Source organism: Meriones unguiculatus, chromosome 2 (genome assembly GCF_030254825.1).
Source record: "Meriones unguiculatus strain TT.TT164.6M chromosome 2, Bangor_MerUng_6.1, whole genome shotgun sequence".
NCBI classification, from domain to species: domain Eukaryota; kingdom Metazoa; phylum Chordata; class Mammalia; order Rodentia; family Muridae; genus Meriones; species Meriones unguiculatus.
In genome coordinates this window covers 154,329,386-154,401,474 of record NC_083350.1, presented here as the reverse complement: position 1 = coordinate 154,401,474, position 72,089 = coordinate 154,329,386, and the positions used below count along the sequence as shown (strand labels likewise).

Genomic DNA, 72,089 nt, shown 5'->3' with positions numbered 1-72,089 from the left:
AGATCAGTATCATATTGTCAGCCCCAAGTATCAGCCAGGAAAGGAGAAGTTTTTTACATACTGGTGATGAGAATCAAAGAGAAAATTTGGTTTTCTTTGTATACAGGAGGGAGAGAAAAAGGAAGAGGTAGAAATAAAGAAAGGACAGCAAACTCACACAAACACACAGAGCTAGAGCGAGAGAGAGAGAGAACACATGTATAGCCGACAGATGATGAATGGGGAAAGAATTTTACTATTTTGAAGCTGTAAAAACTGTTTTCACTTTGATATTTTGGGAAATGTAAAACATCTTTGTCTGATCTAAATAAAGCCTGGATGTCCTCAGCATTTATTAGTCAGTTTGTCCTCAAACACTTTCTCATAGCTATGTTTCAGGGGGCAAGAGTTAGTGTGGAGTTGATGCTAAGGTTGATCGCCCTGAAGCCTAGGCCTGTGAACAAGAGGCCTACTTTATTTGGGTAGCACTTACCTAAGTGGGGGAGATATTGAATGGTTAGTATTCTTTTAGAGCTGAGCAATTATCAAGATAGTGGACACATGTCTGATGTCTTACATCAAAAAAAAATCCTAAATTTCTCCTTTGATAAAAGAAAACCTGCTCCAGCAGTAAATCATGGGACATTTATATAACATAGGTCATCTTCAGGGGCACTGAGAAATACTGGAGAATTTACCTTCCCACTGTTATAAAGCAGATAATTTGTACATTTGAAGCAGTAGTATTTTTCTCATTCTACTGTAACTAGCAGCAATCTGAGAACCCCCTCTAACTTAACCTTTTTCACAGTAGTACCCTTTATTTAACATCCAGTGCTCCCTTTCTGCTTTGTTTGTTCCAATGATAATCTTAGCCACTGATATTGATTATAATGCCATGTCAAGGTTACCAAACCCTGTTTCATAGAAAGTAATTTGAAAGGAGGGAGAAATGATGGATAACTGAGACGTTACTATCTGTCCTGATCTAGAATTGTAGAGAAAGAAAAGAAAATCAAATATACACAGTCCTAAAACTACAGGAAAGAAAATACTGTATACAACGTTTTTTTATGTGGCAAAATGATTTTTTTAATTACTACGGGCAAAATGCATCACAATGAATATTTTGTAAAATATACCAGATAAAGCTACTGCTGAGTTTCAAACACAGGACAAGAAACCGAAGTGTTTATTTAAAGTATCAAAGTACAGTTGGCTTTCAGGTTCTCCCAGTATCCCTCAGTCCATACTTGTTACAAGGTGTGGCTGGCATATCCACCACCCCTACCAAGGGCTTAGCATCCCCTACCCAGAGGCTCTTCCATATATTTGGGTTACCTACTCTCTTTCTGCCCCTCTGTCTGCATTCTCTCTCTCTGCCCCTCACTCTGTGTTCTCCCTTCTCTTTCTCTGCTCTCTCTCTGTTTCTATGTCTACATGATGGCTTCTCTGGACTCATCCCCTGAGACTGGTAAACTTACCCAGGGATTATTCTCAAATAAACTTGCATTTGTAACTTTAATTCAGGGTGAACTGGATTGTTACTTTGGGCGAGAAACCTATTAGCCATCTAAGACTATTAAGGATCAGGAGAAAAACAACAGTATTATATCAAGAGCCAGCCAAAACTAAACAAGTACAGTGAAAAAGTACATCTACTGTGGGGTGATAACTACAGTGTCCTCACCAAATGAGTGTTAAGGCTTTCCCAGTCCTCAAATTTGTCCTCAAGTTACATTATTCTCCTTTTGAGGCATTATGTATCAGGACACCGAGCCACCTTTTAATCTGTACTTCATTATGTTATCTGCTCCCTGAGGTCATCCAGCAAGAACTGACTTCATATCCTGTTGCTCTTGGGCACAGACCCACTCTAGTCTCCACAGTTTGTGTTGTTGTGTCTCAGCTTCAAGTTTTCCCATTTCAGCTTTGAGACACTTTTGGTTACTTTTCCGCTAGAAAGCACTGATACCCATGTGCCCTCATGCAGAAAAAAAATGTTGAATATTGAAATCCCAAAAGAGTTCAAAGATGGCTCTCAAACAAAAATCCTGATTTACTTTGTTTATTTTCATTTTTTCCCTGTGGATAAATTAAGGGTGCAAGAATTGTATTGGCTTATAAAAAATATCTCTAGAATTCCAAAAGATGAGCTATACTTGGATTGCACTATTGTCTGTATGACACTACCAAATGTGCCATTGCTTATTTAAACTACTTTTTCTCTCCCCTCTCCTATAATTCCATGTAGTCCTGTCACTGGTTTTGAAGGTAAGAATACAATATAACTCAATGCTCACTCTCTCAGTGTTTTCAGCAAAGCCTAAAGCCTACAAATAGTCCCGCGAGCAGGTGTTTACAAAATGAAAATTATTTATTGGCTTTAACTCTATATCGAGGATGCCTTGGAGGGTAGGGTTGTTGTACATAATGAAAGATACGTTCTGCAGATAGAACACATTTTACTTTTAAGCTTCCAGATCCAAAGAGCATAAATCCCCATGCGTGATATGGAAGGCAAATCTTTTAAATCTATTTTGGCATTGATTTTTCACTGTACTGCTCATTGCTGTTCTTAAAGGGAAATGATTTTCTCACAAAGCACATACATAATGACTCGGGAAATGTCACACCTAGAAAAGCAGTTACGATTACCTGAAGCATTTAAAAATTTGAGTAGTCAAACGTACCAAACATTGCCAAGATGTAACCTGAAATATAATTTTTCACTACAAAATCCATTCTTTTTTTTCCTATTAGCCTGATAACAAAATATTTTAATGTATATCAGTTTTAGAATATTGGTCAATGCACTAATGGAGTAATTATATAAACTCTTCTTTAGTTTCTCATTTTAAAAATTATGTGTGAAATTAGTACTCCGTATCCATACAATGGTGGTATTAAAAGAATTCAAATGTGCAAGGTCTTGAGAAGCTGAGCTGGTACATATCAGATGATAGAAGTGAGACTCTTCTTATAATACTGACATAAGCAGAATCTATGAGAAGGCATGTGGACATTTTAATTTTATGCAAATAAGTCTACAAAAGAACTACCCACCGTTAACAGACATATATATATATATATATAATTTGTATACATATACAAATATATATATACACAGTACTTAAACCTGTTCTTAAATTATTTCATTAATGAGACCAAGAACCCTAAGAGGAAAGCCCAATTTTTACCAGCATTGTATGGAGGCTTTGCTGTAACTCCCCAACAATGAAATATGTTCTTAAATGTACATTTTCAGTATATATAGAATTATGAAGGAATAATATCCAGAACCTTTGGGTGTTAGTTATTTTGTAGAAGAAAGTTATATTATTCAATATGCTCTCAAATAGAAGTCATAATAAAGAAAAAACAGTCGTTATAATGTGTTTCAGTAAGGGCATGTTTTGTTTAAGTTGAATAAAAGCTATTTAAAACTTTAAAGTGTGAAATTACCCTTGCCCTTTGAAGTGGTAGTTTAATGTAAATGTAAGAATTAAAAGGTGACTAGCCATGTATTACTTTTTCACATTTGTCAGCTTAATCCAGCCGGGGTAGTTTAGAAATTCTGTCACAGATGTCTGAAATTGTTAAAATTAGCATGTTTTATCTGCAGAATGCAGAATGTTCATTTACATAAAATTGGTTCATTTCTAACACAATGTAGCTATAAAAATATGTTTTATAAAATATGTATAAGGTAGTAGAAACAGTTTATGGGGGAAATTGTTTGAAAAGAAACATAGTAGCATTTCTATCAAATTGCCGTGATTTCTCCCTGGTCAGATGTCCATTTTCTTAGATACTTCAATATATAAAAAAAAATGAATAGGTTTACTTGAAATCGAAATCATAAACTATAAAATTACAAAAGCTAAAAACTGAATTCCAGTTGCTTTCATGTGTGCAGTTTGAAGTAAGCAAAAGTTGGGGACCCCAGAGTTCTTCTCATCTGCATTTAGTGCACCTGCCATCGTTTGTGTGACACTCTCATTACCATGTATGTTCAAAAATTAAGAAGTGTTAGTCCATTCATATGATGTAGAATACTTAAGTATGAGTTACCTTTCTTCTGTAGTAAATTTATGTTTGGGGGAGGAACTTAGTATACATCAAACCGTAAATTTAGAGTCAACAATATGTTGGGTATCTTGAAAATCAAAACATAGAAAACGTATGCAAAGTGTACTACAGTTACAAGTTCTCCAAGGCAGCTGCATGCATAGGCATGACTGAGCCTAACTTCAAAGTGATGGTCATAGACACACCAGATGTTGTAAGCTGAGAACAAACAGTATCTCAAGCTATGTTAGCCCCTCCTCCCAATTCCATCTCTCTTAACTATTCAACACAAGAGCACAGTCTGTCTCATGACTTAATAGACCCCAACCTTGTGCCAACCATAAACTAAGCAAAGGATAAAATACCATCTGAATCCCACAGACGAGACTGTCCTGTCTTGCATGATGTACCAACAATATAATTGGTAAATAATTGATTCAAGACTGCTGTGTTTTCTGTAATGCTAAAGTTTACAGAATATGGTACACAGAAAGCTCATTTAGCACAGCTTGAATCTGCACTTCCAGGCCACTATGGCTTATATTTCATCCAAATTAACATCCTTTCCTTTTGCTTTTTAAGGGAGAGTCATTATTCTACAGTGGCATATTTCTAAACATGGTATTGAATTTCCTTAACTTTCTTAAGTACTCAATCTGGATGCAAGTATTTTCATACTCATGATACTTCACCATTATCAACAAGCTATCAAATTCTAATTTTCAGTACTGGTTTTATGCAATTGAAATTTCTTAAGGAAGTGTTTGAGTATATATGCAAGCGGAGATGAGAAATTCTATGTAAATGGAAAACTTCAGGTCCTAAGCCATACCTACTCATCCTATAGATCCAAACTTAATTCCAGTACACCGCTTGCGACAAATGATTCATAAAAACGGGTTGACCACTTCTCATTTTATTCTCTTTAAATAATCCTTTCTGTGAAGAAGATCGTGGTTTCATTACATTTGACTCAATATGTGGAAGCCTGTGTAAGAAAGCTGTGAACTTTCTGTGAACTGTGGGTGGGGCAGAGTGCACAATGTTCTTCCTACAAGGCGGCCTTCTAGAAAGCATTAGGACATGAAAAGGATGCCCTGGCATGCCCACATTATCCCCGTGGGAAAGACAAAGGCCTGGAAAGGAGAGTATTAGCTCTTTTCTTATTTTACTTTTTAATATATTTGTTTATTTATTTACATTCCGAGGGTACCTCCTATTTCCCCTCTTTGTAGTCTCACCACTACTCCTCCTATCCCCTTCCCCTTGCCCTTTCTCCCCAGAATAGGAGAGGCCTCGTCCCCGTGAGTTAGCCTTCTCCAGCACATTATGTTATATCAGGACTGAGCATATTTTCATCCCCTGAGGCCAAGCAAGGTAGAACTTCCAGCAGGAAGTGAGCCAAAAGCAGGTTACAGAGTCCGTGTTTGAAACAGCATCCCACACCTCCATTTGCCAGGTGCCCTATATGAAGACCAGGTTGTCCATCAACCACATGTGTGCAGGGGCCCTAGGTCCAGATCGTGCATTTTCCTTAGTTAATGACTCAGTTTCTGAAAGCAGCCAGGGGACTGAGGCAGGGTAGGCTCCTGGGAGTATATGGGTGTGACTCCAGCTGAGATTCCTAAATCGGGAGTGGGGAGGAAGGCGTGAAGACTGAAGTGACCAGCTCTTAGTGAGATAGGACTAGTGGATGGAGGGAACAACAACCTACTGACAAAACCTGTGATCCAAAAATTACTCTGCCTACTAGAAGTGCAGGGATAACGAGGGAACAAAGATTGAGAAAAAGTTCAAACAATAACTGGCCCAACCGGAGACCCACCCCACCCTACAGAGCCATCTCCTGACATTAATGAGGATGATCTGCTCTGCTTTCAGACAGGAGCCTAACTTGACTGTCATCTGTGAGGCCCTGGCTAGCAGCTAATCCAGACAGAGGCTGGGATACGCAACCAAGCATGAGGCAGAACTCTGGGGGTCTTGCAGAAGTGTTGGGGAAAGATGGAAGGACATGGAAGGGACAGGAGCCTCCTAAGAAGACCAACAGTGTTAGCTGTTTTCTTTAAGTCATGATATCAGGCTTTTTCTCTCCTTGTAAAGGTAATTACATTAGCTAGCTGTAATTGCCACTTCATTTTTTATTACATTTAATACAATAAAAACGAGAAGGGCTTTGTTTGCACTACTTTTGAGCTCAAATGCCTAGAGTTCCTTGGAACACCATTAAGATCATCATAATATATCCTGCACATCTACAAGACTGAGGTGTGCTGGACATGAGGCTGGGTGACATCAATATTTTACTTGCTACAAAATAAAGACTAAACATAAAATATTTAATGATTTAGGATTATACTTAGTTAAAGAATTTCTTGAGAAATTAGAGCTTCTAATAAATTGACCTGAGTTAATTCCCGCTTAGTCCAGGAGAGAAAGCCCAACCACTAGAATAGCCACCCTGACCTCACCCATACCAGTGAAACTGCTTTCTGTGTCACCATTGGTACTTGAGAATTTGGTATTCCATGGACATGGAGAAATCACATTGAAGTTATGTTTTCCTTCTTCCTAACTGGAATGACTTTTTGATGCCTTTTTATCTGTTTAAGGAATCAAAGATCAGGTTAGATTAAAGTCTCTGTGGAAGAACCTTCATAACATATTTTATTGATTGTTTTCTAATTTTTAGTAGAATTTAAACTATTAACAGCAATAGTGTGAAAGGATGTCTAATAACCATTTAAAACATTGACCTAATGGTATACCAAGGCTTCTTTGTTCTCATTATTCTCAAATCAAGCTCTTTTGTCAGAAGAATTTTAATGAGATGCTAATGGAACCATTGTTCTTTCTTTTTCTAATCCTGACTCACACTAATATGCAAATATATTGAAGCTAATGAAAGAAAATTATTACAAAAATTTAGCTAACTTGATAAAAGATAAGCATTTTTGAATTAGTAAGTATATGTAATATGTTGGATTCAAAGAATGCAAATTTTGTTGAAATTATGAAATTAAAACTAAGATAATACTTCTCAGATTTTCATTAAAATGTTTGTTTTTTTAATCAAAAATTTTCTAAAATTTTTGAAAAGTAGTGAACTTACATTTTTAACTTACCATTATAACTAATAAATCAAACTCATAATTCCATTAATGCCAAGTACTTTCAAATACTAGAAAAAATAAAATTTATTTTATAATATAATCATAATATTTTAGAAAACACACATTTCGAAAAGTAAATGTTTATATTCACCTTTATATCTTTATGTTAACATCAAGTGGTGACTTTCTGTTTTTGGATATCACTAAACCTAAAGATTACAAAGATAGAATTAGCAAAACTCTTTAAGTTGTCAAATGTCTTCGTGGATAGAGGGTAGCACTTCTAACAGGGAGTGAAGATGAAGTAGACCTGCTCTTGTGAAAGGAAGGGCCTTTGTTCTATATCTGGGGGGTGTTTTCCCCTATAATGACCCATGACTCCTGGGTGAGAAGCAGAGAGAACTGAGAGATGTGGCCTACAGTCAAAGAAGAGATGCTCATGAACAGAAAGATGCTAGAATGCAAAGCAAAGAGCTAACCCTTTCTTTCAAATTTGCCTTTCAGTATTTCCTGTAATTTTTCTTCAGTTCTTTTTTTTTATTTTTTTTATCAGTTACATTTTATTAACTCTGTATCCCAGCCGTGTCCCGATCCCTCATTCCCTCCCAGTCCCTCCCTCCCTCCCTCATCTCCACTGTGCCCCTTTCCAAGTCTACTGATGGGGGGACCTCCTCCCCATTCATCTGATCCTGTTTTATCAGGTATCTTCAAGACTGGCTGCAAAGCCCTCCTCTGTGGCCTAACAGGACTGCTCCTCCCTTCAGGGGTGGGGAGACCAAAGAGCCAGTCATTGAGTTCCTGTTAGAAATAGTCCCTGTTCCCCTCACTTTGTGAAACCAATTGGTTACTGAGCTACAACAGGCTACATCTGAGTGGAGGTTCTAGGTTATATCCATACATGGTCCTTGGTTGAATGTCAGTCTCAGAAAAGACCCTGTGCCCTGACAGAGGACTAATATCCAGTATATACAAAGAACTAAAGAAGCTGAAAAGCAGCAATTCAAGTAATCCAATTAAAAAATGGGGAACAGAGCTAAACAGAGAATTCTCGACAGAGGAATATCGAATGGCAGAAAAACACTTAAAGAAATGCTCATCCTCATTAGCCATCAGGGAAATGCAAATCAAAACGACCTTGAGATATCACCTTACACCCATCAGAATGGCCAAGATGAAAAACTCAAGCGATAACACATGCTGGAGAGGTTGTGGAGAAAGGGGAACCCTCCTTTCTTCAGTTTTAGATAGGGATGGTTTTCACTGATACAGAATTCTGCTGGGGCACACCCACCATCATCTTCTGTCATTGTTATTTACGTATCCCATCTAGGCATTTGCATATGAGAAAATTTTGCTTGCAATCTTTAATTATATCTCTGGTAATTTGATAATAAAATATTAATAATTCAAAATGTAGATGGATGGGAATATAAGTTATTAAAAGGAAAGATAATTAAATACAGTAAAATTAGAACTAAATAAAGCCTTGGTCATAATGTGAAACTGCACACTAAGAACAAATGTTACTTAATTTTAATGGAAGTTCTGGCCATGTTATCTATATTATTTTTATTAATAAGCTAAGTAATCAAAAACATTTTTCTAAGGATGTAATCTGAATTTTAATGTTTAATAAAAATACTTAATTGCGGTGTGTTGGCTACTCATTTATATTACAAATTATTTCAGGGTTTCACAATGTTAACAATATTAACAGAGGCCTGGGCCTGGCATGGAGTCTTAGCGGTTCAGAGCACTTGTTGATTTGTTTTGTTTTGTTTTCTTCAGAGAACACAGGTTTGGTTCACAGCACCCACAAGGTGGCTGAAAAATATCGGTAACTCCAGTTACAGATCAATTTACATCGTCTGGTCTCTCCGAGCACTAGTTACATATATAGTATATATTTGTACAAATAGAAAAAAACCAGTTATATACTTAAAATGAAAATAAATATTAAAATAAAATGGAAGTATAGATTTCATAACACAAAAATTAACATTTTTTTCTTGACTGGCTCTCATCCTCCTCAGTGTTCCAGGTCACCAGGTGACAGGTAGAAAGAAGAAACAGTGTGTGTGTGTGTGTGTGTGTTTTCAAATGCTCATACACATGCACACATGCATGCATGTATATATATATATAGGTGTTTGTATGTATGTATGTATGTATGTTTTACTAGGTTTTAAACTGAGAGAATTGCATATGCTAAACCAGTGTTTTACTATGAAGGTACCAACCCCTGTTAATGTACTGTTTTGTACTGTCTTTATTTTCTTGAGTTGGAATGTTTTATAGAATAAAGGAATGAAAAAAATATTCTTTTTTCTTTTTTATATTTATTATTATCAACAATTTTTCATACAATATTTCCCCTAATCTCTCAGATTCTCCCACCTTCCTTTCTTCTTTCAACTCCATGCTTTCCTTCTCTCCTTTTGCCTTTTTTATTTAATTTTTATTTTTTTATATTAATTACAATTTATTCACTTTGTATTCCTGCTGTAGTCCTCTCTCTCATTCCTTCCCAATCCTACTCTCCCTCCCTCATCTCCTCCCATGCCCTTCCCCCAGTCCACTGTTAAGGGAGATCCTCCCCTTCCCTCTGACCCTAGCCTATCAGTTCTCATCAGGACTAGCTGCACTGTCTTCCTTTGTGGCCTGGCAAGGCTGCTCCCCCCTCATCGGAAGGCGATCAATGAGCCAGCCACTGAACTTATGTCAGAGACAGTCCCTGTTCCCACTACTAGGGAACCCTCTTAGATACTGAGCTGCCATGGGTTACATCTGAGCAGGGGTTCTAGGTTATATCCATGAATGGTTCTTGGTTGGAGTTCAAAAAAACATTCTTAAGAAAAATGATGACTACAATCATTTTTGCTGAAATAAATATGAAGTGTAGAGGTTTTGGGGTGCTGCAAATGGTAATGTGCCTGGAAGAAAATACTCAGAACATGGCATTTCACTAACTGCACAAACGTATAGAGGTAAGATGGGAGATTCTAAAAACAGCAAGCACTTGAAAAGCCTGCTAATTCCTCAGCTTACCAATGACTCTTGTATGTGGCATGTCTACATGTAAGTGTGTGCATATATGTATGTGCACAAATGTTTTTTGGCCCTCCTCATTGCATGTCACATAATAGCAGTGGAAAAAAAGATGATGGCCTTTAACTTTAAACTTGTTTCTAATTGTAAAAACCATAGTTAGGGAAGATAAATAAATACATAGTGAGTGAAGTTATTATGTGTAAGGGCAGCACTAAAATACTGATATGAGGCGGAGAGTCCTCAGACTAGGAAATACTGGGTATGACGCAATAATTCTATAGGCATTGCAGTGGCAGCTATGAAGATCCAAGACCTCACAGAGACTGAAGCAACAATCAAAAACTCCCTAATATTTAATAAGTCATGAGTCCCTAGAGAAAGCTAAGTACAGAGACAGTATATATGCTCAAGTGAATTTAAGTGGATGCTTCAGGCAACAGGCTTAAAAAAAAATGGCCAAGTTAGGAACACATGTTAAAAAGAAAGCGCTTTTCTCAGAAAGCGCTAACAGAAGCGTATTGTATTCTGGTAGTGATCATGGTGGTAAGAAGAAGCAGGAATCTCCAGTAAGATAAAGGATCCAAAGGTAAAGATTTACTGACAAATTGAGTAAATTAATTGTTGGCTCAAATATTCATGTATTTAAATTATTGGGGAAAATGTTCTCTGCCAAACATTAACCACCTGAGATCCAGGGCTACACTATTGATTATCTCTGCCAGTTAATTTTGTTCTTTAGCAGACCTGATAAATAATTACCTGACATTTAATCCTTGTCAGGTGTTCTGTAGGCACCAAGGGTATATCTTATCTCAAATAGATTTTTAAACAACCTGCTCACGTGTTTTGATTATAGTAGAAGAAATCCCGATAAGCTAGGGTCGGATGGAAGGGAAGGAGGTCCTCCCCTATCTGGGGACTAGGGAAAGGGTATAGGGGGATACAAGGGAGGGTGCTGAGTGGGGAAACAAAGTGAATTGTAATAAATAAATATATAAATAAAATTAAATTTTAAAAATAAAAAATAAAATAAAAAACATTAGACTTAGCAACTATTTGAACATGTGTAAATATATCCTGAAATTTAGTTATGCTGTAGACTTCTTAAGTTAGAACAGTTAAAACATATAGAAAAAATATGATTGTTTGACAAATATAAAGCATTTTAAGAATAGTTCCTTTTCTTATAGAATAAAGTACACCAAAAAGAAAAAAAAAAAAAAAACTGGCTAACTCAAAAATATCTTATGTCTGACTTAAAAGAAGGCCACAGAACTTTGAAGGAAACCAATGAAAGTGTTGTGTAAATTTTCTTACAACAAACAAACAAACAAAAAACTAATTCTCGACAAATGCTTCACAGTACTAAGTAATGTGATGTGATCCTAAGGTTCTTCATCAATGGGGACATGTTTTACTGCACAGTGTAGGAGTGAATCCAAACTTGACAGTCCTTCAAATATCAAATTCACCTTTTATTCCTTTCTAATTGCTCAAGTCCAGAATGTTCGTGAGATTGTTTTGTTTTGTTTTGTTTTGTTTTGTTTTCTGGGTTTTGTTTTGATTTGTTTTGTTTGTTGAGTTTATTGTCTGGGAGCTATGGGTTTTTTTTGGAACATTTCAGTGTCATTGAGTAAATACAAACACTATTAGAGACCTCATCTGAGTGATCAAATACAAGAGATATAGTTGGGCCTCAATTTTGAGAAAATATGATCAGCCCTTGCCTAGAAGAGATGGTCACAGTGGGTATAAAGTGTATGATGGTTGATTACTAACATTTCAGCTGAGCGAAAGCAGGGAAAGGAAGCTGGCTGAATCCCATTCTTCTATCTATGTCATTTCCCTTTCCTTTATCATTCCAGAACCCACGGGCAGCAGATGGTGCAAACATATTCAGACTTGACAGGTTCTTATTCCTTAGTACCCTGTGGAGGAAGTCCTCACAGGCACACCCAGAAGTGTGACTTACTAAATGCCTATAGATTTCTTAGTTCAACTAAGTTGAATATAAACTTCTATACCAGCCACATCAATTAACCCAAACAGCACATCACACATCCAGTAGTTGCACACATGCTTTCCGCTGGACATTGTAAATATTAATAGCAGCCAGAATACATCTCATAATCAAGTCATGATATCACATTAAATTATTAAAATCACAAACTCTGAGTGTGACCACACCCATTCTAACCTGCGCTTTTTGTAGTGTGTTCATTGACAAGGGACAAATTGAGTGGTAGAAGCCACATTACAAAGTCATGCATATCATTCATACTCAGTAGCATTAACTTTGGTTAAAAAGGCATTTTTCTCACATGAAATTTATACTTTTTAAAATATTTGTTATATGCTAATTATCTAATTTTCTGTTCATGTAACAAAAGAATAGACGTGGTGTAATAAAGACTTTTCAATATTTCACATGGATCACAAAATTACTTGGAAAAATATGTCTAATATTTGCCACTGTTGTTGTAACAGGATACCACAATTATGTTGGTGTAAGCAATAGAAATTGTTTTGCTTTAGCTCTGTCAGGTTGAATTCCTCGGATACCTGTGCAATAAGGGTATATATAGCATTCAGCCTATTTAGTTCTGTTGTCTGAATTCTTTCCATGAACCTTTAAATCCTTTACTTTGTCTTCCCTCTATGATTGTCACTGTGGTGTATTTTCTGTCTGATAAGAACATCAGCCATATTCGATTAGAACTCATTGTAATTATCTCATTTTAGCACGACTCTCTCTGTAAGGACTTCATCACCCAATGAAGTCACATGTGACAATAATGGAAGCTTGAACCTTAATCTATATAAGTATACAATTAACAAGTATAGTGCATATGTGATACATATATATATATATATATATCATACAGGTGTGTGTATATATATATATATATATATGGATATATATATATATCACTTTATCACTTTGATATTTGAACTGTATGTGTGTGTGTGTGTCTGTTCGTCTGTGTGAGTATATGTTCAGTGTAGGTATTTCTGGTGTGTTCATGTCTGTGTAGGTTCACATGCATGTGTGAATGAGTGCAGGGACCAGAGAAAGTATCACATCTTAGCTCTGCCATTATCCTCCTCATTCCTTTGAGAAAGATTCTCTTATTGACTCTGGAGGTAGGCCAGTAGATCTTGATCTTTCCATCCCTGCCGTGAATAGAGCGAGGGAGTGTGCAGCCATGGCTCTTTACATGGAGGCTGCATGAGTCCTGAGAAAACAGGTTCTCATGTCAAGTACCTTTGACAGGATCTCACTTGAGGTAGCCAAATGAGGTTATAGCAGTTTCAAAGATCCGCCTACACAGCTATTCATGCTAAAGCTTTTCATCTAAACCTTTGTCTTTAAGTATTTAATAAACTAAGACCAAAGAAATGTAATTTAAAAATTCTGACTCACACATTTAGAAAAAAATGACTGAGAAATGATAGCTCTTATACTCCAAACTTAGACACTGGATGGGAAAAGCATAACTAACGTTGAAGGGACTTAGCTAGTTGTATTTTATATACATGCATATCAAATAATAATAACTAAAGAAGAAGAGGACATGAATTCCAGGGCCAGTAATAGGACATGTGAAAATAGAGGGGAACACTAAGGTAGAAATTATGTAAAATCAGTACTCATATATGAACTTTAAAATTAAGTTAATAAATAAAGAAAAAAGTATAAGAATTTTATTCGATTACTATTATATATTACCTGAGGTTTACTCTTATTTACCAAAAACATATATCTTACATAAAATTAAATATATAATGTTTCTATATTTAAGTAAAATAATCACTTCCAACCATTTTTCTCTAACAAAACCCATTCACATATCTAAAAGTAAGAGTTGGTATTATTTGTTATACATTTCCCTCCATATTTACAGTCATATTATTACTTAAGAAGCTAATGGAATGAAAGAAATATAAATTTTGTGAGTAAAGCAGTATCTTAAGAAACTAAAGTCAATAATATAGTAATTATAAAGAAAAAACTATCAAAGAAAATGTGACATTTGTATTGATTCAGTGACTTTAGCTTCTGTGGTAAAGATAAATGAGATATCTGAAATATTTATATTTTTTTCCATGAAACACTTCCTAAACTTTCCATTAGGAAAACCAAAAAATCACAGGCTCACTTTCTGTCTTTGAATAACTTTATTTTCCTAGCTTATTATTAGTTACAGAACAAGATTAAAACATATATGAAAAATGTTGATACATACATTTTTAATTTTTTGATATATATATATAGTTTAGAAAATAATACTTAGGTACACACAATTGATCTTTACCTGTTCATACATGCGCATTAGTGTAGGTGCCCCAGAAACCAGAGGAGGAAGTCAGATACCTACGAGCTGGAGGCATGAGAAATTGTAAGCAACGTTGCCTGGTTCCTGGGAACCAACTCAGGTTCTCTGTAAGAAAAGTACACATTGAAGGGCCATCAGTCCCATGTCTTGGATTCCATTTTTAAGTCTTCTGAAATTGGACATGTAACGGTTGGTTAATTATCTTTTGAACACACAAATATAACAAAGTTACTTCTAACCAATAAATACGTGTTTCATTTTGTGGCATTATGTTGGTATATTTTAAAAATATATATAGTTATATTTTTAAATAAATTTTCTTTCCCATTTTATTAATTAATTCAATTTACATCTTGATAATAGCCCCTTCTTTCTTTTCTTCCCATACCCAACTTCTCTCCTACATCCTCCCTCCCCTGTTCCTCAGAAAATGGGAGCCTCCTTACCCAGACATCCAATTCTGAGGTCCATTCTATTTCCCATTCTGAATGGGATTTTAGCATCCTCCCTTGGGTTTGGGTTACCTCACTCAGTAGCATATTTTTTTAGTGCCATCCTTTTGTCTCAAAAAATTGCATGAATTTCTTGTTTTTAATAGCTGAGTAGTATTCCATTGTGTAAATGTGCTGTCTTTTCTTTATCAATTTTTCAGTTGAGGAACATCTATGTGGTTTCCAGTTTCTGGATATTATGACTAAAGCTGCTTTGAACATAGCTGAACAAATGTCCTTGTGGTGTGGAAGAAAATCTTGAGGGTATATGCCCAGGAGTGGTATAGCTAGGTCTTGAGGTAGATCTATTCTCAATTTTCTCAGAAGCCCCCAGATTGATTTCTAAAATATTTGTACAAGTTTTCACTCTCACCAATAAGAGATAAACCAGTACCTTATTTTTTAGGACTATAATGTAAATATTCCAAATCAATTGCTAACCACAAATTCAATTGTAAAACACCTGTAAACAATGCTTTAATACATTGCTACCAATATCTTTATATATATATATATATATATATATATATATATATGTTGAATACATGGTAGCTATTTACTATAAGGAAACTTTTTCATCTATTAGAACCATGTTTTCATGTTTAATGCATATTTGCATATTCATTAGCCATCTTTCTGTAATCTTGGCAAATATACTTCATAGTCATCACTAATTTATTGCAACAAATTAAAAGAAGGGAGGTAGTCTCCAGATTTAATCAAGAAAGAATCCGACATCAGAAGTACATTTTGTATAATTTGATCTTGATTTGCTTTCCAGAAACCTGACCATTAAACCCAGCTAAAGATTGACAAGGATATGAGGTGACCCATATCAAAGCAGCTTCTGAGCAGTTACACCAGAGGACGTTTTCAAGGCAGCAGATGGATCAAAGCACTTATTCTTCCTGGATTCTAACACAAAGCAACATCAAATAACTTAGCTGTGCTGGTTTGGTTTCCTTGCATGCTTTGAACTACAAGGATAATAGTCTTACCAAGGCTTTGTGTCCTGGAGTAAAAATCATGAGTGCTTTGCCTGGGTTGTGCTGAAGAGACTCATGAATAGTTGACGAAACAGATGAAAGTACTTTTCTTTCATTACTCATGAACTTTTGGTAATCTCGAGGCTTTAAGGTTTGGAAATATATTCAAAACATTTCTTGTTACCAGGTTTAGGTAGGCAATACAATTTAAACTTATTTGAGCAATGACAATTTCATAGAGAATATACTTACATGTGGTTTAGCAGTGTGGCATATTGAAATAAATTTCTCAATAATAGCATGGTGAATGAAAATACAACTAAACTATTACTATGTCAAGGGGCATTTTCCTTTAACTTTGTATATGAAAAAATCAATATCAGAAGGAAAGCTTGATATTTTGAAAATAGTAAGAACTGAATACTACTCAGCAATTAGAAAGAAGGAAATCAAGGAATTTTCAGGTACATGGTTGGAATTAGAAAAGATCATCCTGAGTGAGGTAACCCAGAAGCAGAAAGACACATATAGTATATACTCACTCATAAGATAATATTAGACATAAAATATAGGATAAACATACTAAGATCTACAATCCTAAAGAAGCTAAACAGAGGACCCTAGGGAATAGGCTGAAACCTTGCTCAGAAGGGCAAACAGGATAGACACCAGAAGTAGGAAAAGACAAGGGATATGACAAGAGCCTTTCACAGAGGACCTGTGAAAGTCTCTACTCACCAGGGTATCAAAGGAGATACTGAGACTCATAGCCAAACTTTGGGCAGAGTGCCAGGACTTTGTGGAGGAAGAGGAACATAGAAAGACCTGAAGGGGACAGGAGTTCCAAGAGAAAATCAAGAGCCAAAAGCTGGTCCCAAGGGTTCTTGAAGAGACCTAAATTTCAACCAAGGACCCTGCATGGAGAGGACCTAGACCCTCTGCTCAGAAGAAGCCCATAGGCTGCTCATTTTCCAAATTGGCTCTCTAGCAAGGCGAGCAGAAGCTGTCCTTGACATGAACTCAGCAGCTGGCTCTTTTTTTTTCTTTTTTTTTATTATTTTTTCATCAATAACACTTTATTCATTCTGCATCCCCCCATAAGCCTCTCCCTCCTCCCCTCCCAATCCTACCCTCCCTCCTGTTTCTGCATGCATGCCACTCCCCAAGTCCACTGATAGGGGAGGTTCTCCTCTCCTTTCTGAACTTAGTCTATCAGTTCACATCAAAAGTGGCTGCATTGTCCTCTACTATGGCCTGGTAAGGCTGCTCCCCCCCAGGGGGAGGTGATCAAAGAGCAGGCCAATCAGATTATGTCAGAGGCAGTCCCTCTTCACATTACTATGTAACCCAATTGGACTCTGAACTGCCCTGGGCTACAACTGTGCAGAGGTTCTGGGTTATCTCTATGAATAGTCCTTGGTTGGAGTATGAGTCTCTGGGAAATTCCCTGTGTTCAAATTTTCTTGTTCTGTTGCTCTCCTTGTGGAGACCCTGTCCTCTCCAGCTCTTACTATTTCCCAGTTCTTACGTAAAATTCCATTCACTCTGCCCAACAGTTGCCCATCAGGCTCAGCATCTGCTTTGATAGTCTGAAGGGCAGAGGCTTTCAGAGGCCCTCTGTTGTAGGTTCCTAGGTGGTTTCCTGTTTTCTTCTTCTTCTGATATCCATCCTCTTTGCCTTTCCGGATGGGGATTGGACATTTTAGTTAGGGTCCTCTCTCTTGCTTAGTTTCTTTAGATGCACAGGCTTTACTGGGTTTGTCCTATGTTGTATGTCTATATGAGTGAGTATATACCATGTGTGTCTTTTTGCTTCTGGGACAACTCACTCAGGATGATCCTTTCCAGCTCCCACCATTTACCTGCGAATTTCATGATTTCCTTATTTTTCATTGCTGAGTAGTATACCATTGTGTAGCTGTACCACAATTTCTGCATCCATTCTTCAGTTGAGGGGCATTTGGGTTGTTTTCAGCTTCTGGCTATTACAAATAAAGCTGCTACAAACATAGTTGAGCAAATGTCTTTTTTGTGTACTTGAGCCTCTTTTGGATATATGCCCAGTAGTGGTATGGCTGGATCTTGAGGAAGCACTATTCCTAGTTGTCTGAGAAAGCGCCAGATTGATTTCCAGAGTGGTTGTACAAGTTTACATTCCCACCAGCAGTGGAGAAGGGTTCCCCTTTCTCCACAACCTCTCCAGCATGTGTTGTCACTTGAGTTTTTGATGTTGGCCATTCTCATGGGTGTAAGGTGAAATCTCAGGGTTGTTTTGATTTGCATTTCCCTAATGGCTAGTGAGGTTGAGCATTTCTTTACGTGCTTCTCTGCCATTCGGTATTCCTCTACAGAGAATTCTCTGTTTAGCTCTGTTCCCCATTTTTTAAGTGGATTACTTGGTTTGCTGCTTTTCAGCTTCTTTAGTTTTTTATATATACTGGATAAGAGTCCGCTGTCAGATAAAGGGTTGGTGAAGATTCTTTCCCAATCTGTAGGCAGTCGCTTTGTTTTGGTGATCGTCTCCTTTGCTTTGCAGAAGCTTTTCAGTTTTATGAGGTCCCATTTATTGATTGTTGGTCTTAGAGCCTGTGCTGTTGGTGTTCTGTTAAGGAAGTTTTCTCCTGTACCAATGAGTTCTAGGGTATTTCCCACTTTTTTTTTTTCAAGCCAATTTAATGTGTCTGGTTTTATGTTTAGGTCTTTGATTCACTTGGACTTCAGTTTTGTGCAGGGTGATAAGTATGGATCTATTTTCATTTTTCTACATGAAGACATACAGTTGGACCAGCACCATTTGTTGAAGATGCTATCTTTTTTCCATTGAATGGTTTTGGCATCTTTGTCAAAGATCAGCTTCAGCAAAGTGGCCGGATACAAAATTAACTCAAAAAAATCAGTAGCCCTCCTGTATATAAAAGACAAAAGGGCTGAGAAAGAAATTAGGGAAACAACACCCTTCACAATAGCCACAAATGACATAAGGTACCTCGGAGTAATCCTAACCAAGGAAGTCAAAGACTTGTATGAAAAAAATTTCAAATCTCTGAAGAAAGAATTAGAAGAAGATATGAGAAGATGGAAAGATCTCCCATGCTCATGGCTTGGCAAGATTAACATAGTAAAAATGGCCATCTTACCAAAAGCAATCTACAGATTCAATGCAATGCCCATCAAATTACCAACACAATTCTTTACAGACCTGGAAAGAAAAATTCTCAACTTCATATGGAACAACAAGAAACCCAGAATTGCTAAAACAATCCTCTACAATAAAAGACCTTCTGGAGGTATCTCCATCCCTGATCTTAAGTTGTACTATAGAGCAACAGTTTTAAAAACTGCATGGTACTGGCATAGAAACAGAATGGTGGATCAATGGAACCGAACAGAGGACCCAGAAATAAACCCACACACTTATGGCTGGCTCTTTTTATCATCTTCACCTGGGGAGGGTAGGTACAGGCTTGCCAGGTCACAGAGGAAGATGATGCAACCAGCCCTGATGAGACTTGATAGGCTAGGGTCAGATAGAAGGAGAGGAGGTCCTCCCCTAACAGTAGACTAGGGAAAGGATGAAGGAGAAGAAGAGGGAGGGTGGGTGAGACTGACAGGAGACAAGGGAGGTGGCTACAGCCAGGACACAAAGTGAATAAATTGTAATAAATATAAACAAATAAATAAATAAATAAAATGTAAAAAAATAGAAAGAATATTCCATTAGTTTCTTTGAGTCACTCATGCAAACTCAAAACAATTGGCATCTTCTCCAGCTTATTGTTAAGGCTGGAAATATCCCTTTTATAAACAGACATGCTGGTGTCCTCGGTTCTGATTGTTATCATTGTGTGTCATCATGAATTTTTACATTTCATATTTCCAAAATATATCAAATGAAAAATTATACTTAAATCATCAATTTAAGTTTGATAAAAAATATGAATCATGAGTTAATTGTTGATATCACAAATGAATATAAGAAATATCTATTAACACATACTAACATATGTATTTAAAATAATATTTATTAATATTATTATTTATTACAATTTATTCACTGTGTATCCTGGATGTGGCCCACTCCCTCATCTCATCCCAATCCCACCCTCCCTCCCTCTTCTTCCCCTATGCCTCTTTCCTAGTCCACTGATTGGGGAAGCCCACTTCTATTTGACTCTAGCCTACTAGATCTCATCAAGCCTGGTTGCATTATCTTCCTCTGTGGCCTGGCAAGACTTCACCCCCCAGGGGGAGGATATCAGAGAGCCTGTCACTGAGTTTATGTCAGAGAAGGCACCTGATCCAAGTACTAGGGACTCCACTTGAATACTGAGTCTATAGGTTACATCTGAGCAGGGGTTTTAGGTCCTCTCCATGCATTGCCTTTGGTTGCGGTATCAGTCTCTGCAGGCCTCACTGGGCACAGTCTTTTTTTTTGTCTCTGTTGGTTTCCTTTTGGAGCTCCTGTCCCCTCCAGGTCTTTCTGTCTCCCCCTTATTTCATAAAATTCCATGCCCTATGCCCAAAGTTTGGCCATGAGTCTCAGAATCTGCTTCGATACCTCAATCAGTTAACTCTTTCAGAGGCCCTCTATGGTAGGCTCTTGTCCTGTTCTCTGTCTTGTCCTGCTTCCAATGTCTATTGCGTTTGTCCTTCTGAATGAGGATTGAGCATCTTCTCTAGGGTCTTCCTTGTTGTTTACCTTCTTTAGGAGCATAGATTTCATATGTTTAATCTATATTATATGACTAATTTTCACTTATGAGTGAGTATATGCCATGTGTGTCTTTCTTCTTCTGGGTTATCTCACTCAAGATGATCTTTTCTAGTTCCTAACATGTGCCTGCAAATTTCATGATTTCCTTCTTTTTAATAGCTGAGTAGTATTCCATTGTGTAATCAATACATGGGACCTCATGAAACTGAAAAGCTTTTGTTAAAAAAAAAAAAAGGACGCTGTCGTCAGAACAAAATGACAACCTACAGATTGGAAAAGGATCTTCACCAACCCTTTATCTGACAGAGGGCTAATATCCAGAATATATAAAGAACCTAAGTTAAATACCAACAAATCAAGTAATCCAATTTAAAAAAAATGGGGTACAGAGATAAACTGAGAATTCTCAATAGAGGAATATCAAATGGCAGAGAAACACTTAAAGAAATGCTCAACATCCTTAGTAATCAGGAAAATGCAAATCAAAACAACTCTGAGATTTCACCTTACACTCATCAAGAATGGATAAAATCACAGATTCAAGTGACATCACTTGCTGGAGAGGATGCGGAGAAAGCAGAGCCCTTCTCCATTGCTGTGGGAATGTAAGCTTGTACAACCACTTAGGAAATCAGTCTGGCTCTTTCTTAAAAAATTAGGATAAGTGTTACCTCAAGATACAGCTATGCCATTCCTAGGCATATATCCAAAGTATGCTGAACTATACAACAGGGACATTTGCTCAACCATGTTCATAGCAGCTTTATTCGTAATAGCCAGAACCTGGAAACAACCCAGATGTTCCTCAGCTGAGGAATGGATACAGAAATTATGGTACATTTAAAAGAAAATTTAAATGTGCCAATTCATATAACCAGAGACAAATGTAGAAAATTGTTACATTTAGAAATTTTGTGGTGATTTAGTAAACATCTTAATGTACTTTTAAAATATCCTCAAAACTAATATACATTAAGATTTTACACTTTTTAAAATATTTAATTATTTTGTTTCTTTTGTAGACAAAAATGAACAAAGACTTGTTTGAGGTAACTGAAGGAAAACTCTGACCTTCGACCTTCTTTTGGTAACTATATTCAATGAGGGACAAAGGTAAGCACCTGACACGTTATACTCTAATTACACCACCTAATTTATAGTCACTTGACCACCCACATCTGATTTTACTTCTTATTTATTTGCACGAGTGCTAACATCACTCATTCCATGCAATTTTTATTCTGTCAACACTTACAATTTTCCTCCCTCAAATACACTTTTGTGAAATTCATATTTACTTTTGTATTTCTGGGTCAGAGGCTAGGAGATCATATACAAACCACTGTCTGATTTGCAACTTATTCTGCTTCACATTTCATAAGAAATGCATATATACTTCATACATTAGTTTAAAAAGAAAAATATATGTGGAAGGGAACATAAGAGTTCCCTGAAGAACAGCGTGTCTTTGAATGATACTGTACAGTATCATTTACTAAATCCAGTTCTGTTCATTCTCATTGATGGGTAATGCTATATTTACTCAAACTGAACAATAAGTCCTATGAATATAAGTAATGGCCATAAAACAATTTACATTCTTATTAAAATAAATCATGATATGTATGTGGAAAGTATTTTTATTTCCCCAGGCTCTTGTTTAATTAAACAAATTATATGTGTTTCCAAGTTCCTCATAATCTGCCAACACCAGGCAACTGTTGCTGTAAATATTCATCTCCTGTGGTTTCATTTGCACCCATCAGAATATGGAGACAGTGTCTTTTCCTACTTCTATTACCCCGCCGCTCTCTCATATCTCTAAGCTGTGAACTCGATTTTATTACACATAAATTTATTAAGTTTTTATTTCATTGCTTGATTTTTTAAAAATATATTTGAAAGTGAGTCTTACCAGAATACCTTCATTTTTGGCACCTGTCTTAAGACTGTGTTGTATTCTTCATCTTTTGTCATTGTTTAACTTTTATGAATTTAATCCATTATGTATTTTTATTTTATAAATTGATAAACCTTTTAAATATAATTTTGTATTACAATTTATTCACTTTGTAGCCCAGCTGGTGCCCTACACTCTTGCCCTCCCAATCCCACACTCCCTCCCTTCCTCATCTCCTCTCATGCCTTTTCCCTAGTCCACTGATAGTGGAGGACCTCCTCCACTTCCCTTTGACCCTAGTCTATCAGGTCTCATCAGGATTGTCTCTAATAGTCTCCCTCTCTGGCCTCGTCAGGCTGCTTCCCCCTCAGGGGGAAGGTGATCAAAGAGCCAGCCATTGAATTCATGTCAGAGACAGTCCCTGTTTCCCTTATCAAGGAGCTCATTTGGAGACTAAACTGCCATGGGCTACCTCTACATGGGATCCAGGTTATCTCCATGAATGGTCCATGGTTGGAGTATCAATCTCAGAAAAGACTCCTAAGCCCCCATTTTTTTTTTTTTGGTTCTGTTGTTCTTCTTGTGGAGCTCCTGTCCTCTCCAGGTCTTACTTTTTTTTTCCTTCTTTCTTTCTTTAGTTTTTCTATATTAATTTTTATTTTTTATATTAATCACAGGTTATTAACCTTGTATCCCATCCATAGCTCCCTCTCTCATTCCCTCTCAACCCCACCATCCCTCCCTCATCTCCTCCCTGCCCCTTTCCAATTCCACTGCTAGGGGAGGTCCTCTTCCTCTTCCATCTGACCCTAGCTTATCAGGTATCTTCAGGACTGGCTGCAATGTCCTCCTCTGTGGCATAGCAAAGCTGCTCCTCCCTCAGGGCAGCAGGGAGGTCAAAGAGCAAGCCATTGAGTTCATGGCTTGAAATAGTCCCTATTCCCCTTACTAGAGAACCCACTTTGATACTGAGCTACCATGGGCTACATCTGAGCAGGGGTTCCATGTTATATCCATATATGGTCCTTGATTGGAGAAACAATCTCATAAAAGAGCGGCTGTGCCCTGATATATTTGGTCCTTGTGGAGCTCCTGTCCTCTCCCGGTCATACTAACTCCCCCTTCTTTCATATGATTCCCTGTACTCTGCCCAAGATTTGGTTATGAGTCTCAGCATTTGCTTTGATACACTGCTAGGTAGAGTCATTCCGAGGCCTTGTCCTGTTACTTGTTTTCTCCTACTTCCAGTGTCCATCCCATTTATTTTTCTAAGTGAGGATTGATCATCTTACCTCAGGTCCTCTTTCTTGTTTATCTTCTTCAGGTGCACATACTTTAGTATGTTTATCCTATCTTATAGCTCTATATAAGTGAGTATATACCATGTGTGTCTTTCTGCTCCTGAGATACCTCACTCAGGATGATCTTTTCTAGATCCCACCATTTATTTGCCTGCAATTTTCATGATTTTTATTTTTTTTTAATGCTGAGTAGTATTCCATTTTCTATGCCATTCCTAGGCATGGGTCAATTTCTGTACCCATTCCTCTGTTGATGGACATCTGGGTTGTTTCCAATTTCTGACTATTAGGAATAAAGCTGCTATAAACATGGTTGAGCAAATGTCCTTGTCATGTACTTGCATCTTTTTGGGTATATGCCTAGGAGTGGTATAGCTGGATCTTGAGGAAGCTCTGTTCCTAATTGTCTGAGAAAGCACCAGATTGATTTCCAAACTGGTTTTACAAGTTTACATGCCCACCAGCAATGGACCCTTCAGGTCTTTCTATCTCCCCTTCTTTCATAAGATTCCTTGCACTCTGCCCAAAGTTTGGCTAAATTGATATACTTAACAATTGATATTTCACAGCCAAGTCAACCTTGCAAAAACACTGCAGTTAGGAAATCTAGAACTATAGAACACTACCTTTTTTTTCCTTGAAGTATGTTTTATATATAGCAATGAATCTAATAATACTATATTAAAGTTAAAATTTTAAAATAATATTCTCTGTTAATAGAAACATCATGAGAGTAACCTGACAACTAAGATGGCTAATATGCTCTATTTAAATGTAAAAACTTGTGTTTGTATTCAGGATTTCCAAACATTCCTTTATGATAGACAAGAAAATAATTCAAGACTGGATAATAGATGCTTTTTAAAGTTAACTTTAAAAATTGCTTAAAGAGCCAAAGAATCCAGTGCAGGAGCACCTGCCGCAAGCCATTAGCATCATAATTTGCAGACATTAATCTGACATGACATTTTTCAACTTCTCCCCTCTTACAAAACTTAGGTCATAATGAAGTTAACCTTTTACACATGCATCTACAGTGCAGCAGATTTGACTCATAAATTGTTCAACTGTTTTGAAGCCCAATCAGGAGACTGTCAAGCCCTCATTGCTGCAGAGGGAATGTAAAAAAGTATGCATAAAATAGTTTTTAACGTCTTACCAAGAAACTATAGGTATTGACACCTGTGACTCTGCATGTGATGTTGTAAAGGAAAGGACAATTTTCCTTTTTCTTTTATTATTATTATTTACAATTTATTCACTTTGTATCCCAGGTGCAGCCTATTCCCTCCTCTCCTCCGGGTCCCATCCTTCCTCCCTTTTCCTCCTCTATACCTTTTCCCCCCGAATCCACTAATAGGGGCCGTCCACCTAGCCTACTGCCTGACCCTAGCCTATCAGGACCATCTGGATCCTCTTCCTCTGTAGGCTGGATAGGTCGCCCCACCAGGGAAAAGTGTTCTCGGAGCAGGCAACAGAGTTCATGTCAGAGACTGTCTCTTTCCTTTTGTTTGGGAACCCCCATGGAGACTAAACTGTCTCTGGGATACATCTGAGCAGGGGGGTCTAGGTCCTCTCTATGCATGGTACTTGGTTGCTGCATCCTCTTTGCAGTACTCCAGAGCCCTGCTTTTTCTTTCTTTCCTTTTTTTTTTTTTTTTTTTTTTTTTTGTTGTTGCTGTTGTTGTTGTTCTCCTGTGGCTCCTCCCTGGAGTCTTTTATATTCCCCTTCTTCCATTAAACTCCAAGCACTCTGTCCACTCTGGCTGTGAATCTCTCTGCAGCTGCTTTGATCCACTGCTGGTTTGAGTCTTTTAGATGATATCTGTGGTAGGATACAGAGGGTTAATATCCAGAATATATAAGGAACTCAAGACATTAAACACCAACAAACCAAATAATCCGATTAAATATGGGATAAAGAGCAACAGAGAATTCTTATCAGATGAATATAGAATGGCAGAGAAACACTTAAAGAAATGCTCAACATCTTTACTCATTAAGGAAACACAAATCAAGACTACCCTGAGATTTCACTTCACACCCATCAGAATGGCTAAGATCAAAATCTTAAGGGATAATGCATGCTGGAGAGGTCATGGAGGAAAGGGCCCTCCTCCATTGATGGTGGGAATGTAACCTTTTACAACCACTTTGGATATCAATCTGGCACTTTTTCAGAAAACTGGTAATAGTGTTACCTTAAGACTTAGCTATACCACTACTGGGCTTATATTCGAACACGTTCAACTATACCACAAGGACATTTGCTCAACTACGTTAATAGCAGCTTTATACATAATAGGCAAAATCTGGAAATAACCTAGATGTCCCTCAACTGAAGAATGATACAGAAATTTTTGGTACATTTAAGCAATGGAATACTACTCCACTATTAAAAAGCAGGAAATTATGAAATTTGCAGGCAAATGGATGGAACTAGAAAAGATCATCATGAGTGAGGTAGTATACACTCACTTATAAGTGGATATTAGCCATATTATATAGGATAAGCATACTAAAACATACAGACCTAAAGAAGCTAAAGGACAAGGAGGACCCTAGGAAAGATGCTTAATTCTCATTCAAAAGGGAAACCAACCCTGACAATGCAGCCACTTCTGATGAGAACTAATAGACTAAGATCAGAAAGAAGGAGAGGAGGACCTCCCCTATCAGTGGACTTGGGGAGGGGCATGCATGCAGAAAGTGGGGGGAGGGTGGGACCGGGAGGGGAGAAGGGAGGGACTTATGGGGGGATACAAAATGAATAAAGTGTAATTAATAAAAGTTAAATAAAAAATTAAAAAAAAAAGGGAAACCAGGATAGACAGTGTAAGCTGTAGAGGACAGGAAACAGAACTGGAGTTTATCACAGGTCTCCTCAGAAAACCCATATTTTTATGTGTAAAGAAGATCCAAAAACTGTATTTGAATACTTAAATCCTGGTATTTGTGGAATTTGGGAGGGTTGTGTGTTGAGAAGTGATAGGGAAAATTGAATGTGAGAAAGGGTGGCTGGACATGGATATGGCATACACATTTGATGTTTTAAAGGGGAAATTTGTAAAAAATAGTCATTTATAGGGAATGTGAATCGAATGCACAAACTTAATATTTTGTAATGCATTTTGTGCATTATTTGCATAATCTTTCTTTCTTTCTTTCTTTTTTTCTTTCTTTCTTTCTTTTATGATTTTTCAAGACAGGGTTTCTTTGCGGAGCGCTGGCTTACCTGGCTTCACCATGTAGACCATGTGCCACTCAAACTCAGAGATCCAGCTGCCTCTGCCTCCCAGAATGCTAGGATTACAGGACTCTGCCAGCTATATTTGCCTCATCTTTTAAACTTTTATTAATTACTCTTTATTCACTTTGTATCTCCCCATAAATCCCTTCCTTCTACACTCCTAATCCCACCTTCTCTCACCCTTCTCCACGCATTCCCCTCCCCAAGTCCACTGTTAAGGGAGTTCCCCTCTCCTTCATTATGATCTTAGTCTATCAAATCTCATCAAGAGTGGCTGCATTGTCATCTTCTGTGGCCTGTTAAGGGTGCTCCCCACTCAGGGGGAGGAGATCAAAGATCAGGACAATCAGTTTATGTCAGAGGCAGTCCCTGTTCCCATTACTAAGGAACCCACTTGGACACTGAAATGCCATGGGCTACATCTGTGCAGGGGTTCTAGGCTATCTCCATGAATGGTACTTGGTGGGAGAATGAGTCTCTGTAAAGACCCCTGTGTTCAAATTTTCTGGTTCTGTTGATCTCCTTGTGGAGCTCCTTTCCTATCCAGATCTTATTATTTCTCACTTCTTTCATAAGATTTGCAGCACTCTGCCCAACAGTTGGCCATAAGTCTTAGCATCTGCTTTGATAGTCTGCAGGTAAGAGCCTTTCAGAAGCCCTCAGTGGCAGGCTCCTAGCTTGTTTCCTATTTTCTTCTTCTTCTGATGTCCTTCCTCTTTGTCTTTCGGGATGGAGATTGAGCATTTTAGTCACAATTCTCCCTCTTGATTAGTTTCTTTAGATGTACAGATTTTAGTAGGTTTATCCTTTGTTATATGTCTATATGAGTGAGTATATACCATATGAGTTTTTTGGTTTCTGGGACAGCTCACTCAGGATGATCCTTCCCAGGTCCCACCATTTACCTGCAAATTTCATGATTTCCTTATTTTTCATTGCTGAGTAATATTCCATTGTGTAGATGTACCACAATTTCTGTATCCATTCTTCAATTGAGGGGCATCTGGGTTGTTTCCAGCTTCTGGCTATTACAAATAAAGCTGCTATGAACATGGTTGAGCAAATGTCCTTATTGTGTACTTGAGCCTCTTTCGGATATATGCCTAGGAGTGGTATGGCTGGATCTTGAGAAAGCACTATTCCTAGTTGTCTGAGAAAACTCCAGATTGATTCCCAGAGTGGTTGTACAAATTTACATTCTGACCAGCAGTGGAGGAGGGTTCCCCTCTCTCCACAACCTCGACATCATGTGTTTTCACTTGAGTTTTTGATCTTGGCCATTCTGTTGGGTGTAAGGTGAAATCTCAGGATCGTTTTGGTTTGCATTTTCCTTATGGCTAAGGACTTTGAACATTTCTTTAACTGTTTCTCTGCCATTCGATATTCCTCTACAGAGAATTCTGTGTTTAGCTTTGTTCCCCATTTTTTAATCGGATTACTTGGTTTGCTGCTTTTCAGCTTCTTTAGTTCTTTATATATTCTGGATATTAGCCCTGTGTCAGATAAAGTGTTGGTGAAGATTCTTTCCCAATCTGTAGGCATTTGTTTTGTTTTGATGATGGTGTCCTTTGCTTTGCAGAAGATTTTTAGTTTCATGAGGTCCTATTAATTGATTGTTGCTTTTAGAGCCTGTGCTCTTGGTGTTCTGTTCAGGAAGTTGTCTCCTGTGCCAATGAGTTCTAGGGTCTTACCCACTTTTTCTTCTAACCTATTTAATGTGACTGGGTTTATGTTGAGGTCTTTGATCCACATGAACTTTAGTTTTGTGCAGGGTGATAAATATGGTTCTATTTGAATTTTTCTACATGTAGATAACCAGTTGTACCAGCACCATTTGTTGAAGATGCTATCTTTTTTTCCCAAATTATATGGTTTTGGCATTTTGTCAAATATCAGATGTCCATAGTGTGTGGGTTTATTTCTGGGTCTTCTGTTCAGTTCCATTGATCCACAATTCTGTTTCTATGCCAGTACCATGCAGTTTTTATTACTGTTGCTCTATAGTACAGCTTAAGATCAGGGATGGAACCACCTCTAGAAGATCTTTTATTGTAGAGGATTGTTTTAGCAATTCTGGGTTTCTTGTTATTCTATATGAAGTTGAGAAATTTTTCCAAGTTCTGTAAAGAATTGCTAATTTGATGAGAATTGTGTTAAATCTGTAGATTGCTTTTGGTAAGATGGCCATTTTTACTATGTTAATCTTGCCAAGCCATGAGCATGGGAGATAGTTCCATCTTCTGATATCTTCTTCTAATTCTTTCTTCAGAGACTTGAAATTTTTTTTTTCATGCAAGTCTGTGACTTCGTTGTTTAGGGTTATATCAAGGTATTTTATGTCATTTGTGGCTATGGTGAAAGGTGTTGTTTCCTAATTTCTTTCTCAGCCCTTTTGTCTTTTTTTATACAGGAGGGCTACTGATTTTAGTATCCAGCCACTTTGCTGTAGGTGTTTATCAGCTTAAGGAGTTCCCTGGTAGAATTTTTAGGGTCACTCAGGTATACTATCATATCATCTGCAAATAGTGATAATTTGACTTCTCCCTTTCCAATTTGTATTCCCTTGATCTCCTTCAACTGTCTTATTGCTCTAGCAAAGACTTCTACAACTATGTTGAAGAGATATGGAGAGAGTGGGCAGCCCTGTCTTGTCCTTGATTTCAGTAGGATTGATTTAAGTTTCTCTCCATTTAGTTTAATGTTGGCTATAGACTTGCTGTATACTCCCTTTATTATGTTTAGATATGTGCCTTGTATCCCTGATCTCTCCAAGACTTTAAACATGAATGTATGTTGGATTTTTGTCAAATGCTTTTTCAGCATCTAAGGAGATTACCATGTGTTTTTTTTTTTTTTTTCTTTCAGTTTGTTAATATGGTGGATCACATTGATGGATTTCTCTGTATTGAACCGCCCCTACATATGTGGGATAAAGCCTACTTGGTCATAGTGGATGTTATCTTTGATGTGTTCTTTTATTCATTTTGCACATATTTTATTGTGTATTTTTGCCTTAATGTTCATAAGGGAGATTGGCCTGAAATTCTCTTCCTTTGGTGAGTTTTTGTGAGGTTTAGGTACCAAGGTGACTGTGGCTTCATAGAATGAGTTTGGTAGTCTTCCTTCTGTTTCTATTTTGTGGAATAATTTGAAGAGAACTAGAGTTAGCTCTTCTTTGAAGGTCTGCTAGAATTCTGCCCTGAAACCATCTGGTCCTGGGCTTTTTGTGGATGGGAGACTTTTGATGACTTCTTCTATTTTTTTAGAGTATATAGGGCTGTTTAATTGATTTACCTGGTCTTGATTCAGCTTTGGTAATGGAATCGATCAAGAAAATTGTCCATTTCATTTAGATTTTCAAATTTTGTGGCATATACTTTTGAAATAAGTCCAAATGATTGTTTGGATTTCCTCAGTGTCTGTAGTTATGTCCCCCTTTTCATTTCTGAATTTGTTGAAGTGGGTGGTATCTCTCTGCCTTTTAGTTAGCTTGGCTAAGTGTTTGTCTATCCTGCTGATTTTCTCAAAGAACCAACTCTTGGTTTCATTGATTCTTTGAATTGTTTTATTTGTTTCTAATTGATTGATTTCAGCCCTGAGTTTGATTATTTCCAGCCATCTACTCCTTTTTGGTGTGTCTGCTTTTTTTTTTTTTTTTAGGTGAGCCATTAATTTGCTTGAATGAGCTGTCTCCAATTTCTTCTTAAAGGCAATTAGTGCTATGAACTTTCCTCTTAGCACTGCTTTCCTTGTGTCCCACAAGTTTGGGTATGTTGTGTCTTCATTTTCATTAAATTCTAGGAAGACCTTAACTTCTTTCCTTTTTTCTTCCCTGACCCAGATGTTTTTTAATAGTAAGTTTTTCATGTTCCATGTGTGTGGAGGCTTTTGCAATTTCTCTTGTCATTGAGGTCCAGTTTTATTCCTGGTGATCAGATAGGATACAAGGGATTATTTCAATCTTCTTGTATCTGTTGAGGCTCACTTTGTGACCAACAGTATGGTTGATTTTGGAGAAGGTTCCATGAGGTGCTGAGAAGGAGGTAAATTCTTTTGTGTTTGGTTGTAAGGTTCTGTAAATGTCTGTTAAGTCTGTTTGATTCATGACCTTTGTTAGAGACATTGTTTCTTTCTTTAATTTCCATTTTGTTGACCTGACCTTTGTTGAGAGTGGGGTGTTGAAGTCTCCCACTATTAATGTGTGTTGATCTATGTGTGGTTTAAGTTTGTTTTATCAATGTTTCTTTTGCAAATGTGGGTACCCTTGTATTTGGGGCATTGATGTTCAGGATTGTGATGTCCTCCTGGTGGAATTTTCCCTTGATGATTATGAAGTATTCTTCCCCATCTCTTTTTATTAATTTTGGTTGAAAGTTTATTTTATCAGATATTAGAATGGCTACTCCTGCTTGCTTCTTGGGTCCATTGGCTTGGAATGCGATCTTCCAGCCCTTTACCTTCAGGTAATGACTGTCTTTGTGACTTAGGTGTGTTTCTCGTATGCAACCAATTGCTGGGTCTTGTTTACACATCCATTTTGTTAGTCTGTGTCTTTTATTGGAAATTGAGTCCATTGATGTTGAGAGAGATTAATGACCATTGGCTGTTAGATCCTCTGATTTTGATGTTGACTGTGGTCATAATGTTGTGTGCTTGGTTGCTTTTTGTTTTACTGTAGTGAGGTTAATTATTTCCTGTGTTTTCTTGAAAGTAGCTTGTTTTCTTGGGTTGTATTTTTCCTTCTAGGGTATTCTGTATTGCTGGATTTGTGTGTATGTATTGTTGAAATTTGTATGTGTCATTGAATATCTTGTTTTCTCCATCTATGAGGACTAAGAGTTTTGCTGGGTATAGTAGCCTATTCTGATATCTGTGTTCTCTTAGGGCCTGCATGATATTTGTCCAGGCCCTCTGGGTTTCACAGTCTCTGTTGAGAAGTCAGGTGTGATTCTGATGGGTTTGCCATTATATATTACTTGACCTTTTTTCTTTACAGCTTTTGGCTTTTTTTTCTTTTTTTCTGTATACTTACTCTTTTGATTATTATGTGGCGGGAGGATTTTCTTTTCTAGTCTAATTTGTTGGGTGTTCTGTAGGCCTCTTGTATTCTTATTGGCCTCTCCTTTAAGCTGGGGAAATGTTCTTCAATGATTTTGTTGAAAATATTTTGTTGGCCTTGGAGCAGGGAATCTTCCTTTTCCTCTATACCTATTATTCTTAGGTTTTGTCTTTGTACGTTGTCTTAAATATCTTGGACGGTCTGTGTCAGGAATTTTTTTTAGATTTAACATTTTCTTTGACAGATACATCAATTTCTTCCATTGTATCTTCAACACCTGAGATTCTTTCTTCCATCTCTTTTAGTCTATTAGTTATGCTTACCTCTGTAGTCCTCTTTTCTTCCCTAAGTTCTTTCTCTCCACAATTTCCTCCATTTGTGTTTTCTTTAATTTTTCCAATTCTATCTTAGGATCTTGAGCTGTTTTGTGGACTGTATTTTCCTGTTTTTCCTTCAATTCCTTCAGCTGTTTGTTTGAACAATTCTCTGTTTCTTTTATTTCTTTCAGTGATTTAAGTATTTCCTCTCTAAAGACTACAAACTGTTTGGCTGCAACTTCCTGTATTTCTTTATGGATGGCCATAATCTGGTTGACTTTATCTTCTTCTAGGTCTTCACGCATTTTATTTGTTTCCTCTGTTATCCTTTTCATGAGCATAGATGTTATGTCACCTTCTTGAATTTCAATTATGCTGGGGTGTCCAGGGCTACTTGCCCATGAATAACTGGGTTCTGGAGATGCCATATTGCTTTGTCTTTTGTTTGTTGAGGTCTTAAACTGGCCTCTACCCATTGGGCTATCTTAGGTATTGGTTGTTAGTTTCTGGTGGTTCCTGGAATCCTGTGGTGGAGAGAATTTTCTTGGCAGGAAGATGGTTTTTCCTGAAGGAACCCTCCTCAGCTTTTTGGGTATGGTCACTGTATGGCGGGTGTTTTTCAGGAGTTGCCACACCTCACCTCAGGCATACAGACTTGAGTGGTAACTGTGGTACTTGTTAGTGGAGGGGGCTCTCCTCTCAGCCAGAGAATTCCTGGAGACAGCTGCCCTGCTTCTGGGTTTCTAGCTGTAAATTTATTGAGCTGCTGTTGTAACCTGGGTGTCCCGTGGTTTGGTCAGCTTTTTTAGAGATAGCTGGTTGCCCCTCGGATTAGTAACTGGGGGTTCATCTTGGAGATCCCAGGCGTCTGTAGGTCTGAGGTTGGGTCTCTGTGCCCCAGTACCCAAGTAGTAATCTGTGGCAGGTGAGTACCACTCTCCTGGGCTCAGCAGGCTAGCTGGTGCACGGCAGCTCGCTGTGTTAAGCTGGTCTGCGGGTCCTTTTCCAGGGATATACTGAGTGGCTTAAGTCCGTCCCTGTTTGCTTCCTTCCCTGTGGGGTTTTCTTCCGACAGGGACTCCCAGTCTCTGTTGCCCTGGGGCACACAACTCTGTCTGTGAGGAATAGCTAGGCATGAAACAAGTCTCTGTGCTTGCAGCTAGAGCCCAGTTCAGTGATGGTGGTTCGTACCCGCCATTCTGGGAGACCTTTTCCAGGTAAAGCCTGGGTGACCCAAGGCCAGTCCAGTTTCCTTCCTTCCCTGTGGCTTTTCTTGAGACTGGGACTTCCAATCTCTGGTGTTTTTGTGCCCACCGTTCAGCCTGGAAGGTGATCAGGACATTCAGGCATGTGGCTCTGGTCTGGCAACCTAGTACCTGCACAACCCTGGCTCTCTTCTGGGTTCTGGCTGGGTGACCTGAGAGTGGACCCAACTGATCCCCACATCGTGGGGGTTTCCTCTCACCTGGGAAACACAATCACTGTTGTTTTAGGGCCCAGAGATCAGTCTCTTGGTCTCTGTATGGAAAATGTTGTCCTGTTCCTCAGATGCAGTGTTCTCCTGGGTGCCACCATCTTGTTGAATCTACTTGCCTCATTTTAAGGTATCCAACTCAACATATCTGGGCTCAGCAGGTACTGTAATGATAAAGTGGACATAGACTAGGTGAGAACACATCAGTATCACATGCCAGTCCCTTTTCATGTGTGATGACTTGAAACCAGTGATTTGCAACATATATTTATTATAAAATGTAATGTGACAACTCCAAGAACAAGAAAACAAGATGATGCTATTATGTGATGGGAGCCTTAACCCTTATTTGTTCCTTCCCTGTGATTTCATTTGAACACACACACACACATATGTATGTAAAAATGCCATCATTATTATTCTTTAAAAATTAAACTAATGATGAACAAATATTTCTTATTCACAGGGACTTGATCAAGACACAAATACACAGATATTTTCATTTAAAGTTTGTATTGGATTAGAAGATACAATGAGTTTAATTTAAAGAAGGAAATATAAAAAAAAGAAGGAAATAAATTGTGCCAGGAAGCAAATAGAATTCACGTGCTACAAGAAGGCAAGGGATAAGGTTGAAAAATGTTAGCATTATTTAGAGTTAGTACAAAATGCAAGAAGGCAGAAAAGAAGTTTTGGATGATGACAAATTTTTAATAATTATCGAAGGAGAATTTCTTTGCCTTAGGAAAGGCATTGAAAATATATAGAGTAAGATTGAGAACTACTTTGAAGAATTTAGAAACATAAATTTAAAAAGAGTAAGCAATGTGTGTTAGGGATAAGTTATGAAATCATAAATATTTGAAAATGCAGTTTGGTGTACTGAAAGTCAGTGTATTGAAAGGAACTCACTTTTATGTTCACATAGGAAAATATTCTTAAGAAACACATGGGATTAAGATGAGTTGTTTATACAATTATTTTTTATTTTAACAAATTCACACAGACATATTTGGCATGTTATAATGAGACTACCATCCATGAAGAACCATTAACTTTCTACTGCAAGAGTTTCCAGAGATAAAAGGACAGTCAACACCAATCAGTTGTTAATTTGGGCTATAAAATGTTTCCTTCCTCTAAATAGTGTGTATGCACATTAATTCTCTATAGTCTTAATTTTCTAAACAGAAATTGTTTTGAGAATGAATTACGTTTTCACAGAAGGATATAGAATACGGTAGTGTTTCATTTGAATTCAATTCTTGGTGTTTGGCAGTACCAGACCAAGATCACTTTACGTCATATTCTCCATAAATGTCGCTAGGCTCAAGCAAAAAGTGAGAAACTTTGAAACCTCTTCTGCTGACCATTAAGGGTTAAAACAGATATGACTTGATAACTTAAAATCATTTCCCTGTACAGTTCTCAAACTGGTTATGGAAAATTAGCTCCTTCACTAAGGTTATCAAAGCACACGAATGAATGCCTGATGTTGGCTCCGGATTAAGAAAAATTTGTGATATGTCATCAAATTTACTACAGAGGACCAATGATGGGAGTAGTCAGAGATGGATGACACTGACCACCAGTGAGCAAGCTTTAGGAAGAAAGAGTACACATTCCTGAATGCATTTGAAAATCTCTACTCAATTCTCATCATGAGCACAAATAATTTTTCTTCTGAGTTATCCTCTAACCCCAAGGTTTTTATGCCACCACTAATAATTCTGTCCCTATTATCCATAAGAAATACAATAGAAAGTAACAATTTAAAGCTCATGGAGGCATATATTTGTAATATCTGAGCTGGGAAAGCAGGAAAAGTTAGAGACCTGGGTTGTGAAGAGTAGGCTACTGGGAAAGGTGTGATGGAATCTCCCTGTGACTAAGAAATGCCACTGTGGCCAGGTGTATGGAAAGGATCTCAGTGCATGGATTCCCAGAGAGGTCATTGTGTGATGCTGAGAAGGTGAATGCAGTGAAAACTCGGGTGCCAGATGCTAGGGTGAAAACTTGCTAGCTCAGAGAGGCAGAGAAAACAGCCAGTTGACCTTCCTGTTAAGCTTAGGTCCAGACAGTAAAGGCCAACAGGCCAAAGTTAAGAGATTGTTAGCTCAGTTGACAGCCCAGGAGGAAAGAGCCTGCTAGCTCATCCACAGCCCAGGAGCAGAAAAACAAGAGCTCAAGGCAAAGGGCTAAAGAGCCCAAGAACTAGAGATCTAAAGCACAAGGTGCTGAAGAGCTCTTTCTTCTCTGCTGTAGTCATAAATACTCCTCTCTCAAAGTCCTTCCTTACTGATTAATGCCTGTCAACTGGCTTCTTGCTCTACCTCTCTACCTTGGGTTATCTTTATTAAGTCCTGAGTACTGAAAGCTCTAGGATTAAAGGTGTGTGCTACTGTTGAGCCATACTAAACAAGAAACAGATTTCACAATCTTAGAGCTCACAATAGGATCAACTAACCTTAAATAGAGCTGCTTTTTCATTTTGATTTTACACTAAGGCAACTTTTAAGTTGGACTTTAATGTATTTAGCATTATGATATGTCTACCAGCAGGTGGTGACAAGAGAGTAGAATGGATTTGTTTGAATTAAAATGGCCCATGGACCTATAGAGAATGTCAATATTAGAGTGTGTTACTGGGTGTGGGCTTCAGAAGCTCAAGCCAGACCCAGTTGCCTCTCCATCAATCCAGATGTGGAACTCTCAGCTACTCTGCAGCATCATGTCTACCTGAATGTATTTCCTTCCTACTATGGCAACAATGAACTAAAACTCTGAAATATATGTCAGCTCCAAATAAATGTTTTATTTTATAAGAGTTACTGTGATCATGGCATCTTAACTCAGACATTTTTACGCTCCTTTAATCCAAGATACAAACCTTATCTAAGAAGATACACAGGTAGTAACAGAGAATGTAAGGAAATAGTTAACATTTTTGTAGTTAGCTAATTTTAAATTAAATGAAAAAATAGTTCTATACCAAAGGGGGGAATTCAAAGAAAAGATAAAGGTAGGCCAAAAGCAAACAAGTAAACCAATATCAACAAAAAATTGTGATTTGTAGTCTGAATTCAATCCCCATAGCCTACATCATAAAAGGAGAGAATTGATATATTCTTTATCCATGTGTATGTGCGCACATACAAAATATAAAGGAATTAAAATGTTATAAAAATAAAAGGTTATATATATATATTATTTTTTTTTTAATTATTCTAGGAATCCCGGCACTCTGTCCAAACTTTGGTCATGTGTCTCAGCATCTGCTTTGATACACTGCTGGGTAGTCTTTCAGAGGCTTTCCTCTCCTTCTTTCAATGTACATCCTTTTTGTCTTTCTGAGTGAGGATTGATCATCTCTTACCCAGGGTCCTCCTTTTTGCTTAGCTTCTTTAGGTGTACAGATTTTAGTATGTTTATCCTATATTATAGGTGTAGTATCTACTTATAAGTGAGTATATACTGTGCGTACCCTTTCTGCTTCTCGTATACCTCACTCAGGATGTTTTTTTCTAGATCCCACTACTTGCCTGGAAATTCTTATGAAAGAAGGGGGAGATAATGGGATCTGGAGAGGACAGGAGCTTCACAAGGAGAGCAACAGAACCAAAATATCTAGTCACTGGGATCTTTTCTGAGGCTGATACTCTAAAAAAGTTCATGGATATAACCTAGAACCCCTGCTCAGATGTAGCCCATGGCAGCTCAGTATACAAGTGGGTTCCCTATTAATAGGAACAGGGACTGTCTCTGACATGAACTCACTAGCAGGCTTTTTGACCACCACCTCCTGAGGCCAGAGTTGCTTTGCCAGGTCACAGAGGAAGACAATCCAGCCAGTCCTGATGAGATGTGATAAGCTAGGGTCTGCTGGAAGGGGAGGAGGACCTCCCCTATCAGTGGACTTGGAGAGGGGAATGGGAGTTGATGAGGGAAGGAGAGTTTGATTGGGAGGGAATGAGGGACAGAGCTACAGCTGGGAAACAAAGTGAATAAACTGTAACTAATATAAAAAAATAAAAATTTAATACTAAAACGTTAACCTAGAGGTATCTTGGTGGTTCTTGCAGGTATCAGAGTTTAGTTCCCAGCACCCAGGTCAGGAAGATCAATACTGCATGTGACAAGAATATACAATTTCAAGGGATCTGATGCTCTTCGATGGCTCCATGAGCACCTGACAAATGTAACACACACACACACACACACACACACACACAAGAGTTTTTAAATTATGTCATCAACTATGCTAAAACTTTAAGATGGCTTATAAAAAAAGCATTTTAAAACATTTGGCTGAAATTCAGTATTTCATGTAAAAGTAAACATTTCTTCTATCACATAGTGAACCAATTTACTTTTATTTTATATTAGTTTATGAAAGTATATATTTACATGTCATGATTGTTTTAAAAGTTCTTTTTTATTTGTTAACAGTAAATGTTTGATGTATATATGTGTTTTACATGCCTAGATATGCAATTTCACATGCAAATTTCTCAGATGTCTGAGAAATTTGACTGATTTTGACTGATCAGGTTGCACCAGTATGTTTTAGAATGCAGTAAGAAGCAATTTACTAATTTAAACAAATTATAAGAATACTATATAGAAATCACAGTCTCTCTTATTGTGTTAGCGATAAAACATATCTACAAAACTCTCTTCATGTTCCTAATAAAAGCTTTGCTTGTTTGTAACTGCTCCAAATTGAAAACAATTAAAATATCTTTCAATAACTGGGTAGATAAACAAACTCTGATTTATTTCTATAATGGACTGTATTCACCAATAAAATTTAATGAGCCCTGAAGTTCAAGTGACATGTATCTTAAATGCAATTGATAAGTGAAAGGAGACAATCTCAGCAAGCCACATACCCTTCGAATCCAAATTATCAATATTTTGTAAAAGGTAAAGGAAGAGATAACTGTGTTTGTCAGCACATGATGGGAAAGGAAAGCTGGATAGAGTAAATGTGGGCACGATTTAGGGATTCAAAATATTCTTCTATAGTACGATAGTCAATGACTGACTATGCATACCAAAACTTATAAGATATCACAATCCTGACATGTGATAAAATAAAAGAAAGTTCTTAAGGAACCAGTAGCTATAAAAATGAATAACAAACATAATTAAAATAACCTGCGTTTGCAATGTATATATCAATCACACTTTATAGAGTGATTGCATTTTCCTGACTTGTAACTACTGGGAAGTGACTTATACTTTCAGATTGAAAGCAAATTCAAAAGCAAAGGATTTATAAAAATAACATGGTAAACACTAGTCTGACAAATGTCTCCTGCATGGTACATAAATCTAGTGCTCATTTTCCTTCATGCCTGAACACACCTGGATACATACACACCAGCACCGTTTTTTTTTTTTATTTAATTTAATTTTTTTTATTATTAGTTACATTTTATTAACTCTGTATCCCAGCTGTATCCTGCTCCCTCTTTTTCTCCCAAACCCTCTCTCCCTCCCTCATCTTCTCCCTGCCCCTTTTCAAGTCCACTGATAGGGGAGGACCTCTTCCTCTTTCATCTGACCATGCTTTATCAGGTATCTTCAGGACTGGCTGCAAAGTCCTCCTCTGTGGCCTAGCAGGACTGCTCCTCCCTTGGGGGTGTGGGGAGGCCAAAGAGCCTGCCATTGAGTTCCTGTCAGAAATAGACCCTGTTCCCCTTACTATAGGAAACCAATTGGTTACTGAGCTACCACAGGCTTCATTCAAACAGAGGTTCTAGGTTATATACATACATGGTCCTTGGTGGAGTGTCGGTCTCAGAAAAGACCCCTATGCCCAGATATATTTGGTCCTTGTGGAGCTCCTATCCTTTACATGTCATACTAACTTCCCTTTCTTTCACATGGTTCCCTGCACTCTGTCACAGGTTTGGTTATGAGTCTTAGTATCTGCTTTGATGTACTGCTAGGTAGAGTCTTTCAGAGCCCTCTGCGGTAGGCTCCTGTTCTGTTACTTGTCTTCTCCTATGTCCAATGCACATCCCATTTGTCTTTGTAAGTAAGAATTGATCATCTTACCCCGGGTCCTCTTTCTTGTTTATCTTCTTTACACACCAGCACTGTTATAGGCATGGAAGTCAGGTTTCCCATTCTTGTAGTGGGGAGCTGTGCATGGAGAAGCGAATGGTCTATGAAGAAACAGATAGATTGGGGCTCAGAGCCACTATCTTCACCGTGCACTTCCCTCAATATGGAAACAAATGTTTACATGAAAAATATTTATTGATGTGTTTATCCTAGGAATAGTATATATCTTTATGTCCTTTCTTTCTTTTTTAGGAGACCTAAACAAATAGCACCATATAACCCATGAATATATTTTAACTTTTGTCAGTGTTATAATAAAATAAGAGGATCTTGGGAAAAGATCAGTTATAAAATAAGAGAAGGAAATAGACCAGATGCATAATCTTTATCATGAGAATAACAAACTATGTCCTCTCTCTCAACAGACAAAGAAACAGCAGCGATAAAATAAAAAATAGATTTATGCACAAGAGACCCAGGAGCTAATCCAAAAATTCCAATATGGGAAGTGATAAAACTTGAGAAGAAATGAATAAAGTATGAAGAAATAAAGGTTATAACTGAATATATAAAATAAGCATCATTAGCTCATCTAATACAAACATGTGATCAATAAATATATAAACAAGTTTAGAGGGACAAATCTGTGCAGAGGGCCTCTGAAAGACTCTACCTAGCAGTGTATCAAAGCAGATGCTGAGACTCATAACAAACCTTCCACAGAGTGCAGGGAATCATATGAAAGAAGGGGGAGTTAGTATGTTGTGGAGAGGACAGGAGCTCCACAAGGACCAAATATATCTGGGCACAGAGGTCTTTTATTAGACTGTATCTCCAACCAAGGACAAAGTATGGATATAACCTAGAACCCCTGCTCAGATGTAGCCCATGGTAGCTCAGTATCCATGTGGGTGCCCTAAAAAGGGGAACAGTGTTTACTTAGGTACTTTGCCATTAAGATGTTTTAGGTCCTTCATTTTGTCAGTTCCACATAGTAACTTCCATTCAATAAAAACAATACGAAAAGAAAATCCACGACCTGAACAGCATAAAAGTTTGAGAAACACTGCTCCTGTCATGCAAACAGTTGGCTCTGTTGATGATTTTTGACATAATAGCTTGAGGACAGGATTGTACTTGTGGGATACCATTATCTAAAATCGAGAAATACTACAGTAGTCATAACAAAGTATTAGACAAAAATCTTTCTGTGGACATTCTACGCATTACTTAATCTATATTTTAAAAAACATCCCAGCTGTAGACCCCTCCCATAAATTGTAATAAATCATAATAAAAAATGCAATATTGTAAAAAAAAATGCATTAAAAACAAATTTCTGACTTCTCACAAAGTCAGAAACTGTCATAGCTGTGGGAAACTCAAGAAAAATAATACAGTTTATGAGAGGCATATAATTATGGATGACATCTTACTACAACATGACTGTATTCCTAAAAGAGAATTCCAAATCTTTATAAATATTAATTAGTCATTACCATTGATTTATTAATTATAACAAGTGTAACACTATATGACATAGTAAGGTCAGGGAAATACTATTATGTAGTATATTAGCACTCCTTTTATCTCCATAATAAAGATTAAAAAATCTAAAATTATAATATTTGAAGATTATTATATTTTGTTACTAGGATATGAAATAGTAGTGAGGTTATTCCATACTTTAATTTTTATTTATATCATTGATATATCAATATTATAGGGTTAGGAATCAAATTGAATTGTAAACTTAAATGAATGAAGGACTGTTCTAATAACTTTTAATTTTAAATTAAGCACCGATGCATATTTATAAACTAAAGAACACATGTATGGGGGCATGTAGAAACATATAACAAACAGACTTAAAATTAATATACTGTAAGCTACATATGATAAAATATTTTACATAAATTATCAATATGTAGTTACACACAGAAATAAACTGGTTCTGTGTTTCTACCTGTTGTATAAAATACATATATAATACACGCTTAAATTTCATAATTTTTATTTTTTATATTAATCACAATTATCTACTTTGTGCCACAGTCATAGACCCTTTCCTCATATCCTCCCAATCCCAACTTCCTTCCCTCATCTCCTCCCTGCCCCTTTAAAAGTTCACTGATAGGGGAGGTCCTCCTCTCCTTCAATCTGACACTAGCTTATCAGGTAACTTCAGTACTGGCTGCAATGTCCTCCTCTGTACCCTAGCAAGGCTGCTTTTCCCTCAAGGCGTGGGGAGAGGGGGCAGGGGTCAAAGAGCCAGCCATTAAGTTCATGTCAGAAATAGTCCCTGTTCCCCTTTCTAGGGCACCCACATGGATACTGAGCTACCATGGGCTACATCTGAGCAGGGGTTCTAGGTTATATCCATACATTGTCCTTGGTTGGAGATACATTCTAATAAAAGACCTCTGTGCCCAGATATATTTGGTCCTTGTGGAGCTCCTGTACTCTCCACATCATACTAACTCCCCCTTCTTTCATATGATTCCCTGCACTCTGTGGAAGGTTTGGTTATGAGTCTCAGCATCTGCTTTGATACACTACTAGGTAGAGTCTTTCAGAGGCCTTCTGCAATAGGGTCCTGTCCTGTTGCTTGTTTTCTCCTACTTCCAATGTCCATCCCAATTTTCTTTCTAAGTGAGGATTGATCATCTTAGCCCGGGTCTTCTTTCTTGTTTAAATTTTTTAGGTGTACAGATTTTAGTATGTTTATCCTATCTTCTAGGTCTAGTAAATTTTCTTTAACATATGGTACAATACCTGGCTGATAAGAGTTTGAAAACTGCTTATTGCTTAGTATTTTTGAATGCTTAAAGATCTTTATAATAAATGGAGTTTTCATTTTCTTTGTGGTGTAGTATACTACTATTTTTGTATTTATTAAATTTTTGAAAAGTAATACTAGTGATTCATTCCAGTTGGAGCTTGCAGGTTGGCTGAATGGATTTTGTTGAGTTCCTTTCCAATGAAAGCATTCAGTGATATTTGAGTGTAAGGAATTAAACTGTATAATTTCTGTCTAGCATGAGCTAGAACCTGGGCTCTATTCTTAATACTGAACACACACATTCATACACAAAATATGCATATACACACACATTGAAACTTGTGTGCATTTTATCTAAGTTTTCATTTTGCAATCTTTTCTATAAACAATTTTGCACATCAGATCTATTGATAACTTGGAAACTTAGTGAATGCTAACTTTAAATATAGGTTAAATTTGTTTTCTTGAATGGTTGCCAAGCAAAATCTTGCTCAAGAGTATTTTTAAGAGGAAGTATTGAGATGTCCTCCCTTGTATTGGCAAGGGTTGTTTTTATAACTGCTTGCATAGAGGAAAATTCGGAGTGATTCTTTCTGCAGCATCCACACTGAAGTCCCCTGAAGTATTTGTTGTTATGACTGACAGCATGATTATACGATCCCTTAAGTGGCCATGATTACATTGTGAATCCTCGTGTTGAAAATTTTCAAGTGTTTTATACTGCTGATAACCTTCAAATTAGTGAGCACTTACCCCCAAAAGCCACTAGAATAAATATGTAAGTTCGAAAGACTCTCAAGAATTTTTCAAGAATGTATTTCATTGTAGTAAGTTATTTTTGCTATATTTAACTACAGTCACCTTTCTGGATATAATAATAATCCCATGTTTCTTTATAATACCTTCTAACTGCAGAAGGGCTTTAATAATAACATATTCCAACATTTCTTATGTGAATAAATATAGCATAAATACTTTAGTGGCTGATAAAAAACACATTTAAAGCCTTAAGAATAAACCCTTATTTATATCTTACTGGAATATCCCAAATCACCAAAGGATACATAAAATGAGGAAAACAAGATTTTAACAAGACTACATATCAATAAAGTAAATAACCATAGCAACATATTATGTTAAAATCATAAGAATTTGATCTCTCTGGATACCTTGCTTTACTATACACCACCTTGTTCATTTGTGATTATGCGAGGTGATACAATATCTCCAAGATGATATGAGGTGATGTCAATGACTTCAGAGTTATGGCTGTAGTAGCATAGTACCACAACAACTGTGTTGTATACATGTATGTGCATGGTTTTTGTATCCATGTCTGTGATTATAAATTTGTAATTATAAATATTGTCTGTAGACTTTTCCAGAACTATTAATGACTGCTGCAGCAATTCAGGAAACAATTTGCCTTGGGAAGGAATGATTTCCTGGACTGAAGATAAACTTCACATCCTCCTGGCACAAGAAGCAGACAACAGTGACTCAATTTCTCCAACAAAAGTGAATTATATATACTTGTGGTTAGGTTACATGGTTAATTTTGGATTCCTCATTTCTTTTGTTTCCTTTAACTTTCACTGTTATGTTTTCTTGTCAATACTATCACTGGATACATATTCTTTTGCATTATATATAATTTTGCTCTCTATTATATTTGTTAATTAGACTTTTTATGTTTTTGTACCTTTTGTAGTTAGGATTGTTTGGAATTAAGGCAAAATAAAACTGTTTATAATGGTTTTACTTATCAATATATAACAATTTAACCATTTTTTGGTTATTTTTAAACTAAATTGATCTTCACCTGCAGGCATTCTTGTAGATTTCCAGTATATATATACCAACTTTCAGCATAATCCTTGCAATATGTATTTTACATTTAATGTTCAACATTCACATTCCAGGATATATCCCTTGACTTATTAACCAGAAAAGTTACACAATGTTGGACTTTTGCCTAGGTTTATACTTTTCTCCATTTAAAATTTGTATGCTTTGTGACTATTACTTGTTTAATAATTTCTTCACCCCAGAACTGTAAATTTTGTAAGGACAGTAGGTATGCATGTTTCTTTTAATATGAATAGTCTGATCAGTACAGTAACTCATGAAGAAAAGTGAAATAAATACTTGCAGAGAATAAGTGAATTACTGATACTGAGTTATATCAGATTGGAAAGATATGAATTCTTTCTTCTGATCAGAAAAAGAATTAAAATACAAAAATTGGACAACTGGTTAAGCAAATGGATACATGGGATAAAATATTCCAAAACCAGAAGGAAAAAGTCAATATCCAAACTTATATGAGTCCAGAATTGACTTGAATCTCACCTTTTACTGTTTGCCCCTGATAATGTATATAAATATAATCTTCATGCAATAAAGAATAATTACGCCATCTTAGCAAATTAATCAAACCCAAAGGTGATACATAGGGAGTGCAATTCCTAGAGAGCTGACTTAAAGCATAGGTATGACAGCCTGAGGCTTATACATGGCTGATGCAGAATGCCAGTCTTTAGGGATTGAGTGCTCTGTGTAGATGTGATGAGACCTTTACTTAGATCTTGTCAGACCTACCCACCCTTGGGAGACTGTCATGTATTGTCTGCCCAAGAGCTTATTCAAGTTTGTCAGTGGAAATGGATGAGTGGTTTTCAAAGCATCCAATGCTGATAGCATTGACTACAAGAGGCACAGTTTGAAATTTTTTTCCAATTAAATTATATGGAATTTGCTTTTCGGTGATGATTCTCATATTTGGACTAAGGCAGGCATGTGCACATTTGTATACTGGATCTCTGCATATATGTGTGCCTGTGGGGAGAGTGTGTTTGTGCCCTAATACCATATGAAATGGTAGGCCTTATCAGTATCTGACATCAATTCCTCAGTATATGTAACAATGTATAAAGGTAAGGAAGTATAGATACAAAGAGAAAACATCAACTGAAATCCAAGCCTACAGGTGAGTGAAATCTCTGATGATGTATTCATCATGTAATTAAAATACAAAACTCAAGTAAATTCTACCAGAGTGGACACAGGACTAGCCACAGGATTATCATCATGGATTGCTGCAGCCATGAATCATCTGAAGGAATGGGCGGGCATGGGAGCATTAGCAGGCCTTCTGGTGTTGGTCTCCTTGGTTTGCCTGTGGTATATATGCAAGACTAGAGTCTCACAACAGCGTAATGCAGCCATGACCATTCAGGCCTTTACAGCCATTGAAGCAGGACAGTCTCCCCAAGCATGGTTGGATACCATAAAAAGCTAAAATGTTATGCTCAGGATGCGAGGCTAAGCACTGCACTCAGGGTCAGATGCTTTGGACCCAGAGAAGAGCATGTCTGATTGCATGCAGGTTGATGCCCCAGGTCCCGCCTCTGAGAAAAAGGTATCGGACGGGTCTGATGCTCTTTGGGTGGATGACACCTAAATGAACATCAGTACAAAGTCCCAATTTATTTCTAATATCAGAGATCAGACCTCTACTCCTGCCTGACGCGTCTAAAACAAAAAGGGGGAACTGTAGAGAGCTGCGTAATGCCGTGCCTGAAAGATGGAGCTGGTTTCCGCCTTCCACCTTCTCGATGGTGAGTGCTCTCTGTCACAAACAACTCCACATTTGGCTAAGGCTGAGGATCTGGCTTGCTTCCATGTATGTGGACCTATCTGCATTGCCCACGTGGCATGCTGAGGTTGGCTACCCAGAGGCTATTTAAAGTGGGCTGGCATTACCCAGGGTCAGATGATTGTTCAAGGTTCCTGAATAAACTGCATTGAAAAAAATAAAAATAAAAAAATAAAAGAGAAAAAAATACAAAACTCAAGTGTAGTTTTCAAGTCCAGCAAGTAATATTTACATAGTAAAGTTATTTCAGAGTTTAAAAATGCCTGGGATCTACCTCAGGTAGGACAGGACCTGTATCTGGTACATATCCAGTTCTACCTCCAGCTACACACAAAACAAACACTAAACAAATAAATATAGTAAGGCTTTAAGGACTCTTGAGTCTCCTGATTGTGACGTTCTGTCTTCCTCATATGCAGTGTCATGATAGAGCAGTGTGAGAGTATACGGGAGAGAAGAACTACATTAGGTTTCAGGTTGAGGTTCTGGGTCCTATGTTCTGAGGTTGAAAATACGTGATAGAAGTCTGACTATCCAATCACATGCATAGAATAAATTCTTGTCACTGTTACATTTGTGCTATTGGAAAGAATCATATTAAAGGTCCATGTAATACATGAGTTCCTTTTGAAGTTATTAACTGAAGCTAGGATTTGTATCAGTTAGAAGATGAAAAGATGTCTTTATGATGCGATTATCAATATATGCATACAATGTAGTAGCTGTGGGGACCTTAAACATACCACAATGGCAAAAACTAACCACCGGCATAAAACATGGCAGACTGAAAGGTCAAACTTGGAGTTTAGGAATGGAAACCTCTGACACAAGAAGTTCCATCTCTTAATTTGTGTCTTATTTACATTTCTGCAGTACAGCTGCCACCCTCACTTCCCAAATCCACACCTACACGGTTCCCACCATCTCTTTCCACAGAGCTTCCTGCATGGTAATTTTTTTTCTTCCAGTCTTAGTGTTGCACACATGTTTTCTCCCCACATAGTAAGATCTCTCCAGAAGTAATCTCCCATTACTCCTCAATTGGGATGGCTTTGGGAGTTTTGTTTCTATTTTCAACTACTTCATGCCATTAGTTCAAAGCTTATAAAGTACATATTTAGTGCTCTAAATATTATTTTTCATTGAGCCACCACTGTGTTATGCACCAAAATTAAAATAAAACGGTGTAGACTCACAAATTCATTGATGAACTCCCAGCTACCAAAGGTGATATATTCGTCTATATTTAGGAGATATTTAAGGATGGTATTTTGAAATAAGACCCAAATGTATCCCAAGAATTAAACTTAGACGAGACACTCATATTTAGAACTTAGCTATGTGTGAGAGAAACAGATGTAAGAAAAGAAATGAGAAAACCCCATTTTGATTTCTCTATGCTCTGTCACTAAGGTTTGTATTAACTTCAACAATAGGGTCTAGCAATCAAGTTCTGGAAAGTAAAAAAGACAATTACCTGGAATGTCTGGGGATTGTCTATGGAAATTCACTTATCAACAGCTTAAGAAGTAGCATACACCTTGAAGTGAGATTTTTATTGCTAGCCATTGTTGTTGGAGAAAGCATGGTCCCTCTATTTTAAGGGCAACTTAATTTAAACCCCCTTTATTGTTACTTTTCAGCAGGGAAATAAGCCCTAAAGGTTTATTCATTCTTCCGTAAATGGCTATACATACATTCACTTCAGAGAGCACTAAATGGACATAGTTGGGACTAAATTGAGAGGGAGAGAGAGCAACAGGGAGGTTAGGAAGGAAAAAAAAAAAACCACAGATAATATGAAAAAAAAACATTAGGAAAAAGTAAGGCATACAGAAGGAATTAGATCAAAGGGAATGGGTGGATTGTTACAAACATCACTTTCATGCATGCATATTAAGACAAAGATCTTGTAAAACTGAATTCATCGTTTTCATGACTCTTGTTTACCACAGTTTAAATGTATATTTAAAATAGACATAAAATATTTTTAATAGAATCTCATGTAGCTTGGGCTGGCCCTGAACATAACTATGTAGTCCAAAATAACTTTAAATTCCTGGTCCTCATATTTACCTCCAAGTGTTGAATTATAGGCAGGTCCATCCACAACTGACTTACACATTTATGGGGGTAGATGCCAAAGGCTGGCATGGACTACAAACTGAGCCATGTTCCTGGCCCAAATAGGACTTTTTTTTTTTTTCAGCAGCTTAAAATGTAGATTTTCCTTTCTTAACTTTATGTTTTCTTTTTTATTTCTAGCCTTATTTGTCTGCAGTCAGCAGACAATGAGTTGGCTGTAGAATTTATATACTCTCCTTTTTTCAGTCTCTTAACATTTGTAAAATTATTTTTCCACATTTGATTCACAGTGTACCATGCCACAGCCACCATGTCAGGTCTGAATCCCTCCATTATTTAAGAGATCAGACTGAAGGCCACATGCTTTTTCTTGCTGAGAAATATTTTGAAGCTTTCTGTTGTATTTTATTATGGTAATTTGTATATCTCATTCCCTTTGGTTATGTTCAGTCATGTTGGGGTGATGAAACCCCTACTGAATTGATGCAGCTCCGCTCCTTAGATCTAATCACCTGAGGCTCAAAGGGCTGAAGTGTAGAGGCAACAACGAAGCCCTAGGCAGAAGTGAGTCTCCGTGGAATCTCTTGAGAGGCAAAACGCTTTCATTCATCAGGGTGAATACGCATTAAAAACATGAGGCTTTGCAGCCAGTCCTGAAGATACCTGATAAAACAGGATCAGATGAATGGGGAGGAGGTCTCCCCTATCAGTGGACTTGGAAAGGGGCACGGTGGAGATGAGGGAGGGAGGGAGGGAGGGACTGGGAGGGAATGAGGGATCGGGACACGGCTGGGATACAGAGTTAATAAAATGTAACTGATAAAAATAAAATAAAAAAAAAAAAAAACATGAGGCTGCTCTCTCAGTGAAAAGGTAAAAAAGACTGCCAACCCTCCTTTTGCTCTGATAGAGCATTTGTTGTAGATTAAAAAAAAAACAAACAAACAAATGTGATTTGTTTATTTAAAAAAATGTGTACAGTGTTCTTAGAAAGAGCCAAACAAAGTTTCTTGGCAGAGTGAAAACCCTAGAATGCCTGCCTGGAAGACAGCTCCAAAGAAGGTTATGGTCGGTCTTCCTGTTCCTGTCGTAGAATACACACCCAGCATGTGTTATTTTCCATCCTCTAGGTCAACAATAACCTCCATCATAAAGATTTAAACTGAGAGATATTTGTAAAAAGAAAGGTAGAAATTTAGTCTCCATGGATGACATTATTGATTGATACGCTCTTAATTTATACCTTAGTAAAATTTACCTTAAAATAAGAACGCTAACCATATTCAAGCACATCTTAAAATATAGACTAATAAGACAAACAAATAAATAAAAGCTCAGCTTTTCCAAGCAATGTAAAACCGCGTTTGAAAAGCTGAAGTGCAGGTATGGTTTTGTTACCCATTTCCCACTGTTTCATATCTTCAAAAACAGAGATTGAAGTGTGATGTTTTATTCCACAATTCATTAGCTCCCTCCAATTAAGACATAGACCTTAATTTTTTGAACATTCCTCTCAGAATTGCATTTCTAACTCTAACATTTTTAAAATGATACTGGCTTGGAAAGCCTAGGCGTTTACCTTCAGGCTTATTTCATGTCGCCCTGTAGGCCTAAAGCAAATTAGAATTCTGACTCTGAGTTAGTTAGGGGCTTTGATTTGCCTGAGGGAGTTAAGCAAAGTGGAAAAAAGAAATATTTATTGAATATCAGCCACATATCAGAAGCTTTTTGATATGTGCCTTTGCATATTCAACCTCTTAATTCTCATAGCTAAAACAGTATTATAAAATATTCTCTCTTTTTTTGTAAAGAAGACAACATATTTTAAGTCACTGAACAAACAATGCTGCAATATAAACCTGTCATGATTGATGGCAAGAGACATATATTCTTGTGTGGTGTTATACCTCACCAAGTTTAGGAAAATATTTATAATTAACCCATCAATTTCATATCTTATTTAACTTTGCAAATTTTTTCATACAAAACAATTTTAAACAGATCATTTATTCATTCATAATATTTGGAAATAGGAAATTCTTGAGCAAGAAAAACTGAGATGTGTAAACATATTTATATGTCTTTTGTGGAGTATTTATTTCCATCTATTATTGCAAGGGATGCATGCACACGGTCATGAACTAACAAGAAACAGTGAAAGAAGCTCATCAAGGATTGAAAGAAAAATACTTTGTGGAGCTTTGCAAAGAGTATAACAGTTTGATTTGAGAAATAGCTGTTTTTGCAGACACATGAGAAGCAGGGAGTTCAAGGATGAATGGAAAAGCAAACACAAAAGCTCTAACAGATCAAGAGTCCAAGAGGAAAGAGTGGATAGTATGGTACCTCATTAAAATCACTAACTGGTGCAGGCGTGGAGGTGCAGGATTAAAGGGGGCATGGCTGGAGGGTCAAGGTAATTTTGTATTCAGTGTATCAGGTTCTTTTTTCAAGGACTTCAAACAAATGTGCTTCTGGTGTAAATTGCTCTTTCCTGATGTGAAGCTCAAAGATGCATTTGGTAACTCCAAGGATACTCACGAGCCAGGGACGGCAGTTCCTTTGCCTGGATCATCTGACTGCCTTCATCTCTCATAAGGTGCCTCAGATTCTCACTGTAAAATAAGAAGTACAGAAAGACTGAAACTGAACTTGTGAGTTTGTGCTTCTCTTACAGCTCGTCTCTAAAGCATCCCTCACATACACGACAAGTGTCTCAGAATTCTCACAGTTCTTCTGAAGTATCCCTCTAAACCAGCAGAATCCTCAGTGTAAACTTCTGATCATTAGTTTTGGGGTTTCCTTTATATTTATACACATTTATTTATTTGTCTCTGTAAGTGTCCACATCAGAGAACAACTTTCAGGACCCAGTTCTCTCTTTTTACCTTGTGAGTGTCAAGGGTTGAACTCAGGATGTCAGGCTTGGCAGCAAGTAACTTTACCTCCACTACCTTCTTGCAAACCCTCTATACAGGCTTTCGTGTGCCACTTGTCGATCTTTGAGGTACCTGGTTCTGAACACTGCACACCTTGAATGCAAATGGAACTGTTATGCTTGATGGAAGATTCTGCCTCTGAGATAAACATGTCATGTGTTAAGGTATAGTTGGGGCATGGGGTATATCTGAGACATGTTTAGTTTTGGAGTAAAATTTTAATTTTCAGGTAAGGTTCATGGTACACTCTGCGCAGTCACTTTATTGCTGCAGTGAGAGCCTGCAAGCTGCCCAGTACAGAATGAGAAGAGGTATTTTCTGTGATGGCTGGCCCTCCTTGTTACACTGCAGTTTGAAGAAAAGTATCGGTCAAGATGGTCACTGGCTATTTTTATTTCTCTTGATAGCCTTGAAAATTATTTAAAATCACAATATAATTATATAGATTCTCCTACAAAATATAATTGAGAATAAAAAGTGTTTGTGTTCTCAAGTAAATTCCATCAAGGCAGGGAGGGACCTTGTGAAATCCTAGAACATGAATTTATCTCTGTTGCAACAAACAAAATGAGTAGCTCTTGGCAAGTCAGTGTGGATCACTTTGGTCACAAATCGTGCCAGCCAGTAATTTGCTGCTGATACTAAACATTAGACAGGGGAATGCCTGTTATTATCACCATCCCCAGCATGATAATGGAATTATGATCATCTGCTGTCACTTCAATTTACCTTATGCCAGTGGATGTTTCAAGAAGGGAGGGAATTCATAGCCACCTTAATAGACAAAGAACAGGAGAATAGGATAAAAACTGTGTTTGATTACGAAAAATGGGAGGAACTTGCTTTCATGGATTATTTAGATATGCAATGAAGGCAACATTTAGATACAAATTATTAACAAGGCAGTAGGATAATAATGCCGTGATCAAATGCCAGGACTCAGGGTTTCATCTTTTCCCAAAACAAACATTTGAATAAAGATATAAGAGACTTGGAAGAGGTAGAAATGGTTTATTCAGAACAGATACATTCCAAAGAGAGAAAGTTGGTTGGAAAACAGTTGTAGCGTGTGTGTGTTGTTGTTGTTGTTTTTATGTGACATGCAATAGGCCTTTGATGTATTTGTTTTTCATATACACTCATCCACAACCAGCTTATTGCATGGCGTGAGCATGCAATAATACCATTGGATGGGGGCAATGGTAGAGAGGGAGAGCGCTGCCTTTCTGAGAAATAGGGGAAAAGAAGGGGGGAATGAAGGTGGGACCACAGGAGATGAAAGAGGCTACAATCGGGAGTAAAGTGAATAAATTATAAAAACTAAATTTAAATTAAACAATAAAAATAATATATCATTAGTGTCTTACACCTCCACCCATGCTGTGGGTGTTACCATTACAAAAGCCATCGTTCAGCTCTCCACACTATGGATTCCCTCTGTATTTGTGTCTATGTTCAGTTTTATTCATGTTGGCAGAATGTTTCCAGCTTTCTCCTTGGTCCACTTGGTTTTGTTTTGTTTTCGGTTTCACTATATCATAATTTAGTACGGGTTTACACAGTACTTTCTGGAGCCCTCTCTTCTCTATTCTCTTACTCAAGTGCATATGTTTTGTTAAAGAACTGTCAGTATAAACTCAGACTGTGAGTGGTGAAAGCATTTAAAGGAGAGAGCAGTGACGTGATAAAGGAGTGGCCATTCTTACCCTGATTCTTTATCAGCCCTGTACTTCTCCCCATCATATTAGGCTTCAAAGATGTCACCAAATGGAAGTCTCACTCTGTTTTTTTGCTTAAGATACCAGTTCTTTCCTCCTTTCCTGGGATATAGATGTTACAGAAGACCTAGCTACTACAAAAGCAGTCATGACCAGTTCCTTCAGTGCCTCTGACTTGAGCCATTTTAGGGTTTTATGAGCAGTTCTGAGGGAATAGAACGGAACAAACTTAGTTACTAAGATGATCTTGTGTTGTTGAAAACTGAGAGAATGTTAAATCACAGGTAAGTATAATCTTTTTCCAATTATGTTTATATGATTTGTCATCTGTTCATGGCTACTTTGCAATTCTATTTATCCTGTCATATAAACCCTGCCAGGCCACGGAGGAAAAGGATGCCAGAAGTCCTAAGGAGACTTGATTGGCAAGGGACAGTGATAGCAGAGGAGAGCACCACCTTTCTGAGAAATAGGGGAAAAGAGGAAGGGAATGAGAGTGGGACCAGAGGGGATGAGGGAGGCTACAATTGGGGTGTAAAGTGAATAAATTATAGCAAATAAATTTAAATTAAGCAATAAAAATATTGCCTTTGTATTTATGTTAATATTGTGAGGACAATATGTGTAATGAATTTGCTCTCTAACATTGTCAAAATCAAAAATTTTAAAAATAGTATATCCAGATGAAATTGTCCACTTACGATCTTTAATAGAGCCAGTGCAAATACTCAATGATAAATGTTCCTGACAGATTTTCAAATCCCCTAAAAACGACTTAGAAAGGAAATCAAAGACTTTACATATTAACAATTACTATGCTTACAATGCTTCAAGAAAACAGTTTATACATCTGATGTTTGTTTGCATGTAATAGTATAGATTATTTACTCAAATAAAACGTTGTGAACTGAAGCTCAATAACATGTTTTTGAAAAAGTGAAGTAATTTATGAGCTATGAATAAAGTTACATTAACATTGAAGGTTTTAGCATACACTTCAATTTCCCAACTTTCCCTATAATTTGATGTCATATTTTTATGTTGAAAAGACTAAAATGCACTGAAGGAATTAAATTCTTATGTCAAATGACATTTCTTCTTTTGAAACATAGAAGTGCCAGAGTGTTGCTTAGGGAAATATAACTAATGCCAACTTACTATCATTTATTATCAAGCTAATCATAAACTATAATTTTGCTAAAATATTTGGTAGATTTTCCAAAATGAGTTCAAAATTTGTTCTCTATATCTTTTTGTATTTCTCAACAGTGACTCAGATCCCTGAGATAGACTATCTTCTGAATTAAATTGCAGCATGCATGGTGTCTCTGTATTCTCAAAATTAAGTCAGTTTTAGTGAAAAATAAACATCTGAAATGACATTAAGCGTGAATTTCCAATGAAAACAAAACGGATTAAAAAAGACACTATAAAAAGAAAACTATTTAATTAGTTGTATTATTTACAGGACATGAAATATGCTTGTGTTTTAATTTTAAATGACAGCAGAGGTTTATAAAAGGAAAGTTATGACATGATCTTGCCTATCAAGTTAATTTTGATTTCTTAGTAAGTTAATCTTTTATCTTCCAGGCAAGCTGTTCTATCATGTAGAATTTTTTTAACACTCTTTCTTGCCAGAAATATATTTCATTCTTTTATATGAAAGTTGAAAATGGAACCTTTGGATATAACATATACCTATGAGCAACAGTATACTGACTGAGCAAGTTGAATTTACATATTTACCCATTTATATATAAATATACATATGTGTTTATGTGATAAAAATCAAAGAAACAACTCATGAATTTAAGAGAGAAGATGAGGAGCATGGGATATGTTTGAAGAAAGAAGATTTTGAAAACAATGTAATCTTATACTAATTTTAAAAATAAAAGAAAAACATATTCATAAAATTTAACATTATTTTTCTTTATAAACTTTTGATAATTTACCTAAATAAAAATAGTAATATAATTTGATATGCTGGTTGTAAGAGGGGCTGTTTAGGGATTGTACAGTATGACACTATAATATGAATTAGACATCATTTCTATCATTGTACGGCTTAGAGATACTACAGTCTTTACAGAGTCCTTTTTACATGGCACGTTATTTTTATAGTTTATCAATGTACTTAGGCACCTTAGAACTCTTTCTCCGTAAAATGATTATTTGACAGCAATCTCTCCTTTCTGTATGGCAGAGGAGAGTCTTGTCTCAAAAAGCTATGTGGATAAATCTTTCAGTGACAGAATGTACTCCAGTATATTTCTAATGAAACTCATGGTTGTTGTGGGAACTTTATTGGCAAAGATAACATCTGGTTTTAATGAGACAGATTTTTCAGATTTAAAAGAAACATTGTGCTGCCTGAGCATGTGTGTTGAGAAATCAACTTAAGACATTTATTTAGCTGTAGGCATATTTTTGCTTTTTTTTTTTTTAATGCATTTTAGATGAGAAACAAAGAACTTTCAGAAGAACAAGTAACCTGAGAATCATCCCCAGGATTCCTTAGGCATGTCCTTAGCAACAAGCCCAAAGCAGATTTTGGAAGGTCTGTGAGACTAAACTAAGGAAGAGGAATTCTTCTTTCTCAGTTGGGAGTGTGACAAAATTTTCTGGTTACCATGCATTTGCCTATGAACACAACGTACTAATACCTGTCTGTCTCCCACACCCCACCCCCGATTAGACAGCAGAGTAGTCCCTGTCAATCACAGCATTTTCTCAGTCTCCGTATCCAAGTAGGTCCAGGTCCAATTGCAAATGCTAGGCCTGTGCTCTAGGATCACAAACATCCCCAGCGTTAGTAGAAAGACATGTTACTCATGAACTCCACGGGGCACATGCCTGGACTCAGTACAGTTATATACATGAGGAGTGTTGTATTGACTCTGATTTAAAAATGGTCCGAGAAGGAGCCATTGACCTACAAGTCTGCAATCCCTGTAGTCCCTATGTGGTTCACATAGTGAGATGTAGACACTTTCTAAACTTTTTCCACTTCTCTGAATTTTAGTAAGCTGATTTTTTTAGATTTATTTTCCTTTATTTTTCTAGAGTGTGGAGGGTGGGACATTACTCTGCTCATGGAATCCAGAAGAGGATATGCTGTCCTCTAGGGGTCATAAGCTCATGTTATTGGCAATGATGACCCGCTACATGTTCTGGGAACTGAACATTAGGTCTCATTAAAAGCAGCAAGTGCTTTTTACTGCTTTTTGTTTTCTTTTCTTGTTTTTTCTTTTGTTTGTTTGTTTATCTGGTTTTGTTTTAGTGTTAGTTTTTTTTTTTTCTTTTCTTTGAGACAGGGTTTCTTTGTGTAGCCCTGGTTGTCCTGTACTCACTTTGTAGACCGGGTTGACCTAGAACTCACACAGATCCACCTGCCTCTGCCTTTCAAGTGTTGGGATTAAAGGGGTGCACTACACCTGGCTCCAACACTGTTTTTAAAAGTACAGTTTAAAGATGCATGCCCCAAGTCTCCAAATGCCTAGCTCTCAGAAGCCTTGTTTATTCTCAGTGTCTCCTGGAATTATCAGACCTTGATAACTAAATAATAAGGTACCCACCTACTCTGCAAGATATCCATAACCATCCTGCAGTTCAACTCAGGTAAGTTTTACTGCCTTCCTTTTGAGGAAATTAAGCCCAGAACTTCCGGGTTGCCGTGAAGCAGCTTACCTTGAGTGGACTGTAGTACTTGATGGCACCTGGGGAAAAAAGACTCTCTTCCTGAGCCTGTGGCACTGAGTCACTAGCCTGGATCTGGCAAGTTAATTGTTCCTGGAAAGTCTGAAATTTAAATGTAGTTGGAAATCCAGAAAGATTGAGTATGCAACCTGAGAATAGTAGTGATTACATTCAGAGTCCTTCATTTCAATTTTCTAAGACGGTAATTTTCAGAGACTGTGACTGTAAGCCATACTCAACTTTAAAGCTATAGTAAAACATGGGGTAATACATTAGACTAATAAGACCAAAACTGGAAAAATTAGAGATAGTTAAGATACATTTTTCTGCATAAAACTTGACTTTAAAAATAGATTTTATCTTTCACAAAAAGTTCAATATACAAATTATCTTGTAGTATCAGAAACATTTCTTTTATTAATTTATTTTTTTATCTTTATTAATTACACTTTATTCGCTTTGTATCCCCCTGTGGTTGCCTCCCTCCTCCCATCCCAATCCCTCCCTTCCTCCACCCTCTGCATGCATGCCCTACCCCAAGTCCACTGATAGGGGAGGTCTTCTTTTTCCTCCTTCTGATTCTAGTCAATTAGGTCTCATCAGGAGTGGCTGCATTGTCTTCTTCTGTGGCCTGGTAATGCTGCTTCCCCTTCAGGGGGAGGTAACTAAAGAGTAGGCCAATCAGTTCATGTCAGAGACAGTCCCTGTTCCTTTTTCAATGGAACCCACTTGGATACTGAACTGCCATGAGCTACATCTGTGCAGGGGTCTTAGGTTATCTCCATGCATGGTTCTTGGTTGGAGTATCAGTCTCAGGAAAGATCCTTCTGCTCAGATTTTTTGGTTCTGTTGCTCTCCTTGTGGAGTTCCTGTCCTCTCCAGATCTTACTGTTTCCCACTTCTTTCATAAGATTCCCTGCACTCTGCCCAAAGGTTGCCCATTTCTGATATGAATATAAAGGGTATTAGTGAGGAGTCAATAACACAGAACACAGAAATGGAGAGCAAATAGTTACTTAAGCAAAGAAAGGTTGGTTAAGATATGCTCAGCAACATTAATGAAACTCAGGGTCATAAATTTCTGCTGAAAGAAGCATGTATGGACAAATAATTATGATTTTGATGTAATGAGCTAGATATCCATAGTGAAGTGTCAACAACTGAAAATATGTTTTGAAATTTCTTTTCAATAAAACCAAAGATTGAAAAATAAGAGTTGGTGAGGGCTTGTCCCAGAAAGGTGCAAAAATCTGAAATTTTATTGTCTGAGTTTGGGGAATGAGAGATAAGAGGAATCATTCAGATTGTGAAAGACTAAACTTTTTTCTTTGTATGTAAGTTGTGTTTAACACAGCCTGCTATGTGGCACAGAACACAGGAGGCAGAGACAAGAAAATCAAGGCTACACGGAGAAACCTAGTCTTGAAAAACAAAAAAAAAAAAAAGAAAAAAGTGTCCTTGACTTCATTCATTTTATTCTGTTCTATTACCTCTTTACTGATAACTACTTACTAGTAAATCAAAATAGTCTTAAATGATTTGATATTAGTTGTACATATTTTAGAGATACATTCAGCTCTCATTTTAATTTTTTTATTTATTACAATTTATTCACTTTGTATCTCAGTTGTAGCACCCCCTCTCTCAGTCCCTCCCAATCCCACTCTCCCTCCCTCTTCTCCTCCTATGCTCCTTCCCCTGTCCACTGATTTTGACCATTATGTAAGTTTTTAATAAAAAATACTTATTGTCTTTTATGTTGGAATTTAACACTTATTTACATATTTTAAAAATGTTACAAATGTGTTTCACTTATTTGCTTTTCTCCCCATGATTCTTATGGGACCAGGACCAGGATGAAGACTGGTTCCTGTGCAGATTAACAGGAAAAGCCTTGTGTGAAAAGCTCTTAATCAAATCCTGTGAGGAAGCTGTAGCTGTTCCACTTCTGGGGAGATATTTAGCAAAAATCACTGACAAATTATTTCTCTTTCCATTCCTTTTGTATTTATTCCATGTCCTATTGGTTTAAAGCTCACACTACTTACCATACATCTGTTTTACACTGACAAATACACAGAGCCCTGCTCCTTGCACGATACTTTCTTTCCATTCCTTATGCTTGATGTAACTGTGGTTTCAAGACGGACATAGAAAACCTGATGAACATGGAGGAAGGAAACAAGTGTACCTGCAGCTGTATAATATTTAAACTTTGTCATTCATAGGAACAGTTTTCAGATCCCTGCAGGGAACCTAAACACCTGGTGAATGAGAAAGAAATGCAAAGCAGCTTAAATATTTTAATTCACTTTGCTCAGAGAATCAACATATTCAACTGTATAGTCATAAACTGGATATATGGGCTGCATACGTTATTTTCTCCTAAGATCTTCTTCAGCAAATGATCCCAAAGCAGTTTTAAATACCTGACATACTAATTTGGAGGTGCTTATGAAGATATATTTAGTGATTTCACCCAATACTTGCAATCTAATGCCATAAAGTTCCTTTCCTTCTAATATGAGAATGAAAATCTAAAGACATTTTGAGAAATAGAGACTGTAAATAGTTGAAAAAAACACACTCTTACACAGGAAACAGTTTTCAGGAGAAATTCTAGGGTCCGTTAAAAGTCAACATCATTTCTAGGTAGAATGTAGTGCTAAGCAGACCATCAACTACTTCTCTTTCCTTTTCTGTATCAGACATTAAAGCAAGAATGTTAGATTAAATGGAACATCTAGTCCCCAAATTTTCTATTTGCTAATTGTGGTGTTTACCAATTGTCAATGTATTTGGTTCGTCTAGCACATCTTGATGGAAAATCTTCCCTCCTGTGAAAGTTAAAGCAAGAGAAAAAGCAAGGGAAGTAAATATCAATCAAATCACCCGTATTTTTGGCAACTGTGTCTCCTTTAAGAAGACTAGAATCTCCTAGGAAGGGGAAAATGATAAAAGTGTATCATAAAAACAATTTAAAAAACAAAAATATTGAGGGGGCGGAGCCAAGATGGCGACTAGCACACACAGTTTCTGAGCGGTGGGATACCTGATCTTCTGAGTTGGAGAATGGAAGGACCCCCAACCCAGGAAAACCACAGCGAGGCTTTCTGAACAACAGGGAACATCGCAAGAGGTGAAAACTTTGGCCTCCAGTCACCCGGAGACTTGCTTGGGGAAGGAGAGAAACGATCCTTTGTTCTTGCGGCACTCCCTTCCCCCAGACCTCCTTCCTCCTCGGCACAGCGGCACAGCTGACTCATCTTTCTCAGCGCAGACCTAACTGCCTGGGGTATACAGCCGCTGAGACGGAGCCCCAAGCACTTTAGCGGCAGACAAAAGCCAGCAGTACGTGCCCGGACTCCCAGATTCACGCAGCGGCTGCACCATCCTCCCAGGGCACGAATCTGCTAGACACTATACTAGCTCCACAGGATCGCCATCACTGACTGTGCGGCCCGCCCAATCCCACAGTGACAGAGAATACGCTATATACTCACCGAAACCAGGCAGAAACGTCATACAACCTGGACACACCAGGCGCTGGGCCTCCCAAGCTTGGAGAGCACAAGGAAGAGATCCCAGGACTTCCCAGAAAGCTTTGGGACTAGCAACCCAGTCTCCAGTTACAGCGGGACGTGGAGGCGGAGCAGCACTGAACTGGCGGGGCACCACAGCCCTCCAGTTTAAGACTAACCAGGGCCAAACCAGAGAACAGAGAGCCTGGTTACCCCATCCCTGCTGAAGTGACCACCCTGAAATCTCCAGCTGCAGCAAGACCTCAGAACCTGGCAGTGACAGCAGCACAGAACTGGCAGAACACATCAAAGAAGCAGGGCCAAACCAGAGAGCAGAGAGCCCCGGATACCAGGATCTCGGCCAAGAGACCTGCCTGTAAGTGAGTGCATCCTTGAGAATCTGCAGTTCCCCAGATCCTGGGTCCTTCTAAATCAGAAGCCAGGCATCGAACCCCCCTCCCACCCACATACCCACTTTGGGAAACAGAGGGGCACTAGGGGCATTGAAGTTCCTGCCCTGTGGGCCTGATTGAGGAGCTAAGACAGTTAATGCCAGAAATTGCGCTGCGATCATCATTAGCGCCTGCGACATATACAGTGCAGAGCCCCTCCCACACACTCAAGGGTTCAACATTAGCCATCACTCTGTCCCTCGAGAAACTCATCCACGCACACTTACACACACAGACACGCACGCGCGAGCGCGCACACACACACGCTTGCATTTGCCCCATTTGCGCTTGCGTACTTTCCTCCCACAGGTACAGCTAGTCCTCAGCACACGCTGAGAGTGCTCAGCTTCCTGAAGAACTCTCCAGACACCAGAGAGAGACAGCACCAGTCTGATCTGCAGAATCCAAAAACAAACAGGGAAGGTTTCAGATAAGCCAATGGCCAGAGGTAGGCGAAAGAACACTTCCAACATAAATCAGGACATCATGACTTCACCAGCAAACCCCAAAATCGGTGGATACACCAATTCAGCAGAAGCACAGGAAAATGATTTTAAAGCCATGCTTGCCCAATTATTTGAGGCTCATAAGGAGGAAATGAACAAGTCTTTCAAAGAGATGGCCAGTCAATTGGAGGCAAAGAAAGAAGAAATAGACAATATCCTTAAAGAAACACAGGCAAACATAGCCAAACAAATAGATGCACAAGTAGAGGAAAAATTAGTGGCATATAAGAAGGAAATGAAAAAAGAAATAGAGGCCATCGTAGAGAGACAGGAATCCAAATTCAAACACATGAAAGAAATGGTGCAAGGCATGAAAACAGAATTAGAATCAATAAAGAAAACACAAAATGAGAAAACCCTTGAGCTGGAGAACTTGGAGAAAAGATCAGGAACAACAAAAGTAAGCATCACCAACAGAATACAAGAGATGGAAGAGAGAATCTCTGGAGCTGAAGACACACTTGCAGAAATGGATACTTCTCTCAAAGAAAAAGTAAAATCAGAAAAGTTCCAATCACAAAATATCCAAGAAATCAAGGATGCTATGAAAAGACAAAATCTAAGAATAATAGGAATTCACGAAAAAGAAGACTCCAGACTCCAAGGCCCAGAAAATATTTTCAAGAAAATCATAGAAGAAAATTTTCCCAACTTAAAGAAAGAGATGTCCATAAATATACAAGAGGCCTACAGAACTCCAAATAGACTAGACCAGAAAAGAAACACATCACGTCACATCATAGTCAAAACACTAAATCTACAGAACAAAGAAAAGATATTAAAAGCAGCAAGGGAAAAAGCCCAAGTAACATATGAAGGTAGACCTATCAGAATCACACCGGACTTCTCATCAGAAACTATGAAAGCCAGAAGGGCCTGGGCAAGTATCATGGAGACTCTAAGAGATCACAAATGTCAACCCAGACTACTATACCCTGCAAAGCTTTCAATCAACATAGATGGAGAAAACAAAATATTCCATGACAAAACTAAATTTATACAATATCTACACAGCAAACCATCCCCACAGAAGATACTAGAAGGAAAACTCCAATCCAATGAAAACAAATTCACCCAAGAAAACAGGGCATACAGATAATGTCCCAACAAAAATGAAAAGAAAACAAGCAATGAAACAGGGTTAGATCATCGACTCCATTACAAAAGGAACTAACATGCATTGGTCACTATTATCTATCAATATTTATGGACTCAACTCACCAAGAAAAAGACACAGGCTAACAGAATGGTTAAGGAAACAGGATGCAACATTCTGTTGCATCCAAGAAACACACCTATGCAACAAAGACAAACACTACCTCAGAGTAAAGGGCTGGAAAACTGTTTTTCAAGCAAACGGTTCCAGAAAACAAGCTGGAGTAGCCATCCTAATATCTAATAAAATAGACTTTCAACCCAAGTTAATAAAAAAAGATAAGGAGGGCCACTATATTCTCATCAAAGGAAAAATCCACCAAGAGGACATCACAATCTTGAATATCTATGCCCCAAATACAAGAGCACCGACATTCGTAAATGAAACATTATTAAAGCTTAAATCATACATTGATCCTAATACCTTAATAGTGGGAGACTTCAACACCCCACTCTCACCAAGGGACAGATCAACTAGACAGACACCAAATAGGGAAATAAAAGCACTCACAGAATCCCTAAATCAAATGGACCTAATAGACGTCTACAGATCATTTCACCCAAACTCAAAAGAGTACACCTTCTTTTCAGCACCGCATGGAACCTTTTCCAAAATAGACCATATAGTGGGCCACAAAGCAAGCCTCAACAGATACAAAAGGATTGAAATAATCCCTTGTATACTATCTGACCACCATGGACTAAAGCTCGACCTCAACAACAACAGAAACAACAAAAAGCCGACACGCACATGGAAACTGAACAACTTACTACTCAATGACAGCTGGGTTAAGGAAGAAATAAAGAAAGAAATTAAAGACTTCCTAGAATTCAATGAAAAGGAAGGCACAACATACCCAAATTTATGGGACACATTGAAAGCAGTGCTCAGAGGAAAATTTATAGCACTAAGTGCCTGCAAGAAGAAATTCGTAACATCACATACAAACAACTTAATGGCCCAACTGAAAACCCTAGAAAAAAAAGAAGCAGATACACCCAAGAGGAGCAGACGGCTGGAAATAATCAAACTAAGGGCTGAAATCAATCAACTAGAAACAAATAAAACTATCCAAAGAATCAATGAAACAAAAAGCTGGTTCTTTGAGAAAATCAACAAGATAGACAAACCCTTAGCCAAACTAACTAAAAAGCAGAGAGAAACTATCCAGATCAGCAAAATCAGAAATGAAAATGGGGACATAACCACAGACATTGAGGAAATCCAAACAATTATTAGGTCATACTACAAAAGCCTATATGCCACAAAATTTGAGAATCTGAATGAAATGGATAATTTTCTTGAAAGATTCCATCTACCAAAACTAAGTCAAGATCAGGTAGAAAGACTGAATAGCCCTATATCTCCCAAGGAAATCGAAGCAGTTATTAACAGTCTCCCCTCCAAAAAAAGCCCTGGACCAGATGGCTTCAGCACAGAATTCTACAAGACCTTCAAAGAAGTGCTAACTCCAATTCTCCTCAAGCTATTCCACAAAATAGAAACAGAAGGAACACTACCAAACTCATTCTATGAAGCCACAGTCACCTTAATACCTAAACCACACAAAGACCCAACAAAAAAAGAGAACTTTAGGCCTATCTCTCTTATGAACATTGACGCAAAAATACTCAATAAAATACTTGCAAACCGAATCCAAGAACACATCAAAGATATCATCCACCATGACCAAGTAGGCTTCATCCCAGACATGCAAGGGTGGTTCAACATACGGAAATCCATCAATGTAATCCACCACATAAACAAACTGAAGGAGAAAAACCACATGATCATCTCCTTAGACGCCGAAAAAGCATTTGACAAAGTCCAACACCCATTCATGTTTAAAGTCTTGGAGAGATCAGGGATACAAGGCACATACCTAAACATAGTAAAGGCAATATATAGCAAGCCTATAGCTAACATTAAACTCAATGGAGAGAAACTTAAATCAATCCCACTGAAATCAGGGACAAGACAAGGCTGTCCATTGTCCCCATATCTCTTCAACATAGTACTTGAAGTCCTAGCCAGAGCAATAAGACAACTAAAGGAGATCAAGGGGATACAAATCGGAAAGGAAGAGGTCAAAGTGTCACTATTTGCAGATGATATGATAGTATACATGAGCGACCCCAAAAATTCAACCAGAGAACTCCTTCAGCTGATAAACACTTTCAGCAAAGTGGCAGGATACAAAATCAACTCAAAAAAATCAGAAGCCCTCCTATATACCAAAGACAAAAAGGCTGAGAAAGAAATTAGGGAAACAACACCCTTCACAATAGCCACTAATAACATAAAGTACCTTGGTGTGACTCTAACCAAGCAAGTGAAAGACCTGTTTGAGAAAAACTTCAAGTCTCTGAAGAAAGAAATCGAAGAAGATATCAGAAGATGGAAAGATCTCCCGTGCTCATGGATTGGTAGGATTAACATTGTGAAAATGGCCATACTGCCAAAAGCAATCTACAGATTCAATGCAATTCCCATCAAAATACCAACTCAATTCTTTACAGACCTTGAAAAAAAGATTCTCAGCTTCATATGGAGAAACAAAAAACCCAGAATCTCCAAAACGATCCTGTACAACAACAGATCATCTGGAGGTATCTCCATTCCTGATCTCAAGCTGTACTACAGGGCAACAGTAATAAAAACTGCATGGTATTGGCATAGAAACAGAAAGGAGGATCAATGGAACCGCATAGAAGACCCAGAACTAAATCCACACACCTATGAATACTCGATATTCGACAAAGAAGCCAATTCCATTCAATGGAAAAAAGACAGCATCTTCAACAAATGGTGCTGGACCAACTGGATGTCTACATGCAGAAAAATGAAAATAGATCCATATTTATCACCCTGCACAAAACTAAAGTCAAAGTGGATCAAGGACCTCAACATAAAACCAGATACCCTAAATCAATTGGAAAAAAAAGTGGGGAACAGCCTAGAACTCATTGGCACAGGAGACAACTTCCTGAACAGAACACCAACAGCACAGGCTCTAAGAGCAAAAATCAATAAATGGGACCTCATGAAACTGAAAAGTTTCTGTAAAGCAAAGGATACCATCATCAAAACAAAACGACTGCCTACAGATTGGGAAAGAATCTTCACTAACCCTTTATCTGACAGAGGACTAATATCCAGTATATACAAAGAACTAAAGAAGCTGAAAAGCAGCAAACCAAGTAATCCAATTAAAAAATGGGGAACAGAGCTAAACAGAGAATTCTCGACAGAGGAATATCGAATGGCAGAAAAACACTTAAAGAAATGCTCATCCTCATTAGCCATCAGGGAAATGCAAATCAAAACGACCCTGAGATACCACCTTACACCCATCAGAATGGCCAAGATGAAAAACTCAAGCGATAACACATGCTGGAGAGGTTGTGGAGAAAGGGGAACCCTCCTCCACTGCTGGTGGGAATGTAAACTGGTACAACCACTCTGGAAAGATATCTGGCGCTTTCTAAGACAAACAGGAATAGTGCTTCCTCCAGACCCAGCTATACCACTGATAGGTATATACCCAAAGTTTGTTCAAGTACACAAAAAAGACACTTGCTCAATCATGTTTATAGCAGCTCTATTTGTAATAGCCAGAACCTGGAAACAACCCAGATGTCCATCAACGCTGGAATGGGTACAGAAATTGTGGTATTTTTATACAATGGAATACTACTCAGCAATCAAAAAGGAGGAAATCATGAAATTTGCAGGCAAATGGTGGGATCTAGAAAAGATCATTCTGAGTGAAATATCCCAGAAGGAGAAAGACAAACATGGGATATACTCACTTATATAGTTCTATAAGATATGATAAACATAATGAAATCTATACACCTAAAAAAGATAATCAATTGAGTGGACATGGGGTAAGATGATCAATCCTCATTTAGAAAGACAGATGGGATGTGCATTGAACGTATGACAGGAGTCTACTGAGCGCATCTGAAAGACTCTAACTAGCAGTGTTTTCAAAGCAAAGACTCATGACCAAACCTTTGGCAGAGTACAGGGAATCATAAGAAAGAAGGGGAGTTAGTCTGATGGGGAAAGGATAGGAGCTCCACAAGGACCAAATATATCTGGGCACAGGGTCTTTTCTGAGACTGACATTCAACCAAGGACCATGTATGGATATAACCTAGAACCTCCACTCAGATGTAGCCTGTGGTAGCTCAGTAACCAATTGGTTTCCCAAAGTGAGGGTCACAGGGACTATTTCTAACAGGAACTCAATGACTGGCTCTTTGGTCTCCCCATCCCCGAAGGGAGGAGCAGTCCTGTTAGGCCACAGAGGAGAGCTTTGCAGCCAGTCCTGAAGATACCTGATAAAACAGGATCAGATGAATGGGGAGGAGGTCCCCCCTATCAGTGGACTTGGAAAGGGGCACGGTGGAGATGAGGGAGGGAGGGAGGGACTGGGAGGGAATGAGGGATCGGGACATGGCTGGGATACAGAGTTAACAAAATGTAACTGATAAAAAATAAATAAATAAATAAATAAATAAAATATTAAAAATAAAATTGTATTCCTTTTACAGTGATTTGAAAAACCAACCAAAACCAGAAAATGACAAGCAAACAACATAATGAGTATATTTTTATCACGCAGATAATGCAGCAAACATGTAAAATTACAGTATTAGTTGGTGTCTTTTCTAATACACTCCTTAGCCAGCAAATAATTGGCATAGAGATCAATTAGATTTATTTTACAAGCTTAAGCTTTATAACCCTGCAGATATTTATCTATTCTAACCCAGTTAGACTAGTCTGACTACTTCCCAGCCAAGTACCCTTTACCGGCCATTCAGTCTTGCCATGGCCAGTCTTGCTCCATCTTTGTACTCTTGGCAATTCCCTCCTGGTGAAGTCCTCAAGACAACCTCATGGACTCTCTGACTTTTCCTTCTTTTTTCCCATCCCCTCTTCTCTCTCTCTCTTTCTGCCCCTTGCTGGGCTAGGAAGCCCAGGCTTCCTCTCTCCTCTGCCCAGTCATTGGTTGTTCAGCTTCTTATTAACCAATATGAGATAATTACAGATAATTCTTGACACAACATTGATACAGGAGATTCATTACAAAGGTCATGTCAGGACTGCAACTTGATTTCAGGGCACAGAAATCAGCATTCGAATACACAGTGCCCAAACCACCGCCCAACACATACACATATTTTCATTATATGAAATAGATGTACATTACATAAAACATATATTGTTTTGTCATGAAATGTACAATTCATCAATGAAAAGCAACTACCTATTAATTCTTGATGCAAATTTACTTCATGATTGTTCATGGATCTCTTTGGAAGTCAGCAACCTCATGTTTCTCTGTTATAACCTTTCAGGTCAGGAGAAATTTATAATGAATTGGCTGAAAGCAGAACAAAAAAGAGAATGCAAATATATATTCTTTTCATAGTAGTCTGTAAGGAGCAAGTGTTCTTGTCATATTACCAAAGAATTTACTTTTTAACCCACTCAGTCCACTTGATGTTTCTCTAAATGTTATATTATCAAACTGCCTTCTAAGAATGTATGTTTGTATCCACAGATTGGTGACTTTCCCTGTCTAGGTCAGAGGAACATGTAATTCTAGTGTGTAGTTGTTAATGAAGAGAGCATTGTTTCTCAAGGGGTTGAGAACAAAGGGCACATTAATTTCATGTAAAAATATATTTGGAAGTTTACAGTAGAATTTTACACTCATTTGGGACAATGCTTTTTCAGTTTTTCAATGGCATGTTAATAAAAAGCATGAAAGTCTGTCTTGATTAATCTATGCCATCACAATTTCATAAACAATTATAACCTTAAATGAGAATCATCTTCATTCATTATTTTTGAATTACTAACCAAAATATTCCCACTGTCCAAACAGTTTCCAAGTCCAACAGATAAATAAGAGGAATTCAAGTATGACCTTAGGAATTTTTGACAAACAGGATTAAGTAACAGAAATGTGGCATTTGATTACTTTTTACATAATTAAATTGTACAAGATTTTAAAGAATTTTTTGTGATATTATTGCTATAAAACTTTTCAAATTGCATGAATAATAATGAAACTTATGAATTTCTAATGAAAAAGCTCTTAATCATTTTTGTGGATACATGGCAAGGTACAGAACATAAATCTAGAAGAAATAATAGGGGAAAGCCATTACTCTTGGATGCGACTAAGTCTATTTTAGAAAGGCTTCTTGCAATTCCGGTGGCCACTAACCTGAAGCCTTGCATTATCTTTGCCTCATCATTGGATAATTGGCTGCAGCACAGAGCTACACTCCTTTTCACCTTAGTCAAGACCATAATATTATAGCTAAAATGCAAACTCTCAACTTCAAAAGTGTCTGAAAAACAGTTAAAGAAGTATTGCTTTATCTGGAGAAGTCATATAACTCCCATGGAGGTCTAAAAGTGAAGGAGGAACTCTAGAACATGAAGCCATGTTGTTTACTTATCACTGGTTGAAAAGAATGACAGACATTTGCAGGGATCTGGCTTCTTCATGTTGCTCTGCATATTTCCAGTTCAATTCTGTTCTTTCTATCCTGTTGGTTTAAGTTTAGCCTTTGATTTTTCTAGGAATTCAAATAATAAATCTCATATACTGACCAAGTACTATGTGACAAATGTAGTAGTTAACTAACTAACTAAATAATAAATTAACTAGCATAAGCTTCTATCAGAGGATAGTTTTAAAGCTATCTTGATAATTATATGATTAAACAATAACATTTTAAGTAATTTTCTCAAGGATAATAGTTGGTGGAACCTGGAAAGGATCATCCTGAGTGAGTTGTCCCAGAAGCAAAAACACACACACGGTATATGCTCACTCATATAAACATACAACATAGGATAAACCCACTAAAATCGGTACATCTAAACAAACTAAGCAAAAGAGAGGACCCTAACTAAAACGCTCAATCCCCATCCTGAAAGACAAAGAGGATGGACATCAGAAGAAGAAGAAAACAGGAGACAACCTAGGAACCTGCTACAGAGGGCCTCTGAAAGCCAGAAGAAGAAAACAGGAAACAACCTAGGAACCTGCCACAGAGGGCATCTGAAAGCCTCTGCCCTGCAGACTATCAAAGCAGATGCTGAGCCTGATGGCCAACTGGCAGGCAGAATGAATGGAATTTTATGTAAGAAGTGGGAAATAGCAAGAGCCGGAGAGGACAGGAACTCCACAAGGAGAACAACAGTACAAGAAAATTTGAATACAGGGAACCTCCCAAAGACTCATCCTCCAACCAAGGACTATTCATGGAGATAACCTAGAACCCCTGCACAGATGTAGCCCATGGCAGTTTAGTGTCCAAGTGGCTTACATAGTGATGTGAAGAGGGACCGCCTCTGACATAATCTGATTGGCCTGCTCTTTGATCACCTCCCCCTGAGGGGTGAGCAGCCTTACCAGGCCACAGAAGAAGACATTGAAGCCATTCCTGATGTGATCTGATAGACTAAGATCAGAAGGAAGGAGAGGAGGACCTCCCCTATCAGTGGACTTGGGGAGGACTATGCATGTAGAAAGGGGAGGTAGGGTGGAATCGGGAGGGGAGGAGGGAGGGGTTTCTGGGGGGATACAAAATGAATAAAGTGTAATTAATAATAATAATAATAATAATAATAATAATAAAAGAAAAAATAGTTTATAATTTATGTTTTAAGTTTATGCCTAAACCTCTGGATAAAAAAACAACCAAAAAATTTTTAAGTTCTTTATGAGATGCTGTTTTGGTTTATTAAAGTGTTTGACATGCATGTGTGAGGACCTGAATTTCATCCTCAGCATCCTATGCAAATAGGTATCTGGACGTGGGAATGTACATTTGTATTTCTTACACTGTGCACACAGAAGCAGTAGAATCCTTAGAGTTCATTGCTCTGTCTATTAAAATCCCTGTGTTCTATGTTCAGAGAGACAGCCTGTCTCATAAAGGAAAGTGAAGAGGCAATTGTTAACTAAAGTTGACATCTGGCCTCCACACATACTCAAATGTGTACATACATATGCACATGCATCTGGGTGGGTGAGCACACATACACAGACATACATACATCTTGTTTATCAGTATATTAAGATTCCATTAGTATAAGAATTTGAACCATTTGAACAGGAAAATGATAGCTTTGATTTGTCAGTTATTGTGTATAATATTCTGACTATAGCAAAATTTAAATAATAAAGAAGAAGAGAGAGAGGAAGGAGAAAAAACATAAATTTAGGGTGTATGAGCTAGAGGTGGATCTTGGAGACCTTAGGGGAAGAAACAAGAATGATTAGAGACAAAATATTTTGAATGAAAGTTTCAAAAAATAAATAAGACATTTAAAAAAAAGAAACTGCCAAATGATATACAGTTAAGTAATATTAAATTTATTAGATTTGAACTGAAAAGACCTATCAACAATTTGTATCTGACACATGTATCTATCTGCTTCGATTCTGCTAAGTCATTTTGATTTCAATAAAAGAAAAGCTAATAGATGTTAAGAAAAGAAAAAGATAAACACTACCAATGTTAGCAGTTTGGGTTCATTTAGGTTTATTTTGATTATGTAAATAACAAGTAAAGAACTCTATCTTCTTTGTATTTTCTCTTTGTGAGCTATATTACACTCCATGTTTAATGTGTGATTTGTACTTTGTTGAAGATATGTGGAGAGAGTGGACAGCCTTGCCTTGTCCCTGATTTCAGTGGGATTGATTTAAGTGATTTGTAATGGCTTCCCTCTCAATAAAGCCACTCAGCCCCCCTCAGAGACAAAAATTTTACCTATTCAACATGAACCACAGAGCTTCTTATTTAAATATTTCTGCAGTAATCAATATAATGCATTCAGGGAAAGTACATGTATTCATGTGAAGAAAAAAATTAGATCCAGAATAAATATAATTAGAAGAAAGTTAGGTATAAAGATATTTAATACTAATTTTAAGAAGATAATTATCATGCAATGACTCTAGAAAAACAATACTAACCTTTTAAGAAAATAGTAAAGAAAAAAAAACATAAGAAGATAGTTCTGCAACTGAACCTAGATTGTTAAAAAAAAAAACTGCTTCGACACCTACTATGAAAATTAATGACATTTCTTTGATTTTTAAGTGGAGAACAGTAAAATATAAATTGCCTGCTAATGAATAAACACGATTTTCATTTCATTGGTTAAACAATGTATACAAGAATAAAGTATACAATACTTTAGTTCCAATGCAATATTCATTAAAATAACATTAAATTATGGTTTTGATCTAAATTCAGTTTGTTGAAAGTAATCATTGCCTAATAAATATTTAAAATTATGTATATTTAGTGTGTATTTTTTGTTACTTAGAATTGTATAGCATAAGTAAAGAAATATAACAGGGTTTTATGCCTAACATTAAAATATTATTAAAATTTAAATTT

The 72,089-nt window shown here is 37.4% G+C and overlaps 1 long non-coding RNA gene across 1 annotated transcript; it reads right to left on the bottom strand.

The window, feature by feature from the left end:
- Window positions 1–25,573: 25,573 nt before the first annotated feature.
- On the bottom strand, window positions 25,574–51,315 carry LOC132652211 (uncharacterized). The gene is made up of 4 exons (XR_009589691.1): window positions 51,185–51,315; window positions 40,110–40,219; window positions 34,035–34,207; window positions 25,574–25,768 (listed from the first exon to the last, which is right to left on the bottom strand). It is a non-coding gene; the product is annotated as an uncharacterized LOC132652211 (long non-coding RNA).
- Between the last annotated feature and the right edge of the window lie 20,774 nt (window positions 51,316–72,089).